Source organism: Notolabrus celidotus, chromosome 17, assembly GCF_009762535.1.
Source record: "Notolabrus celidotus isolate fNotCel1 chromosome 17, fNotCel1.pri, whole genome shotgun sequence".
In the NCBI taxonomy this organism is placed as follows: Eukaryota; Metazoa; Chordata; class Actinopteri; order Labriformes; family Labridae; genus Notolabrus; species Notolabrus celidotus.
In genome coordinates this window covers 4,567,480-4,639,568 of record NC_048288.1, presented here as the reverse complement: position 1 = coordinate 4,639,568, position 72,089 = coordinate 4,567,480, and the positions used below count along the sequence as shown (strand labels likewise).

General features: G+C 41.7%; 2 long non-coding RNA genes across 2 annotated transcripts; one reads left to right on the top strand and one right to left on the bottom strand.

Moving 5' to 3' along the window:
* Positions 1-13,307: 13,307 nt before the first annotated feature.
* Positions 13,308-14,337, top strand: LOC117829231. Its single transcript, XR_004634584.1, has 3 exons — positions 13,308-13,498; positions 13,936-14,013; positions 14,121-14,337. It is a non-coding gene; the product is annotated as an uncharacterized LOC117829231 (long non-coding RNA).
* A 20,421-nt stretch (positions 14,338-34,758) lies between these two features.
* LOC117829204 lies at positions 34,759-56,317 on the bottom strand. The gene is made up of 3 exons (XR_004634575.1): positions 56,223-56,317; positions 54,427-54,500; positions 34,759-34,845 (listed from the first exon to the last, which is right to left on the bottom strand). It is a non-coding gene; the product is annotated as an uncharacterized LOC117829204 (long non-coding RNA).
* Between the last annotated feature and the right edge of the window lie 15,772 nt (positions 56,318-72,089).

Genomic DNA, 72,089 nt, shown 5'->3' with positions numbered 1-72,089 from the left:
CTCCCTGTGTCGGCCCTAAATATTACACACAGACAGTAGCTATCACTTCCAAGCCTGAAATCCCACATTCCACATTCCTGATTCCAGCGGCTCGCCTGCTAAGCTGGGCACCACATGAAGAGCCATTGTTAGAGAGAGAGGGGTCATGTATCTCTCTCGCTCTGTCTGTCTGTCTGTCTGTCTGTCTGTCTCTCAGCCCTCCTTCTCTCCGCCCAAATATCTCTGGCTGTCATATTCTCTCCGTCTGTGGCTCTCTTGCTCCGTCTATCTTTCTCTTTCTCCCTCTGCCGGTTTATCTTCATCTTTATTCCTCCTCTCCTCCGCCGTGCTTTGTCGCCCACTCTCCCACTCACTTTTTTTCTCTCCCCGTCTTGTATTTGTTTGTTTTCTATACCTTGCTCAACCTCCTGTCTCCTACGGATGCATTTTTTTTCCATGGCTCTCCTTCACTCTATAAGACTCTTACTTTGCTTTCCTTCCTCTCTCTCCCTCTCTCTTGTGCTGTCTGTCTCTCTGTCTCTGTCTCTCTCTCTCTCTCTCCCAGTGTGTCTCCAGATATTCATGTAGAGATTTTCTCACATGTTAGATATAGATTTACGACCCTAGCCAGATCCCCGTGGCCACTAAATTTGATACCATCCACTAAGCCACATTGTTTTTTGTGTGTTTGGGCTTGTCTGTTGTGTGTGACTATGTGTGTATGTGTGTGTTCATGCATTACAAGGTGGAGGCGGGTGACTTTTAAAGGGTTAGCTTGGGTACGGTGGGCGCAGAGGAGGAATTTACAGTTTATTGAAGCACAGCAGCCAGGTGTGTGTATGTGTGTGCATACATGTGCGTGTGTGTGTGTGAAATAGAAAGAGAGAGAGAGAGAGTGCCTGTGGGTGCCAGGTGACCAGGCTAACCTCTTGGCTGGTGTTTTTGGATTTAGCCTTTGGATAGCGGTGAAAAATAAAAATGGAATGCTTTTTCAATTACAGATCAGAAAGCAAGTGAACAAAGGAAGGAGTAAAAGAAAAGATGAGTTATTGGGATCTAACATATCAAGGTTTCTCTGACGGGCGCATTTGTGAAAATCCAAGAGCATTAATGTTGACTTTTGGGACATTTTGTACTTGAACATTTGGAGAGCTCATCTGTGTCCAATAAACCTGTTAGGTAATGTTGAGAAGTTGTCGTGCTTTAAGATTTTTTCTGTTCGTTTTTAAATAAAGAAGAGACAAAGCATGCTTCTAATTCTTTTCGACATCACATTACGGAGCTGGGATTCATTCAAGAGCTTAAACGTGTGCAACATGTACGTACAAAAATAGAACATGGGTGGAATAAAACATGAGACGACAACCTGTGGAAGACAGACTCTGTTTTTGTGTTGTAGTGTTTTTTGTGCATGTTATTAATTCTGACAGGAGTCGCTTTAAAGGCGCTCGTCCTCTGCCATGCATATTTTATTGGCTGTAGGTGGTATTTGTTGTGTTTTCATGTCTCTTTGTTTGAATCCATTCCACAAGTTGTCAGGGGTGGGGCATTTGAAAATGGCATCGTCGAGCACCAAGGTTTGTAATATTGTTGTTTGTCTGTGTGATGTGAGATGCTATTCGCCGTTTGATGTTTGGCTAGGAGGAAATACACAAAATAAAAGCCCTGCGAGATAAAGGTGTGTTTTTGCACATGTTTGAGAGCGCGTGTATTCCCTCAAACTGTTCAAGTGTCACTCACGCAGAGTGTGTGCAAAATGTTTGCTCTGGCGCTTGTGTTTGTATGCAGGTATTCCATGTGTGTGTGTTTGTGTGTGTGTGTGTGTGTGTGTGTGTGTGTCCGCTTCACATCTAAAAGTCATATCCTGCTTCAGATCAAATGGTGTATGAAGGAGGGGAATGACAGGGGGAGACAGTGATAGCTCTTTAATGTTACCTATCCACTCTCAAACCCAAATATAAGAGCAGGAACACACGGAATAGAAGAGTGTGTTTTAGGGGGGAAAAGGAGTGACATGAAACACTTATGTAGAAGAGCTCTGAACATGACGTCGGCTTTGTAGCTGAGGGGAAAATGTCTCAGCAAACAGGAAGAAAGAGGGTAAATTGGATGAAGGAAGAGAGGAGGCAGGGCCACAGAATGAAACAGCAACTTCAACTTTAATGTTTGTTTGTGAGTGTGGAGATACAGTGGTATTTCAGACGCAGATTTTAGTGTCTGATTATTATTTGAGTCACCTTTTGCTCTTTTTGTTGCCGTGAGGTGTCTTAACTTTCACCATCACCTCATTTACTTCATGGTTTTACTGAAATTAAGACATTATTTTTGTTAGTTGCATATTTCTATCACATTCTCTTTGGGATACAGGACTATAAATACACATCTTTGCCTTCTTTCTGCAGCTTTCTCCTCCCTTTTTGTCCTCTTTTTAGTATCCTGAGCTGAAATGGATGAAAATACTTAGTGTATGCACTCCTACCATGGATTCTTTACTTCTCTTGATCTTCCACTCTTTCTCTCCCCTGCTCCCTCTCTCCTAAATCAGTAAAAACTGCTTGCTATGACTCAAATAAGTGTATAATAATAAAAGTACTTCTATCCCTCCTTCATGGACTACTGTCCTTTTCCTCCGTGTGGTTGTTGAACACAGACATGCACCCACAAAGTGACTCATGCACACACACTCACACACACACACACATGTTCCTCCACATTCCTCTCCTCCTAGCAGGCCTTGCCCCCGTGTCTCACTCACTCTCCTCACCAGGAAATTAACCTTGACATTTCCAAGACATAATTCCCTGTAATAAAAATGTGTGTCTAAATATATATAAACAAACGTGTGAAATATTCATAGAGGGAGCCATATGTGAGGAGGGTCTGCATATCAAAGATGAAGACACCGCTGGGGAGGATTTTCTTTCTTCCTATCTGCCATCTTAACACAGCCATCATCCAAGGATCAAGTTCCTGCGTCGAACATTACTTTGCGTGGGCCCCGTTGTTACATTCAATAGCAGCCTTCAGCCTGGATAAATGAACAGTCTGCCTCAGATGTACTGCCTATTCAAAGACAGAATAAGAATTAGAAGCACTATAATGGCTGGAGCGCAGGAATGGAGGAATGTTGAATGTTCAGTGAGACGTATTGATGGCTTACGCACTAATAAAAAGACATTCTGACACGTTTCAAGGGCAACAGGACCAATGATACTGCATGCAAAAGGAGTGCATGATTTGGATGGTGAAGACCACTTAAATTATGTATTTATCGCAGCTCTGGAGCCAGTAGTCTGGGATATATATACTGCAACCACACTGTATGTATTTCCTTCATGTGGAGTGGCTGCACGATTAAACCTCTTTAGAAATAGATCTGTGGAGTTACAGTCGCCTGTTTCCCCTTCATGTTGTACTCTGACATTTAAAGCTACTCCAAACTCACATTCACTACAGACTTTATCTAGGATTTAGCTGCATAATAGTTTCAAATTAAGTTTGAATTCAACACTGAAATGTTAAGTTACAGAATCAGTCCCACAAATCAAAAACAGATCAGTCATTTCACTGTTAACCAACCTTAGTGACCTCTTTGGACCACTGGGTGTTAAACACGAACGTGACTGTTTATTTCCTGTTGCTAGGCTGTTTACGATCCCTCTTTAGAGGAAGGTGTTGATTTCCTGTCTAGGGAGTTTAGCCGCATTATAAAACAGCACAAGCTGAGACTAGACTAGACTGGAACAGGTTTCTTGGGCCGAGCGTACACCGTGTGCATTGAAGATGATTCTGCCACATTTTTTTGATTGCACGACTGATTTCAAAGTATTCCAGCTCCATCTTGCATTACTTGTCGAGTAGTGCACGAGGGACTGTCATGGACTGATCCGCTGCTCCAGACCAGCCGGGTGAGTTTCTTGCATGTTAGATCCTTCAGCCAGCTGACAGCAGGTCCACCAGATGAATCCCCAAACTCTGGCCTTTTATTTCCTGATTGTGTCTGCACAAGTTTGTTGACAGCATGTGAAAGCACCATGATGTACCATCATAGACAGTATAAATAATGGATGTAGTATCCATGACGTCACCCATCTGTTCCTGAGCGCTGTTTTGAAGCCAATCGTCGTCGGCGGGAGCCATATTGGAAATGCTGAACCCATCCAAACTAGTGTGAGGTAAAGAGGCGGGCTTTGAGCCTCCTAGCCAACAGCTATGTGTTATCGCCTGTCAGTCATGTCAGTCATGTCCTTATTTGGGAAAATACTCATAATCTTAATATCTTCTGAACCATTGCGATAGAAAAAAAATTCACCCCCGTACAGTTAGTTACGTAGACCGAAGTGTTTTTTTGAACCAGGCTGTAAACATGTTTATTCCTGCTGTAAAGATCGTCTTCTTTGAATTGGTGTGGATGGTTTCTGGTGTTTCTGCAGCCAGCCTCAAGCAGATTCTTGATGAATTGCAGTTTATAACACTTTGCTATGGGCTTTATATGTTGAGACCGAAGGGTTGCAGCTTGTGTACCATACGTTATATGATGGAGACCCCTGAAGTACACATAGATATGTTATGGCTGATATAATGCAATCCAATACAACAGCTCTACTTGTACAAAGCTTCTGCAATGTCAGTTTTTGTTGACATGTCACAACAGGGATACTTGCCCTTCCTGTTCATTGTAGAAGTCATTCTGCGTTACATTCAACAACATAGAGTTGTGAGGCTGCAGCACGTATGCTAGGCCTGAGTTAATGTTGGATGTTCAAGCTTACTGCCAACTACAATATGGATGGTAAAGCTTTGTGTAACAGACTATTCAGCAACCAATTGATGAACCAGTGCAATTAATTTTCAGAATGCATGGCTTCTGTTTCCTCCACTGATCGTGATTCAGACGGCTAAAGCGTGTTTAGAGCTGGTGTCAATCAAAATGTGAGCGACCGGCCCGCTCCCCAGAGTTTTAAGAAATGGTTATAACTGCAAAATGAGCTGTATTTGGTCAAGGTTTCTTTTCTATGAATATCTATTTTCACTCTGATTTCTGAGTGTTCTTATGAGACTACAAACTTTGAAACCATTTATGAATTTTAAACACTTAAAACTTGATTTCCAGAGACTAAAAATGAGCATATATGTGGTTACACTTCATCTCAAACTGATTCCACAGTGGTTGATATTTTTGTCAGCCTCAGCCGATGTGTGCATTACTCCGTATATATTTGTGATCTTTGCACATGTGCTTGCACGCCTGCATGCTCCCCATCATAATGAAATGACAGTGATGCCGATTCAAAATGGCTGGTTTTTAGTATTTGGACACCAGGGTGAGGCTAAAATGAGGCAGGAGGGACATGGGGAATGAGAGAGGGAGCGCGGCAGAGGGGTGACGGAAGCGTGCGGGTAGGTAGCGATCGTATAATACCATCATGGAACACCATCGCTCCCCATCTGACCGGCCTCATTTTAGGGCAATGGAACTCCAGAGGAAAAGGCGCCAATGGCACATTATTCTGCCTTGGAAAATCACCCTCATGTTTTTATTCATGGCTGCACCACAAACAACAACAGAATTTGATTTCCAGTGTAAATATTCTGCAGCAATACAGAGAGGGAATGAATTATTAGTGAAAATGTGTGCATCAGAGAAAAAGAGGATTTTCAGATAGATAGATAGATAGATAGATAGATAGATAGATAGATAGATAGATAGATAGATAGATAGATATGAATGAATGTATGGCTGTATGGATGTCCCATTGAAACACTGCAATGGAATCTCCATAACCTCTTCCCGCTCTAATCACCTCCTCTTCCTGCTGGGCTCGTGTCATTTCCTGCTGAGCCCACAACGGTAACTAGGATGAGGTACATGTACCTCCCATGGATTACTCTGCTGATGTCTCCACAGTGACAGAGGTCTGCACAGTGACAACCAGATCCTAGGTTAGGTGAGGTGATGTGGGATGGATGAAGTGGCAGATGGAGCTCAGCTTCCCGGTGGACTACCCACGAGGAGAGAACAAAATGAACATGAAGGCCGATCCTGTGGAGACAGACCTGCTGAAAAACTTCTGAATAAACAGCATACAGCATTTTAAAGATTCATCAGCTGATACTCTTTAAATAAAACCAGCTAGGTTCAAGTTGTAATATTTTATTAACTACTTCATGGGGTTTGGCCTTGTGGTCAGGAGTGAACGCCCAACATGCAGAGGCTTCTGTCCTCGTGGTGGAGATGTGAACTGGACGAGCTAAATAAAGGTGTAACAAAACCAGGAAAGCAGAGAACACACACTTCCTACTGAATTCAGACTGGATCACAGCCGTTTCCAGTGACCCTGTAATCTGCCGACTCTCAGCCGAGTGTGTCGGGGATTGTCGTGGATATAACAGCTGAAGAGTTCCCAAAAATGTGTCTGGATTTATCTTTTTAGTATGAAGTCAAAATATACTCATTAGATGTTTTCTCATGAAAAACGAAAGGACACATTCGGCTGAAAGTCACACGTTAACAGGGTCACCGTTTACACCAAAACACCTGCAAGCTTTTAAATGTGTTGACTGTTTCTTCCCTGTGATTAATCAGGTTTTGACTGCAAATAAATTAAGTAACTACAAAAATTGTCAACCCAGCTTTGACTTTGTGTTGGTAATGTAAATGTTGGTTAAAGCTTATGACTAAATTACAGGGTTAGGTAATTAGGACTCAATATGGAGAGGGTACCTGTATAACAGTATTTACAGCTGTTTATAAATATTCAAACATTGTTTTTCTGACTTCTTTTTAACAGACTCGTTTTTTCAATTAATCTTATTTGCATAACAGGCTTCTCTTTTTGCATCTTTGATAAAAAAGGAGCTTAAAACACAGCAATATCAGAGCGTAATATTAGATAATGACATGACGTGTTATTCATTTGATGTAGCTTTGATTCCGGAGTGTACAGAGGTCATTTACATTTAAAAGAGTTGTTCTTGGAAATTTTTAGCACATGATAGACAAATGTCATCGTAGCAACAAAATTGTGTCCAGTGATAATGCAGAGTTTGGAAAACCACATTTGGCTCATGAGCAAAATATTTAATGTAAAGCCCTTCTTCCATCTCTGAATTGTTTCCTTACTTCTCATAAATAATATTAACTACTAGGTTTGTTAATGTGCATATCTAGAAACAATCGTCATGTTCTTTTTTTCCTCCATTTCAGCACAGATACTGTTTATATGCTGCAGCTATTCAAGTTCAGATATGACGCTCCAGTACGAATCAGGAAAAACACAAAGACACATTAAAGGTTTTTATGTTTTCCTTTTTCAGGCAAAGTTTTTGTGCAAGCAAGGCCAAGAAACAACGCACCCGTATTTTAGCTACTTATAGTTGTGCAGGCATTACAACAGGCAGCAGAAACATAAAGGGATCTCACAACAAAGCACACATTTCAAACTGTAACACTTATCACGCAGGCATAGATCTCCAAACATTATTGCATCTCTGAAAAGGTAAAGAAACTGCATCATCTGAGAACCCAGCTTCAGAGCTATTCACTTACCCGGCCACCTAGACTTGTTTTTATACACATTCTTTTCCAGATCAATTAAAACCGCTCATAGAGGCCGCAGTCCCTTGTGCGGGATTTGTCTTGAGGTGCCACTTGAAGGTATGGTAGCACCTTTCCAGATTCTGAAAGGTAACCTTGACATTGGTGCACTGCGGGCCAAAACTCATAAAAACACTGCCCGAGCATCAACTGAATAACCATCAAAGTACTTATATTCTTTATGGTCCTCATTGCTATTGCTTCAGAGAGGTATGGAGGCAATATCAATAGAGAGCTTGCAATTATTGTAAAGAATATTGGACTGTAATGTTTTCAGCGCAGGCCATAAAACTGAGTGTGTAGGCTGTTTGAAGGAAAGCATTCCTCACATACCTGAGAAGACAATTGCCTTTTATTTTAAGAGTACGGGGGTGATCAGGTAGATTGATCTGCTGTTCCAGAAGGATGAAATCATACAATGAACAAATAAAATCTGTTTTTATGCAATGGCGCTGAAAAGAAGGTATATTTAAGATTTAAAGAAACCAGATCTGGCAACAAATCTCCTTGGAGGCCTCAGAGGCCCGAGCCTTTGTTTTTCATTCCGGTCTATGTGTATATTTAATATTTGTCATTTTTTCAATATCCAACAACAAGCCTGACTATCTCATCTCTGTCCCACTCTTGGAAACCTAAAATATAACTCCTGCTGTACACCTCTGCTATATGATTCTGTGAAATAAAATATTGACTTCATAAACACAACAGCAGTAAAAATAAACCAGCCCGTGTTATGCCTCGCTGCGAGCATCTGCGCCTTAAAAAAAGTAAGGTTGAGTGTGCAAGAAATGTGAAATTCACAGAGTAAAAAAAAAAAGAATTCCCAGCATGTTTCAGAATACCAATATCCTTAAGCAGGCGGGGTTTTTGATGTATAGACTCCTGCCAGTGAATTGTACAGATGAGACACTTAAGGCAAGACAATAGTGTTATAGATTGTGGCAAGAGTTAAATCAATAGACCTTCTGAGGAGTAACAAGACACCCGGTAGCAAGTGCTACTGCTGCACACACAGAGGAGGGGCTGGGAAACAAATGAGGACTGGCAGACAGGGGCTAAGACCTCAGTGTCACTGACTAGCCATTACATGTTAGTGTGTATGTAGGTGTGTGTCTGCGCTTGTGCATCCCAGGTCTACTCGGAACATGTGTTATGGATGTGTGTGAGCGTATGTGTGAATGTGTTTGTAAGGCATAAGCAAGAGCAGATACCTGTGTTTTTGGTTGTACTTTTATCTCTGCTTCTTGGCCCTGTAATCTCCCACCGGGCATCAAAGCAGAGCCCCATCACGAGTTCTACCACACCCCTATATATCCCCCAGATCCCTCTGTGTGTGTGTGTGTGTGTGTGTGTGTGTGTGTGTGAGAGAGAGAGAGAGAGAGAGAGAGAGAGTGAGAGTGTGTGTGAGCAGAAAAACAGAAATAGAAGGGAGTGAGAGGCTACAAGAATACGTAAGAGACAGAGAGGGGAAAGGAGATCGGATGGGAGAATTAAAAACAGGAAAGGGGAAACAGAAAGCTGTCAATGTGTGTTTGTGTGTGTGTGTGTGTGTGTGTGTGTGTGTAGGTGTGTGTGTGTGTGTGTGCGTGCGTGTGTGTCTCTCCCACAAAAAGCGGTCAGGGGCTTTACATGCAGCTTTGGACCGTCACCCTGCGATGGCTGTCATCCAAGCCCAGCCTGCAAGCACCTCTCTAGGGCAGCTTCTGCTAACCCCCTCTGGGTCTTACTCCCTCTTACTCCACCTCCTCGGTCTCTTCCACCTCTGATCCAGGATCAGCGCTATCCGGGGCCCTGATAGGTGTCAAGGTCCATTAACCTGGAGCAGGTCTTATCATATTCATCAGGAAGATCAGAGATCAGATTTATCTCTGTTTTTATCAGATTTGAGGCTTCAGAAGGGCTGCCAGAGATGTCATGGCTGTATGGTAATATGATGGAGACACCCCAGAGTGGCAGGCAAGACTCTAGCAGCTACAGCCGTACATCCACACATGGACACACACACACACCTCACACGCACACGCACACGCGCACACACACACACACACACACACACACACACACACACACACACACTAGCTCACACACACACAAACAGTCAAATTTTTTTTTGAATCTGTCAGCAGTAGCTTGGACCTTTTTGATGGGGTTGTCAGGTTTGATTAGTTTATGAAACAGGAGTATCTCACCTGTTGACCTTTCTAGACTTTCCATCAAGAGCTAAATCTAATCTAATGTAAAAACAGTTGTCGCCTATGAGCCAACTTTAGCAGACATGTAGAGCTTTCTTTGGGGTAAAATGTAACCAAAAGAAATAACATTATTTTTTGAGCTTTTTAAAAAGAAGACAGAGAAGGAAAGTGTGAAGAGAGAGTGGAGGGTGACATGCAGCAAAGGACTACAGGTCAGATTTGAGCCCTGGCTGTCTGTGTCCAGGCCTCTGTCCACAGACAGTCAAATAAACCGTAGAAGGTTCAAAGAGGATAAATGTGCATTAATTTGAAGACGCACATTCAAGTTAAAGTGACGCACTGTTATTGATTTTATATATTATCATGCAAAAGTAATGAAAGAGAGGATTCACTCAGGAGGAATATGCTGATTGCTGACACATTTTGCAGAAAGGTAAAAAAAGCAACAGCAGCTGAAATCTAATACATCAAAAAGGCTTTTATTTTGAAAAACAAGGTGTATCAGCTTAATAAGAATAAATTAACAAACAAGATTTAGAAACTGCAGCAGCATTAACTTTCCTGAGTTGGACACATAGAGAGAAATATTAAGCAGCATTGTTTTATGCAGTTTACTTCTTATTTGTGTCTTTTGAATACATATTTTCCGTTTCACTGACTCTTGCCATTTCACGTCCCCGCTGAATTCAACCAAATGTCAAACATTTTGATAGCACACGTTCCAAGGCTGCAGCCACTTATTTTAATTCAGTGTGCAGCACCTCCCACATGCCCTCTGACCCCGGCCCTGACCCCCTCAGCTGCGAGCCCGACCGTGCTCCCGGGTCTGCTAATGAATTATTGCTGACTCATCATGGTCAGTGGTGAGTAATCAACCTGACACTTTGGGGCGCAAGACACATGGCTGCAAGTGCTCAAATAGTCATTTAGGTCCCGCTCGCTGTCCGCTGCACCCACAGGGATCTGAGGCCTTAAGGGCTCGGGATGTAAACTACACTGATGTGAGAGGGGGAAGAGTCCCGATTCTGACTGATTATTTAGGGAGTAAATGTAGAAAAACTAAGCAGCAACTTGAAACACATATCCATCATCAGATAAAGGAACCATTTTTTGTCTGCATCCATATTTTCAGAGCTAAACTGCTCTGAGCAAATTATTTTAAAATAACCAAAGAAAGTATAAAGTCGAAGGATTGTGGATTTATAAATATGATTTAGAGACAAAAAGACTGAAAATGCATTTTTTTCAATATATATATTCACAGGGAAACAAAACAGACACGCAGTGACCGAAGCGGACACACACACACACACACACACACACACACACAAACACACACATCTCCTGCAATCCAGCCCTCATCAACATCCTTCTCGGAAAATCACTGCGGCTCTGAAAAGTCATTTCAGCCACAGTAGCAGCAGGCCCTTAAAGATTCATATTCCTATTTACTGTCTGCCTCTCCTCACACACACACACTCACACACACACAAATACATGCACAAAGCTACAAATACATGCACACACACATACACAACAAGCAAACCAGCCCAGCAGGGTTAGGTTCATGAATAAGGGAGGGAATTAGTGCAGACCTGGAGAAGTCAGATAGACAGATAGAGAAAGGTGGCAGAAGAGAAGAGAGGGAGCTATTAAATTGTATGAAAGGCGAAGGAAGGAAGGAAAGAAGGAAAGGAGGAAAGAAGGATGGGAGGAAGGAAGAAAGGGGGCAAATCTACTGGGAAGGGAGGCTGAATCAGTTGAGATCAACAGAAAAAAAGAGAAATTTAGAATGAGAGGAAGGAAGATAGAACTTAAAGAACATAAATAAAAGAAGAAGACGTATAAATGATCGGCAGAGAGGAAGAGAAGGGTCGCCAGTGGCTTTACTCTTAATTTAAATTGCTTGTGTCAATCCTATGCTGCATGCAGAGATAACACAACATGTCCTGTTGTCCATGATGTAAAAAGAGCTCCATCCTTGTGGCAGCGAATTTTAAAATAAAATGTCAGGTATAATTTGTAAAACCTCAATGTATTCCCCTTATATACACACAGAAACACACACACACACACATACAGATATAGTCTCAAATAACAAATTAATCATCAAAGTAATAACAAGTTTTAGAGCAAGCCGGCCGTAAGTGAATAATGGTCACTGATACGAGGCTGCAGTCTGCATTACTGAAGTCGGAAATATCATTGCACTATGAAATGACATTATGTTTACTGGGTGAGCAGATGCAGAGACAGAGAAGTGAAGGAAGCTGGATGTTATATTTCTTTAAATAAAAGAAAGAAGAAAAATAATGGCAGATGATGAAAAACAGCAACAAAAGATACGGTAAACATCTCTCAATCAACGGAAGGCTACAATCATCACAGTGTGCTACATTACCCAGATACTGCTGGGTGCAGGCTAAACATGCATTTGTGTTTATCACCGTGTATGTGTGTGTGTGTCATAGGGGAGGGAGAGCCAAGAGGCCGTTACCCTGCACCCAGATAATAACCTGGTTTTATAATGTTGCATATCTATATTCAGGCCAATTCCCCCTGGGGGGGGAGCTGGAATAATAACGCTGGCCATTTTCCCCCTCCTAGCGGGCGGCCATTTTCTGCCCTGATTCTCAGCATGGACCTCTCCTCATTCCCAAGGTAGCGCGTAATGGATGCTGCAATGAGATGGAGTGACATTGTGGTGTCTGAAATGTGAAAAGCCTATTTACCAACCTGCCCTCCCTCAACGGGGTGGCTGGTGGAGATACGGGAGATGTTTATGCCTAATCCTCTTTGCAATTCCATATGTTGTCATTTCTGATGATTGTCTGTAAATTGGCAAATTTAGAAAATAGGTGGAAAATGCCAGAGAAAAAATGATATCTTTTTTGTCCAAAACAAGTATAATCCCATAAGTGTTGTGAGGACATATGGCTTCACTGTGTGGTATTTGAATAACTTGATTGTGTGCAGTTTACATATATCATCAGAAAAGTACTTTATTATCTCAAAAGTGAATAATAGAGCTGGCGTGAGAGTATAATACTCACACACACACATTTATCATCAAGAGTGCCAGTTTCTATCAAGCATTCAAAGTCAAAAGAGAGCTGGATATGAGTCCCAGACAGAATAGGGAAGTAGTATCTCACGTAGTACAAGATTGCATCATCCGCGTAGAGTGCAAACACTGTTTTTAAGTTGAGGAGTGAAGGAGGTCTGGAATCAGGAGGGACTGAATCAACTCCACACTTTCTTGGTGAAATACCGTCCCCCTGACCAGTCAATTTCAATAAAACTTCAGACAAAGAAAGGTTAGCGTATATAGATTTCCCATCGTAGTCACGCACACAGCGCTGCACTGTCTCTCACTCTTCTGAACTCTAAATGCTACTCACTCATATTTCTCCATCCTATCCCTTACCTCTTCAATAATTCACAGACGGCAGCTTTCTCTGGCCTTTCAAACCTTTGAAAAGTAACCTACATCCCACAAACACACCATTCTTGTTATCCAACTGATGACATGTGTTTATTCCAGCCCTTTGCTTGTTGAGCGGAGGGAAGAGAAGGACAGGGGAAGGCTTCGCACTTCAAAGATTATTGATTGGTGTTGACAAGCTGATAGTGGATAAAACCTAAGTGCATTTCCAATATATCCACTTCAGTATGTCTTGATGTGCCACCTTTATTAGATGGACTTGAGGTAGCACTGGAGTAACTTGAGGTGAACTTTTTACACCGATCGATTATTTGTCAGAGCAAAAAAAGTTGGACTGAGTTATGATGTCACTTCTGTTAGCTTAAAGCTCTTACAAGGAGTTTATATCTGGTAATGAAACCAACACTGATGCCTCTGCAGGACCAACCAACGCAAACCAGCTCCTCAGACAGAAGACTGATTCTTTATGTACAGTTCTTTATGTGCCTGTCACCCATACAGCAGGGTCGTGTCGGACGATGCGATAAAAAGCACACTTGTTTTAGTTAGACATTAACACATTTACAGGAGAAGACCAGCTTGGATGAATGTCAAATTAATTAAAATACAAATTTCAACTAATCACTGTTTTGTTACCATTCATTTAATAAGTTATTTTCTCAAAAGCACCTTAATGACAGCCATTATCTTTACGCCTTATTTTTACTTCCATATGTTTACAGAAGCAAGTCAACCACTCCTATGGGAACCTCTGAGAAACTCCACTCCTCCATAATATTTAAGTCTGGGATCTGCCTCAAGTGTGTTTAAAAAAAAAGGACTGTTTGGATTAAATTCAACTCATTTCGTACCATTAATAATAACTTCTTATTTTCTTTAATTTATAATTTTGGGCATTATTCGACAGGACAGCTGAAGAGAGACAGGAAGTGTGGGGAGCAGAGAGCGGAGGAAGACATGGAGGAAATGGTCAAGGTCGCAAGTCGAACCTGCATTACTGTGACGAGGACTACAGCTCCGTACATGTGGTATATGTAGTTCAGTTATTTGTCATGAGTTGATGTTTAGTTTAGTTTCATGCATAGTTCTTGATCCCTGTGTTTCTAGTTTTACTTCCTGTCCTTGTGTGTTTCCCTCCTTTTTCATTAACCTGATTAGTCTCACCTGTGTCCTGTGTTCACACCTGTGTTGATTACTCTGTGTATTCAGTTTCTCTGTTTCCCCTGTCCTGTCATGGATCATTGTACATCTCTCCTGTGTTCTCTTTGTTTCTTTTGGATTTAGTTTACTGGACATTTCAGAACGTTTAGTTTGCACCTTTTGTTCTTTTGTTTATTAAAACCTTTTATTTCTAATCTGCCCCTGGGTTCTCCTTCCAACATTTTCTCCCAACATTACATTATTCTGCTACAATATTGTCACACATGTATATATAGTTACATATTACTTTGATATGAGATAGAGTCACATTGTCACAATCGGCCTCTCCATCATGGGTACCGGTATTTTTTATCAGGTTTCTATCCTTCCATAATGTGAGGGACTTCTGGGGTTAGAAAAATAAAAAACCAACAATGCCACCTTCAGACTGTCACCCAAAGAAAGTTAACAATATCCTATTTTAGCTCCAGACCCTTCAACAGAGGGTGTCCCCTTTAGGAAACCACAGGTTGGACCACAAATGAATACAAAAGGCATGATTCTAGAAAATATGAATACAATCTTTATTTTATTTGCAGAAAATTAGTTTTTTTTAAAACACAATCTTTATTTAATACACCAATACATTCAAACTGTTACTGAACAGAGTCTCAACACTGTTGTAACTAAACAAAAGTGTAACTCAATCTAAAGTAACAAATGTAATGCTCAAAAACGGCATCAAAGACCTGAAAGAAAACCATCTAACAAGCTCCAAAGAAAACACAACTAAAACGAGAAAGAGACGCAAGAAAGATAAACCAAAACATACAACAAAAAAAATAACAAAAAGACAAGGCAACAGTGACAATCTGTGAGGAAAACATGATACATTAACCAGTGATTAACAAACAGCTCAGTACAGATGGATGCTACAAACATTTTGTTTTACCTCAGCTGTCCGCGACCCTACCACGTCACTCTCCTACCGCATACCGTATACGCACTAGACACACTGACATCCATCAATACAGCAACAAGGAACACTGTCCTGGAATGAAATTACAAGTTAATCTTACATGAAATCAAACACCACTGTCAACACAACACGCTCATTCCTGCTCTCGACCTGGAAGCTCTGCAGAGACTGAGGGAAGCTCCGGCAGGTAAATTTATCCCTGCAAATGAAACAGGTAAACCTGATGATTGGTTCCCACCCAGCTGTGGTGCATAACCTACTAATCAGCAAGTTACACATAAAGAAAAGCACTTCCTTGGGTTGGACACCAAAAAGATCACCTGAGAATGGATCTATGGACATCCATACACTGACTTAGATACACTGAAACCCTAATGATGATGTCTGATGGCTAAAATATTCCTATAGTTGAGATGAACCTCAAAATCATTTCAATAACGTTGAATCACATTTTTGCTTTGTAAGAAAACCCAAAGCGTTGAACTGATGTCATCAACCGTGCTGAAATTCAACTATTAAGAAATCAAACCGAGTCCATATTGAGTGATATACAATTAGCCTGTGCTGTTGTCTTTGAAATATTAGAGGGAAACATAAAGTAAGAGATAAAAACACAACACAAATGTTCATGTTCTCCTCTGAAAAAGTTCCAAAACTGCAGGAAACAATAGCGAATCTGGACTCGAGCAGTTTTGTTGAGTGTAATAAATCAGTCCACCAGGGCTTGTGAAATGGAGGACAGTTGGAGAGTGTGGTATATGCAGTCAGAGAGAACAGCTCTGTCCAAGACAATCATATGATGTATCATTCATACTGTCAGTATGGTGTCTCTCCTCCTCCTCCTCCCTCCTTCTCTTCCTCTCAGTCTCTACGTCTCTGTCTGTCTCTCCTGCTCCGGACTCATATAGTCTCCCGTGGAGGCTATGATGAAGCTCGGCTCTCTCCATCACACACAGCTCCCCAGCTGCTCGGGGATTACACATTTCAATGATACATTCGCACACGGCGCCATTCAAATAGGCGTTGTGCTTTATATTCCGTGTCACAACTGCACCAAAAAACAGAGGTAGCAGCTGCCTTTGTTGAAAATTAACCCAAATACTTCTTCAAAAATCAGCTCTTGTGCTAACCAAACTTCCCAGAGACATCAAGGACATAATAACACCATGTCCTTTTCATCTGCAGAGCTAGTTTGGTGGAATGTCTTTTAATTTGTGGTCTCATTTCATTCCTCCCGGACTGTGCAAGGTGGTTTTAAAAGAGCGAGCGCTGCCTCTGAATCATTTGACCTCCCCGATTTGCTAATGAATGCTGTGAGCAATCACTGTTTCCCAGAAAATGGACAAAAATGATCCCTCATCTGTGCACCTAATCACTTACTGCCATTACCGCGTGCGTGTGTGTGTCTGTGTGTGTGTGTGTGTGTGCCAGTGTGTGTGACTGTCTGTCTGATTACTATCCCTGAATGAAATAGTTGTTTGGAATGATCCCATGGAGGAAGGGGGGGTTGTTCTTCAAGGTGAAGCAGGGATGAGGGAGGAAACAGGAGTCTTTATTTTTGCAAGAGCAGCTGAGGAAAGGGAGGAAAATCAAAAAGAAAGAAAGAAACTTAAAGACTTTTTGAAATGGAGGCAAGAAGGTGGGTAACGAGTGAAATTATTAGCAACTTTCCCCTCCTGCTGCCCTACACCGAGCTGAGTTTATCATTTCAAAAGTTCTTCCCTTAGAGCACTTTATTCAACAATAAGTGTAAGCATGTTAGGGAATCAGAGTCTCTACCTGCTCTTTAGATCAGACCTAACACCCACACTTCCACCTCAAAGACCAAGTCAAGACCCAAAGGCCCCAGCCTTGCAAGAGCAAACACCCAGTTTACACTCTGCTGCCTGTTTTATCCACGCTCTGTCATCTCTGTTTCTTTTATTGTTCTGTTCCCACATTGTTTCTACTCTTAATAAAGTGCGCTGAGAGGAAGTGTCAAATGCACTTCAAATGGAAGTAATGTGTGCGTGTGTGTGAGCGTGTGCAGATCTGCCTGCACCTGTAAAAATGTTGCAAGACAGACAGAAAGACAAGACAGAGAGAGAGAGAGACAGAAAAAAAGCAAAGGTCATGCTCAGCATTGTGTGATGAACTGAGTCCCTTGAAATCTCATTTCTGGGGGCTAAATCTGATCAGTGCCTCGGACGTGGACACAGAGAAAGGAAACTATGGTGGCCTACATGAGCGAAAGAGCGGGGAGTCACTGGGGACACATCAGGAGACACAGGCTGCACATTGAGGAATTATATAAATCTAAAAAACCTTTTGTATTTGTTTTCTGGGTTTGTGTTTTTGACTATGCAACATGTCTGGTATCTCAGAGCATCGACTTCCGTCTGACAACGATACAAGCCTCTGGGACGACAGTGAGTGATAAACGACTTCCAGCCGAGACATGTCTGCAAACCAATAACAATCATTTCTTGGTTTCTAAGATCCCCAAGAGGAGCGCCTGTTCGTCTGTTTCTGGTGAGTCTCAGCTTCACTGTAAATAGTAAGTTACACATAGGCTTACTTTTGCGATATGAACCCCAAAAAGAAAACGATTTTATGTGCATGAACTTGAAATAACTGTTCTTAAATGAGCTGAAGTGACGTCTGAGATGCCGTTAGCAAACTGCATTCTGCCTGCTTTAATTCTACATGAGGACGTTTTTTCCTGTGTATGCCAAAGCCTGCAGGTACGTGCAGAACAAACAGAACAATTTTCAAATCTAGATTTAGACATATTCTACGAGTTGACTTTGTAAATACAAAGCGGCGACCTCTGGTTGTGATAATTGAAGCCAATGTGGAAGTGTTAATAGCTGCAGTTCCTCGAGTGTCCTCTTGAGGCTGGCTTTTGAGGTACTGGAAACCACATACACACCAATTCAAAAAAGCTGATCTTTACAGCAGAAATAAACATGTATACAGCTTGCTACAAAAAGGAGTGTAGTATGGATAGCTCATTTCTCTATCACACACTTTACCGGGGGGTTAATTTTTTTATAATGCGACAGTTTTGAGGGGATTAAGATTACAATTTTTCCATAATTAGAGGCACAGCTGACTTGATTGACAGGCGGGAACACTGTAGCTGTTAGCAAAGAGGATAATGGACCGCCTCTTTACTGCACACGAGCTTGACAGGCGTTATGTTGAGTTCAGCATTTCCAATATGGCTCCCGCTGACGATTGGCTTCAAAACGGCGCTTCAGAAACAGATGGGTGATGTCACGGATACTACGTTCATTTGTTATACAGTCTGTGGCAAATACAGATTCATACAGATGTTGTTGATGCATTTGTATGTTTTCTCTTCATGCAATTTTCTACCGTTATATTTGTTTCCTATCATTTGGTCTGTTTTTTAAATTTGCATTGTTTATTTGAATTTAAAGCTTCTTTCTCGTAAGACAAACGCTTTTGTCCATTGATGTGCGTTTGCCCTTGTTGGCCACCATAGAAAACGATGAGAAGCACCAAAGGAAGCAGGAAGAAGAGGAGAAGAAAGAAGGGAGTCACAGAGAAGAGGAGAAGATGAAGGAGGGGGGGGGGGGGGGGTTGAATGTGAAAAGTCTATTTGCTTTTCCGCTGCTTATGTCCAGCTCTAATGGCAGAGGACAAAGAGGAATCCAACAATAACACGCTTCTCCATCAAATGCTGCCGTCACGAGTGGAAAATGAAAAGATGAAATGACGGAGGGCACCTTCCACCTATTCTGTTTTTTCTTTTATTCTTTCATTCTTTATTCTCAGCTGCTCCTTTGCTTTGTAATGACATGATGGTAGCCTAATGCTCCATCAGGAACTATTTGATTGCACTCTTTCTCTGAACATAAGAAGCAAGGCGCCGAGAGGAAACCTGTCAATTAATTGAGCTTCCATGTTTTTATTTGGCGGGACATGGTCCGTCTTTCACACACACACATTCAGAGCACAACTTAACATAAACTCATAAAAGTCAGGAGAAAAAAGGAAAGAAGAAGAAGGATAAAGGAAGAAGGAGCCATTGAAGGTGTGATTCTATAAACTGTCAATACTGTTAGTGTTATCGGCGTGACAATGAAGAGGAAGCTTTGGCAGAGCTGTCGTTTCTTTCTTTTACTTCTAACATCAGCACTATATAATCCCTGTTTGTAGATCACCACACACCTGAACATGTGTGTGTGTGTGTGTGTGTGTGTGTGTGTGTGTGTGTGTGTGTGTGTGTGTGTGTGTGTGTGTGTGTGTGTGTGTGTGATGATTGCAGGTTTCTTCTCAAGTCTTTCTTCCTGTGTGTCCTTACAGAGGAGAGTCTGTGTCTATATGTGTTTATGCAATTGTGTGTTTCCATTGTGAGTGCATGATGATTGCTTGAGTCCATCTGTATGTGTGTGTGTGTGTGTGTGTGTGTGTGTGTGTGTGTGTGTGTGTGTGTGTGTCAAGATAGGGTCACCTTGCATCCATCTCTTAGCGTTTAGAGACCCCCTACAAGGATAAAAATCATCCTCTGAACTTAATCCAGGCTTATATCCTCTTCTTCCTCCAAACTCACAAAAAATGCGCACACATACACACATACAGACTGAACCCAACACACACACAGATACACACACAAACACACAAACAAGCCCAGGACACCTGAGCAGAGGGACCAACAGAAACCAGTTAAGAGTAAAGCCCATCATAAACAGCTGAGTTTGCAGCTTCAAGCAAATATAGAGAGTAATCTGTGTGTTTGCACCCTAAAACACCCTGAACCTTCAGCAGTGTGAGTGTTTCCCTTCATCATTCAGGGGTTGATGGACACTGGTTGGTTCTGGAGAACACATGGCCACTTCTCACATTGCAGGAACTTGTGGATCCTTATCTGGGGTTTCTCCAAAGTATAATTGTCTGATCCAAACACAGGGTGAAGGGACTTCCACACCACATTCATACACTGATGAGAGGATGCTTTACCAGGAGACCATCATCACAAACTCATCCCATTCATACCCAATCACACACAGTGGCTAAGTGGAGGATTGAGGGGTTTGATGTCTTGCTCAAGACATTGTCATGTGGGCTGCAGGAGCTGGGGATGGCTCAGTGGGTAGAGACGGTTGTCTCAATTGGAAGGTTGGTGGTTCGATCCCAGCTCTGCAGTCACATGCTGAAGTGACCTTGGGTAAGACACTGTTGGTCAGCAGTGTGTGAATGTGCATGAATGAGATTAGCTAATCCCTTACTATAGCAGCCTCTACCATCAATGAGTGAATGTGGTCTGAATGTGTTGAGTAGTGTAAAAGAGCTTTGAGTGGACAGACTAGAAAAGAGAAATAGAAGCACAAGTCCATTTAACATTAACCATGAACTACCAACCTTCTAACCGAGAGACATTACCACTGAGCCCAATCTGTGATACTGCAAGTCTAAAGGAAAAGTGTAATATTTGTGCATTTTACAAATTCCTAGAATACAGTTAGTTGATTGAAAGCGTTTCATAGAGGTTGAAAGGAGACTTTAAGTTAAACAGCTATTTCCAACAGAGATAAACGTTCTACCGGTGAAACTGCTCAGTCAGAAGCAGCACTCTCATCCTGTTCTTAGTCCCAACTTGTCAAATACTGATGCTTTGTCTATATATTTTTTTTAAAGCAGTAAGCATCTGCATGAGGTGCACAAGGCTTTCAACCAACAGCAACCCATTCATGGCGATATTAGACTGTATTAACTGGGAGTAACCTAAGAGTAAGACTGATTGTTACGGTCTCCTGAGCAGCCCAGACCTAAAGCTCAAAAGGTGGAGACCACAACATATAAAAAAGGGACGCCACACAAAAATACCAATAAAACCTCTGGCCAGAATGAACAATAGGTCGAAAGGTGCCGGTTCAGCCTCAGGATGGACCATCGCTCCCACCACCTAACCCTAAACTAACTGGGGGTAAAAATCTAACTCTACAAACTCCAAACAAATAGACTTGTTTGGGAAAAGTAAACAAACCCTCTTCATGCTCAATGTGTAACACCAGACCTCCACCAGATCCCTGTCCGGTCCATCTTTAATCCGCAGGGGTCCGGCTCCATGCAACACTCACCGGTTGCAATTTCATTAGGCAGCACTGAGCAGGACCGCCGGACAGGTGGAGTCATGTGACCGAGGTTTAATCACTGAGTCAAGGATTCTCCTCCTCCTCTCCTCATCCATGTTGTCTTTCTGGTCCTCTGAAAACCTCTGACCTGTTGACTCCAGGCCTGGCTCCGCTCATCATGACGGTTTGTTGTTGTAGTTAAGTGAAATACGATCTGGTGATAACACAGAGTGTTTTATTCTGAAAATTAACCAGAGGTTTTCATTTTGTTTTGGTGCCTGACTTCCTGTCCCGCTCCATCTGCTCTGTTGAGATTGATGCTTCGTTCTCCATCATCCGGCAAAAATAGAAGTCTTGTGTATCTGATCTGGAGGACTCCGACCTACCAGATCAGAGACGCAGCCGGAACGCAATGGAGCGGATCCAGGGGAAGTTAACACATTGACTAGAATAGAAACCTATCAGATCCGGTGCCGTGACGGATCGGAGACGGACCGGAAACAGATCTGATGGAATTTGGCCGTAAGAGAGAGACCAGCCAGCTCTGCCACTCTTTATCCCCTCCTACCTGAGCACTAGGACACTCAGGTGTGCAGCCGGCAGAGGGAAGCGGGACCAGAGAGATGGAAGAAAGAGAGCAAGAACCAGAGGAGCCGTACATAACATCGATTGACTGAGAGAGTTTTCTTTAGGTGGAAGCCGATGGATGGACTTCTACCCTGCAGACTGAGCAGCATCCATAAATAAAAGACTGAAGTCATGGAGTTTGTCTTAATCTCAACCATGCAGTTGTTTTTGTTTGCTTCTTTTACTAAACTCCACTAAACTGACCTTTTGATGCTAACTATGCAAAATGAACAGGCAGAAAAAGATGCCACCATGTGCATCTGAATAATCTGCCGGAGACTTGTGATAGACGATCAGTGTTTGAAGGCCTGGGATGAGACAGCGTCGGTGTGCTTTGGGGAGCAAAAGGCACACAGGCTCAGCAGTCCTTTGAACACACTTTTGCTTTTTTAAGAGAATAAACCAGTTAATAAATATACTTCTTCGATGGATTGCGAGTGCTCTAAATGAAACAGTGCAAGCAAAAGAGAGACACAATGTTCGACCCTGATTGAATCTGAAAAAATAATCTGCTAGCTGTAAGAAACAAAACAGTAATCAGACAATGAGCTGGGTGCCAGACACACCATTGATTTCAAACTATCTCTCTAAGCAGCCTCAGAGGCGCAGAGCATATCCACCTTATGATATTGACCCTGCCTCTAACAAATATGCTTATATTCATATTGCCTTTCTGACTGAGACAATGTGCAGCCGCTCTTTGGATGGATATTGGATCATACACACATGCTTACCTCCAAATTCAATATTCATTCTCTCTCGCGCGCTTGTGCTTTATCTTTGGAGCTAATATTTATGTGATGTTTGGCACGCAGCTAAGAAAAAACAAAAAACACTAAATCGCCTTGCGTCAAAAATCAATGATAAAATGGGGGCGCATGCTCTGTTTTCTAGGTCACATTTGAATATTTCTTTTAGAGGTATTGATTTGTTTAGTGTGACCTACCCGGGCCCATTCTTTGTAATTAAAAGAGAGAGAGGGACTGTGGCGTGGGGGCCAGCATCTCAGACGTGTTGGTGTCCATGTGTGTGTGTTTGTGTGTGGACAAGCTTTTGTGTACTGGTGTGTGTTTGTGGGGCTAATGAATGAGAGGCAGTTATGATGAAGAGGGGGTGGAGCTGAACCTTAAGGAAGATTTATACTATGCTGAGTATCCGTGTGTGTAGGTGAGAGTGTGGCAGTGGGGTAGATTAATTTTGCTATATTAAATTCAGTCTATAATCCAGACTTGTTCTCCCTCCCTGGAAGCTTTTATATCACAGGGGCCGAGGCAGACAAAGGAGGCAACAGGATGGTCTGTAGAATCTGTTTATGTGTGTGAGTTTATCAGAGAGCCTGAGAGGAAGGAGAGGTACAATGGATCCTAATTGATAAAGAGCTACTGTCTGTTGTCTGTGTGTATAAAAACCATGAATGCATAGTCATCTTTTATTTCATCCCTGGTAACCTTCTCCTTGGTCTTTATAAATCTTGTCTCTCTTGGTGCATGGTACTACATGTTGCAAGTTGGGGTGCACGAGTTTTAGCCTCCGGATAAAGGAAATAATTGATCATTCCACTAATTAAACTTTATCCAATAAAATCAACTGATAAAATATGCTTTCATTTACTTACTGACAACATCCCAACACAGAGGGTCACATGCAGAGGAGAAAAAACAAGCAGACAAGAGAGAAAACGGCGTCACCTTTGTGTAATTTTTTCATCTTTATAGAGAAAGAACCATTGCAACTTACAAAAGATGTGCCACAAAGTGTCAGAAAGGGGGGAAACATTTAAAGATGTAACAAAATCAATTTTATGCATCACCTGAAAAGTCGTCATCGTGATGAAGATGTGGTGTGTCTTCTTCCAGTCACCTCACTACACCACCAGATGGCTGGACCACGATGGGGTCCAGAGCCTTCAGCCGCTCTGCCCCCCACCTCTGGAACTCCTTCCCTCCAGATATCCGTAACATCGACTCTCTTTCCATTTTCAAGACTTGCTTTATATTGTTCTTTTAAAAAAAAACTCAGCCCTGTAAGGTGACCTTGAGTCCTCTGAAAGGAGCCTTTATTAAATAATATATATTATTATTATTATTATTAAAGAAATACGAGGAAACGCGGTAAAGCGAATGATTAGAGGTCTTGAGGCCGAAACGATCTCAACCTATTCTCAAACTTTAAATGGGTAGGAAGCTTGGCTCGCTGACTTGGAGCTGACTTTTGGTAAGCAGTACTGGCGCTGCAGGATGAACCAATGAAGGCGCCAGATGCCCATGCTCATCAGACCTCAGAAAAGGCGATGGTTGATCTAGACAGCATGGCGGTAACTATGGAAGTCTGAATCTGCCAAGGAGTGTTTAACAACCATAGACTGTATAAATCATGGACGTAGTATCCGTGACATCACCCATCTGTTTCTGAAGCGCTGTTTGAAGCCAATCATCGGCGGGAGCCATATTGGAAATGCTGAACTCAACCTAACTGCTAACTGAAAACTCGTAATCTTAATGTCTTCGAAATTAACGCGATATGAAAAAATTCACCCCCCATACAGTGTGTGCTGATAGAGAAATGAGCTATCCAGACTACACTCATCTTTTGTACCAGGCTGTAAACATGTTTATTTCTGCTGTAAAGATTGTTTTTTTTAATTTGTGAGTATGTGGTGTGATGGAATTCAGCGACAAACTGGACACTGGACACAGAAGACTCAGGAGACTCGTACGGCTTACGTTGAAATAGTTTATGTAGAACTTGGCCAAGGAGAAATAACATAACAGTGCACAGGCAGGAGAGTGCAGTACAATGCCAAGTCAGTACTCACAGACAAAACCCTTGGCATGGTAGTTATTCCCTCTGAAGACGACACTAAAGTTAGATAACCATGTTTGGACAATAGGAACACAACAAGTGGGAAGAAGACCTGTGCTCTAGTTCTGGAGACAGTAAGTCGGCCATAACACATAGATAAAGACGGGAGCAGGAGGAGAGACCTTGACTACTACCCTGACACTAACAAGTTACTCTAAACATGACATTTAGACTGAAAGAATACAATAGCTAAACATTCTTACATACACATATATAAGACTATGAAAATTCCACAACATCAATCAATCAATCAATCAATCAATCAATCTTTATTTGTATAGCGCCAAATCACAACAAACGTTAACTCAAGACGCTTTTACAAACATAGGAGGTCTAGACCACACTATGTCAAATTATGAACAGAGACCCAACACCAAGACAGGGTAAGACTCAGTCTGACCCCACCTTAATCCATCATGAGCATTGCACATCGCAGTATTTAGCTAGTTACAGTGGTGAGGAAAAACTTCCTTTTAACAGGCAGAAACCTCAGGCAACATGTGGTATCCGGTTCTTCTGTAGCTACTAGCAGTTTTAGCACTTTCGTATCGGCCTCAATTCTCACGGCCTGAGGTTGCGGCTTGATAACAACTCACCTGCCGAATCCACTAGGCCTGAAAATGGTTGGCGCTGGAGCGTTGGGTCCATACCCGGCTGTCGTCAGCAACTGGAGCCGCGAGGTCTAGGCCGTGGCAGGAAGGTGAGCTGTCGCTGTGAGCATGGAAGCCTAGGGCGCTGGCCCAGGTGGAGATCTTGGTGGTAGTACTAAAAAAATATTAATACCAATAATAATACAAAAATAAAAAATAATATGAAGCAGATGTAGATGAGCTAGCATTAGCACTGCATCAGCACCGTGTTGCTTCAAGAACTGCAGAGTTGACCAAAGTTGAGCTAAAAGCTGAAACATTACATGTCAGTAACTTGATGAGAATCTTATCAGGTTGGTTTTGGTCAATGGTATTGGCTCAGAGAAATCTGTATCATGCATCTTGTGTCACAAAAGATGAGAGCAACAAATGAAGCAATCTAAACTGAACCATGACAAACATGAACATTTTGTGAATTATTATTTTTCAGGATGGTTGTCAAATTGTTTTGTGTCAAATTAGGGGAGTTATTTTTCATCTATACTAAGAACAATAAGTAAAACCTTTTTTATATGAAATAAAAAATAAATCTTCATGCATTTTACATGTTAAGACCTACAGCAAGTTATGTGGATGAACTTTAAATGTTACTTTCTTTTATATAAAAGTTAAATCCTCCCTTATATATGAAACCCAGAACATCTCACCTTTCTCACCTTACCTGTTGAAAAGAATGTAGAGCACAATCATCACACACTTCCACAGGTGTGAATCAAAAAAACAAGTTAACAGCTAAGTCAGTTTCAAAGGTCAAAAACTATCGAAGCTACAACAGTGAGTTCAACACGTAAGAACAAAGAATCCAAATAAAAGAATTCATAAACAATTATTATCTCCTGCCACAGACTGGGGAACATGTTCTTATTAAAGTTTGCAGAGGAGAGTCGGTTCTGTTAATCCCCTTCTGGGGGGTTTCTCAAGTGAAATCTTAATCTATTTCAGGGGAGATGGATTGTGTTTGAATTAATTAAAATGCACAGCCGTGGGGTTCTTTTGGTCATTAGCGTACAGCTACTTCTCTTCTCTGCTCTAAATATCTGGGTCTTGAGACAGCATGTTGTTTTTCCAATTTAAGCCGAGAAAGAGAGACCTTTCATTATGTAGATGATGTTTTTTGTTACACATAATCAAACTGTAACTGTATGTGTGATTCTTTTGTTTTTCTGCAGACACTGTGGAGAAGTGAAATCAGGAAGTGGAGAGTCTTTGCTCACTTTCAGTCGCCACCTGGAAAAGCCAATTTAAAGAAACAGAAGGAGGCCCAACGTGTTGTAGGGATCACAGCTGTTTGGATGCATTCACAGTGTGTGCTGGATCCTGACGGACTACATGTGGTTAATTGATTGATTGATTAATTATCACTCAAAAAATTAAGGTATAACTGGGTGATCTTTATGATTATAATCTGAAGAGTAATACACGATGGGGAACCGTTGGCCTAGCGGTCCAAGCGTGTGCACCATGTACAGAGGCTGTAGCCCTCGCTGCAGAGGTCGCAGGTTTGATTTCAGCCTTGACCATTTACTGTATGTCTTCCCCCACTCTCTACTCCTAATATTTCCCGTCTCTCTCTTCAGCTGTCCTGTCCATTAAAGGTGACATATCATGCAAAATCGTCTTTTTAATGGTTCTCTACCTGAAATATGTGTCCCTGGCATGTCTACAAACCCCCCCGAAAATGAAAAAAATCCATTCTGCCCCTGTTCTGATTTCTCCACCTTTCTGTAAATGTGTGTGAAACGAGCCGTTTCAGTTTCAGTGTTTTTGTTACGTCACAACAATATCCGGTCTGTCACGGAGTCAGAGCTCGGAGCTTGTTGAGCCCATAGACTGTATAAAATACAACTCAACCCCTCCTCTGTTTTTCAATCCCTGCACACGTGTGCTAACAAGGAGCTTAGGAGGGAGGCATGCTAGTTGTAGGCTGTCTTAATAAACACAAAGGTCGGTTTTACTCCCCACGTCTGCAGATTTGAACATCTAGTGGATGTTTGTATTTATCATGGATAAGTGCTAGCGCTAGTTAGCATAGCCACATAGCTATATGTTCGTAGCTGTGTACCAAGACACACGTTGACATACTGACAAATAAAACAACAAGACACACTAAATCTGTGACCAATCCTTCAGAAAGATCCTGCTACAGGCGCCTCTCCATCAGGATCAGATTCTGGATCAGATTCAGAGGGTTGAAGTAGCACGGTCTGTAAGCAGTGTCTCTATTCAGCCAACATGTAAACATTAGATCAACGTGCTGGAGAGCCGAGGCCAACATCCACTTCCTGAGGGGGCGTGGTCAGAGAGAAAACCGACTGTTCTGAGCAGGGCTGAAGAAGAGAGTTTTTCAGGCATGCCAAAATCTGATTTCAAAGTGTTTTTTTGAGCATAAACTTTAAAGACATGTTTTGGGGACCTCTTAGACCAGTATATATTGATGAAAAAGAGCATAATATGTCACCATTAAAGGCCTAAATGCCCAAAAACATAACTTAAATAAAAGAGTATTTCACAATGCAGAGGGGGGATCTTCTACCTTATGCATCCTCTTTTTGTTTACGACAAGAAGTCTGGCTACAATTTTTAACCAGGTGATCCTTAAATCTGTAATAGAGAGAGAGTGATGCTTCAGTGCCTCTTGTGTGTGAAAAATCCTTCCTTCGTTTGTTAGTGTTGACTACTGCGCAACAAACGTTGACCCATTGCTTCTTTAAACTTGCTTCTGTTGATTTAACCCTTTTGGGTAAGTCATTCATTTTTATTTTCCAATCTTTTCAGTGATAATTTTTCCCACGAATGTTTCTGTGATCGAGTAAAACTTGAAGGAGTTTTTTTTTATTATCCTATGGTTTAATAATGTCTTATATTTTTTTCTTTTCATAGATTTGACCTTTAATGGCTTTTCTGTCCTCTCCTCTGGAGTATAATATAGTTTTATCCAGTTCTGCTGTCTTTGGTGTGATATTCTGAGTGTATTGGTACTCATCACACTGATTTCAACCACCTTGGTTTGTATTTTTTTTATTAATCTTATTTTATTTGCACATCATAAAAACAACAACAACAATATATGTAAAGGAATCAAAAACATTGCGCAGGGGAGGTCAGAAGCCCTAAGAGGCTTGTAAAAATACCTTCCCTTTTGCTAAACAAAAAGTTATAAGAAGAAGCAATACAGATAAGTTACCAAAAACAGCTCCATAACTTTACATTTGCATTTACAATACATGATATATACAATTAGACAGAAGAAAGAAAGAAACATACTCTATTAATCCCCATGGGGGAAATTAAATTTTTCCACTTGTGTTATTTTTTGGTCATGCTACACACACAGTTTGGCATATACATACAATTTAATGCACAAACATGCAGTGGACATGCACTTAGGGAAAGATGTCAGAGTGAGGATGCTGCCAACAACCAGCGCACCCCAAGCAGTTGGGGGTTCGGTGCCTTGCTTGAACCAGCACCTCTCCAGCCACCAGTCCACTTGCCAAACTTTGGCCATACTAGGACTCGAGCCAGCAACCCTCCAGTTCTCAAGCCAAGTCCAGATGGACTGAACTACTGCTCCATTAGATCAGACAAGTATGTTGATACTTGTTCAAATTTGTCTAGATAAATCAGGATTCTGAGGAAGGTCTCAGTAAGATTGAATGTTGCTCTTCAAATTAAGTTTGCTGGGTGTTATCATTCAAATATTTCGTCCACCGTGCATTGTGCAATATGTCAGCTTGTGTGGGTTATCCAGGTAAGCTTAGCTAAACTGTTAAATGTAGCATGTCTACCGTGTGTTTGCTGGCTTTGTGTGGCCTCCCTTTGTGTGGTTCCTGTGTCCCTCTGTCCTTTAGCCCCGGTGTCACCTTCCTCCCCTGTCTCTGGGCCGTCCGAGCCTGTTTGAAGTGGCTATTAGCCCGAAATCAAAGCCTGCCATCAAGCCCATCTCAGCCCCGTGCCCTTTTAGAATATTCACCCACGGCCTTTTGTGAGCCCCCTGGAATAAAAATAATCAAAATCAGAATGGACCTTCATGTGCAATAACACTCTGTCTACTCTTACGGCCTCCACAGTCAATGCCATTTATAATTCATGCACCCATACTGATGGGTCCGGGGTGCGTTCAAGAGGTCCGCTCCTCACTGTTCCACCACTGTTCATCAATAGCCGCCGGCCAGGTAGGGGACTTTATTATTGAACAGTGGCCATGCCAGTTTGACGCAAACACTGTTCTATAATTATTAGAACTTCAAAAACTTTACACTCACTCCATCTTCCTCTCTCTGTTTGAAACGGCCTCCCTCTCTCTCCCGCTCCTCTCTGTTGTTAATTTAAACACTGGCCGTTTCATCCCTCCCTGTAGGTGTCTGTTTTACAATAAAAGGTCATCCTCATTTGTCCGCAGACACAAAAGGGACCACCGCCAGTTCTGAGGTCAGACAATCAGACAGACGGATAAATAGACGGTCGGACACAGGGATGGCTGGCACTACAGGCTGGCGCTCAGGATAGAAGTGGGAACGCGAGATAAGAAGGTAAGATAGATGGAGAGACAGCGAGGGGGTAGAGAGAGAGAGAGAGAGAGAGAGAGAGAGAGAGAGAGAGAGAGAGAGAGAGAGAAAGAGATGGCAAAGATGGAGGGAGTGGTAGTCACCGGCGATGGGGCGGGTGGTGGGCGAGAGCGAGGACAGATAACTAATCACACCATCACCTCCAGTCTTCTTCCTCCTCACTAGTCCTTCTTCACCTCCTCTCTGCTCCTCTGCGGGGATGATTGACGAGGGCACGCTGGACTGAGGTTGTCCCAGTCCCCAGATTAGAAAGCCCTCAAACAAATGAAGCCTGGAAATGCTGCCCTAGGGAGCCAGGAGCCACGGGTAAGACAGACAGGACACACACTCTTGGCTTAAAGAGACATGAAGATAAGGGGAAGGGAAGAACCAGAGAAGGAGAGGCAGGAAGAGATGGGAAATGACATGTTTCTTGGGTTTTAAGGAGATTCAGCACGAGGAGAGACAGTTGGCGGAGTAAAAAGAACGGGGGATAAGTTTAAGAGAAGTTTAAGATTCTAACAAAGAGTGTGAGCGAGGAAAAACCGGGAGGCAGAGACAATTATATGTGTAAGGTGAGGGAGAAGGCGTGAAGTCACTTTAATTAGGTTACCTGCAGAGAGGGACGAAATGAGACGCTGAGCATGACAAACAGAGGAAAAGAGAGTGATGGAAGAGAGGGGTAAAGGGAGAAAAAAAGGACTCCCGACCATGCCTTTACACACCTGTTCTAGTCCTTCTAAGATTAGCAACCGTACGTTGTTCCCCTTATGCTCCTCTGCAGATCTGATACGGTACATTTATCAAGAAGTGAGCATCACCCTGTCCTCCTCAACAACCTCACACACACACAGAGACACACAAACACACACTCCTCCGCCCCCCCTGCCTCTACACCTCTTGAAAAACGATCATCCTCAACCCTGGCCCTATTGTTTAAGATTCAAGCATTAGTGAAAAAAGGGCATGAAAAGGGGGAAAAACACATGATATACGAGCAGATATTAAGAAAAAGTTTGATTTTATAGATGTCACATGACCCTAGCATGAGTGACCTCCATTTTCCCAAATGGCGCAGGTCCAGGGTTTTAATGGAGTCTCCGCCAGCCATATATCAGCGCAGCTTGTCTCGTAAAGCTCTCCTCAGGCCGACCTCGCAAACCACCTCCACCTTTATCGTGACACTTAGGGAGGATTTCACGAGCAGAAAATAGATGTATTAACAGGGAATGATTTTAATATAGTCGCTGGGAGAAGCGAGCGGTGTTGGAGAATTCGCCTGTTTTTCTGTGGTTGCTGTATATATTTGGATTTTTTTTTGTGTGTGTGTGTGTGTCTCGTCTTTCCGTCCTTCTTTCTCCATCCCTCCTGCTCTGTCTCAATCTCCGCTCACCCCCCTCTCCCTCCCTCCGTCTGTCTCTTCCTCCCTCCCACCTCTTCCTCCAATGTCTGTAGAGTGTCACAGTGTTACAGCGAGTCAACATGACACTTTTTAAAGTTTTGCGAGGAGGCTGACAGAGCACAGAGGAGATTAACCTAGCTGCCTGCCATAGCACCTGTCCCTCTCCTCTCCCTTTTTCTCCCCCATAAAAATAACACATCGGACCACATGATGCAGCTGTGTCGGCCACATTGTGTTAAATATAAAGCAGTAAAGGTTTTATCAAGTAGGGTGAAGATGTTAAATGTAAAGTTTATAAAAATGCAAAAGGAACAGGAGAATAAAACTCAGTCTTTTCAGAAAAGCACAGGAGAGAATACACAAAATAAAGTTGCATGAAATGAAGTTAAAGAATTATATTCTTCTTCTCTATCTGTCTCTCTCCATCACAGATTTCTCTGCCAGTCAGGTCACAGCAGACAGCTGTCCACCAGTGAATCTGGTCCTGTTCGAGGTTTCAGGATGCCTAAAAGATTTCCTCGCCAATGTTGTAACATTCAAGCTCCAGGTTTTTAACTATATATTGAAGAGTATGATCTAGATTTACTCTTTATGTACGACTGTGTTTGTTCTGATTGGAGTGATGGAATTTAAAAATAGTTGGTTTAAGCTGTGATTACGCAAAGACTAAATAAGAATCAGAATCAGCTTTATTGTCGTTGTACAAGTACAATGAAATTTCATCTGACTTCTCTCTGTTTAAATGTCCTTAAGTATCCAGATAAGCTGCATGAGTGAACTTTTCACCCTGGATGTATTTGGATTTTTTCCTGCCATCGCCCTAATAATATAAATATATATATATATATAAATGTGGGCTACGCTTAAATAAGCATTATGCTTCTGCCTAGGCCTTTTCAGTCATCACTAGATGCACTCCTGGTGCTTTATTGAAAGTGTCTGTACTGTAAAAAATATTGTGTTATGTATGATGACTGAATAAAACACTACTACTACTACTACTAATAATAATAATATGTCCATGTTAAATTGGAGGGAGGAAATATTGAGGAAATTCAGAAAAATGCTGTTCATATGTGCGACTGGTGATCTGAGAAGTTTTCTGCTGTGTCCAAAAATGCAACGATGACACAAATCCAAAGCAGAAGGCTGTCAGATTATATTCATGAACAGTTTTTGGTTACATCAGGAGTAAGAGGACAGAAAAAAGGACGGCATGTTTTGGTAATCTAATCTAAAACTTATATATAAGACTTTAGGAGAAGTGTTTCTCAATGGATCAACAACCCTTATCAATTAATGCTCCCATTACAGAATAATTTCATATCACACCACTACTCTCTCCATTAGCACAGTCCAGGAAGCATGTTTAATATACTCTATTACAAATTATGATTTCAAGAGAAGCATACCTGGATTCTGGCTCCATTCATGTGCAAAACCGCTTAGCTGCACGTCCTGATGGGAAGCACTAGAAGTGGAGCGAAAAATAATGGGTTAAAAAGTCCTCATCAGGTAGAGAGACTGCCTCTTGCTTTCTTCTGCTCTCTTTTCCACTCGTTTATTAACACCCAGGATGCCTTCAATCACTCCAAGCATTGTTATAAAATGCAAAGCTGTACAAAGTGGATAACTCTGTTGCTTTACCTTCCATTTTTTTCAAATAAACTTTATTGCAAATATTGACAATAATACAGAAGTCAGGTTATGAACACGTGTATATCACAGAGAATAAAAGAAAGGGAATAAGAAACAAAGAAGAACATATGGAAGAGTAAAGTCAACGATCAGAAGTTTTAAGCTTTGATAAGATTGTGAAAGATTTACGGTGACCACTGTGGCGTCCGCTTTACGTCACCTCCAGCCTCTGGAGACCATCGCTCCCCTTCCCCACCCTGTCCGACACAGTGTGGTGTGGGTAAGTGTGAAGGGGACATAAGTGAACATTTAACTTTTTAGTTTTCAAGGATTTTTGCAGAATCCATGTGAAAGCAGCGATACTGTTTGATTATTAAAAGTAAAAGCTTTTAAGTTTCCAGGTAATACCCAGCTCTACTTTGTTGTGTATTTTTTTTCATATGCTGCATGCTATCGCAACATCCCCTGAAAGCCTTAGAAATTAATAACCCAGACGGTGATAAGCTTTAAAGAGAATGGATTCATGTGTCGGGTTCACTGGGAGCTCTGACTGTAGGTATTGTATGCATCTGCACTGCTCAGTATCAAAGTGCAGCCTCCCCCTGAAGAGTCTGTTTCCCTGCTGTGTATTTGTGTAGCTTTGAACACTTCTGTATAAAACATAATGTGTAATCTGGTTTTTCTTTGCATTGCACCGTACCAGACCTGCACAGGAAAACTATACGTGATAAGAGAACATGAGAATACAAACCAGGAAAGTTGCAGAGACAGAACGCTGCAGAGCAGGAGCCGGCTGCTGCAGTGTATTGTATCTGAAGTAAATAGTGAATGACTAGTGAGGCGGTGTTTAAAACACACAGTGCCCCCAGTCAGAGCCTGCTCTTCATCAGTCAGAAAGGCAGAAATGAGAAATGCATCTGAGCGACGCTTTAAAAGGCAAAGTTCAGTAATTGGGAATGACAGACACACACAAAGCATCCATCACTCCTGACCTTTCCGTTTCTCCCTCTCTTTCTCTCCTTCCCTTCTCCTGTCTCACCATTCAGGACAAGGACGAGAACAGCAAAGGAAGGAGGAGAAAGCTCGTCTTTTAGATGACTGCATTTAATCGCTCTTTGAAAACAGCATTGTGATGCTATTAACCCAGAATCAGCTCCAAGCTGACATTAAATAAAAGGAATGAACATGTTGTGTCTATGATGTACACGAACACACACACACACACAATTATATGCTTTCAAACCAGAGCGGCTTAGACTGCTGCTTCAAAATGAGTCTGCCTCATGTGGATGTGTGGGTAGGCTAACATTTGTGTTTTTTAAGAAGTTAAATTTATGAAAATAATAAAAGGGTGCACACACAAAGTACACATGGTTCATATCCCGGTGCTGTGCTCGGGTTTTAAGGATAATAGGTTCAGGGAAAGTTAACTTGTTCAAATCATGGGATTGCATTTGTCACAAATTTTCTTTCACAGCCACTCTCTTTATTACCCGCTCTCTTTTGACTGTCTCACTTTATTTCTTTTCATTCCTTCTCCTCTGCTAAAATGACAAGGCCGTGCACAAGAAACATGCTTCCCCCTCTGTTCGCCTTAGACATGCACACACATGCACACACGCAGGGACACACACACTTCACATCTGGACTTGTGTTTAATTTTACGTCAAAGTCCGGACAGGAAGCACCTGTCTAGATGAAATCCTGCAAGAGAGAGAGAGAGAGAGAGAGAGAGAGAGAGAGAGAGAGAGAGAGAGAGAGAGAGAGAGAGAGAGAGAGAGAGAGAGAGAGAGAGAGAGAGAGAGAGAGAGAGAGAGAGAGAGAGAGAGTAAAGGGGAATGAAAAGAGAGGAAAGAAATACACGGAGCAAAGAAAAACATTAATCCATCTGTTGTGGAAATGCATGTCACAGTCGTCACATTAAAGGCAATGTCAACAAACAGAGCGAAAACCAAATTGGTTTGGAAAAGGCAAGTCATGTGAAATTAACACAAATTTCATCCCCTCTTAATGTTATCGTGGCTGTCTGTGTTTGGAGCTGAATGCAGGTCATTCTTCCTCTCCAAGGCTCAGGGGGCTGCTCATGAGCAGCTCTGCAATTACAGAGCAGTAAAACTTCCAGATGTGGGATTATTCTTCCCTCCACGTTAACAGATTAAAAGATCACTGTCTGGATGGAGTCACACACCTGTTACAGAGGTGGCCTCCTACAATTCCTCACATCTCAACTTGTCAAAGTCTGGCTGAGGATGTTGTCCGTCTAAAACAAGGGTTAGTACTTAATATACACCGCCCTATGCTGGCTGCCCTGCAGAGCCCTGATTGATAAAAGGGACTATAATTATGAATAATAGCCCAGTTGATTGCAGAAAGTCTGATAATTTAAATTATATGACTGTGGAGTCTTTCTTAGACTTTAACATTTTCACATTTAGTCAGATGCTTTTAATGCAGAGTTGCAAAAAACTGCTGAACAAAAGTGAGCTAAAACTCAAATTTGTGACTTGTGAATGCATTCACAACAAAAGTCCATGCGGGAGCAAATATCAGGGGGACACCAGCATCTGGAGGGTCTTGGAATGGATTAAGATCTTCCTCACTCGTCTTTAGATGTTCATGCAACAGTGTTCTCATCTGGCCTTAGATCCAGGAGGAGGCTACATTTCACAGGTTTACTGCTCTGAATCTTTTTTTATTTTGCACAAGTTCAAGCTGCAAGAAGGAAGAAGGAAAAAAGCTGACATTTGTTGGTGATCCAAACATAACTTATGAAGTACGACCACCTAAAGGTGACACCTTCAAAGTGAACTAACCCGAGTCTAAGCTTCGGCAACACACAGCGTTTTCAACCAGTGGATGGTTGACAGGCACCATTATTCTTTCACATTAAATTGAAGGTAGATTTCTTTGAGGGTCTTTTAAATCCTGGAGTTTGATAAACTCATTGTGACTTGTTTCTAGAGGAGAAATACAGAAATGATCCAGCGTTTATTGTGTGATAAAGCAAGCTCCACGTTTGTTCTATACACACAAAAGATGGTACCTCCTGTTACCAACTACACGGTGAACTTTGACCTTCTTTCTTCTTATCTGACAGGATCAGACATATAGAAATAAAACTAAGAACTTTGATCCCTCTGGTGCAAGTGTTGACTCATGTCTTATTTCAAATCTCATCCGTCTCAGAGTTGATTAAAGAGGTAATGAAAACAAACTGTCTTTCTTCTATTTCTTTCTGAATAAATCCTTGGTCTGTTTTTAAAGTATGCCAGGATAAAAAACTCTTTGAAGAAACTCGTCCTCAACCTGAATGTCCACTCTTTCAAAAGTTATCCTTTGTCAGAAATCCTTGAAAAAGTTGCTGCAGAATAACTTTTTTGTGAGTGGCTGAAATGACATCTTTCACCACGAGGACTTGTGCCAAAAGGACCGAAATAAACTGCAGTTTTCAGGGTCAGAAATTTTGTTAATTCTTTATTTCAGCCTCACGTGAGTCCTTTAACTGGAGAAAAACTGTCAGGAGATTTGACTCTCTAAACAGACTGATAGCAGCAGGTAACCACATCTACTTCCTTTATTAAAATAGAAATAAAGATTGTATTTCACGTAAACGGACGTCTCTTACCTCTCAGTCATGGTTTCAGACCATACTGGTGCAGCATTTATTTGAATAGTAACTTTAAAAGTTAAGATCAGAAAGTACATTTCAATGCATTCATCTGATTCCCAAATCAAGACGCTGGTTTTGCATTACATTGTTGATATGAATCTAAAAACTGTTTCAAATGCAACCAATGGAATCTTAAACATGCTTTGAATTTGTCAGGATTAAATACTGAATTTCAGAGATTAATGGTGGTTTACAAAAGCAATCATTTGACAGCTCTCGTTGTGATGTAATAATAATATATTCAAGTCAGATGTGACCTTCTCAGGTTAACCTTGAAAGGTCTGAGTTTTCTTATGAATCCTAAAGAAGGTAAAACATGTCTATAGGTTCCTTCTGTGAGTGTGAACTACACGTGGAAGTCCTTGGTAATTCTTGTTTCTCCATGAACGTTTCCTCCAATTTACGGAGTTGTTCTGCTCTATTTTCCACATTCTCGATGAAATAATATTTGATCTTTAGCTCAATTAGTGAAATTACTCCCTTCCTGTTTCAGATTGAGCTTGGTGACGCAGACAATTACTGACATTCACAATTACCAACATGCAGTTCAGGAAAGTTCGGACAAATTTACTCATGCCATGTGCTCGGCTTGTCTTTCACATCGTACCTGGGACACGGCCTGATGTTTCTGTCAGAACACATCTGTTAATTGATGTGATCAGAACTCAGGTCTTTCCTGCGGGTTGTGTCCCATCACAAGTACAGACGCCAGCTGTGGGCCACATATAACCCTGTTCCACTTCAGTGTGCAGCTGTGGACGGCGAAGTTTAGGTGTGCCAAAATGTGTTAAGCTCAACACATGTACTCCAGGTGAAATCAGACAGCTGCTACCTTAGGTTAGAAGTCCTCAAAAGTTGTACAGGTTGATTCTGCATGAAGTCGGTTGTGCTACAAAGCCGCATGTGACAATAGACATGTGGTTTCTGCAGTTTAGTTTGTTGCAAGTTCTTTCTTAACAATAATCTGATAGATTTACCCAAAAAGTGAAAACCATCTGCATGGTTAACTCACTTTAATGATAGAGGTAAAAGGTTACACGTTGACAGAAAAAGCCACTCTTGTTAATTTGTGTTCTCAGCTGTATCTAGGTGTTGCTCTGAGATGAAGTGTTATAATTGACTTCTTGATGCCTGTCATCCAATAACCCCACACGCTCATCTCGATATCTGATAGTGACTTCTTACATTTTCCTGGATGACTTACAGCAGCCCCCCAGAGAACATGCCTGAACTTGTTGCATGCAGCGGCTGGTTTAATGTGTAGGTGGAGGAAGTGTTCGTGCAAGCGATAGGAATAATAAGAGCAAGAGAGCAATTCCTTATTTCCGCTACAACATGTCTTGTGTCTCTGTTGCATTGAGGAAAATAATATTCTATGACTTATTTTTAGTTATGGATGTTCGTATTTAAAGTAGACATGCTATGTTTTGCTGAAAATATGCAAAAAGAAACCAGATTTGTGAGGATTTGCATCAAACTTCCTGATTCAAGGTTCATTTCTCCATTAAAAAACGTTCATTTTAAGAATGCAAAGATTCTCGGTTCATGTAAAGAAGAAAACTTTTATGCGTTTCTTAAATTTCTTCCTTTGTTGAGCATGAAAGTAGCATGCTTAAATGCTTCTTTTTTTAAACAATGGCTGCAAAACACTGTAGTGGTACCAGCAAGGGGAGAACAGCATAAAGGCAGCTCAAAGAGTTGTATAAAACAGACAGATGCAGTGCGACCATGGTCAGTTCCCTCTTTCTTCCTTCCCTCCTCCCTTTCCTCCTTCCTTCCTTTCGTCTCCTTCAAGGTCAGTCGTCAGAGTACGGCTGCATGTCACCACTCCTTTGTCTATTCAGATAAAATTGCTGCATTCATCGTATGTCAGATAAACCTCAAAAAAAAAAGGGAGTGAGGAGGGTATAGTGAGAGAGAGGGAGGGAGGGATGGAGGGAAGGAAGGATGAGGGGAAGGAAGAAAAAAAAAAAAACAAGGGGCCTATCACTGCATCCTCAAGCCTGGCCCCAGCCTGTTTTTATCAGTCCATGACAAATTCAAGCGTTCACTCTCTCCTCTCCTCTTTCCTCCACGTTTTCTCTTCACCTTATCTTCTGTCTCAGCACTGCATCACTTGCCATTTTAGAATAATGTCCCCCCATGTCTATAATGACATTGCCTTTGTGCTTCAGATTACCTTGGGATTTTCAGTCACCCCCTCCAACCCACATGGATGCTGGAATAAAGATACACGAGCACACACACAGAGACACACAAACATTCAAGTGTCAAAGAAAATGTGTCCATGGACCTTGGAGGAGACCAGCTGAATCAAGGTGCATCATACACCAACCAGAGAAACAGTAAATATATTGTCTCTGAATGAGAATGTATTTTATTTTGGACAAATAAAGAGTCAAACATATTCAAATGAGATGGCAAAGTTTGGATGGTAATGGGTCATCAGCTCAGGCCTTCTCTTTTAATTTCAGAATGAATCCACTTTGAAAGGCTAGAGGGTAAATATTTCATGGAATGTTTTTCCACATTGTGATACTAAATCAAGGATCTGAACTTCAATATGAGCCGATGTGGGAATCAATCAAGTTCCAACAGGATAAAAAAAGGTGATTTTTTCCACAGCTGTCGGTCTATACTGCTAACCTACAGCAAGACTGGCTCTATCCCTCAAACAGAGGCCTTGAGTACTGTGTATGTGTCATACATGTGTACAGTACACATGTAACTCATGAGAGCTGCTTTTTGTTTGTTTTGCGTGTACCATGTAATACATAACCTTAAATCTGAGATCTTCTTTGCTATTCAAAAACATAACTTAATAGTGGTTTTCAATAATCCATCCATTGAAATCTCAATTTTTGTGTCTGCTGCATTTCTGTTTATAGTCCCAGTACACAAGCTGTTCTCTAGTTTTTTGCTGTCCTGCATTTTCAGAACCCATCAGTGGTCATCTAATAAGCTTTTGTTAAAGCTGGGGTTGGTAGTCAGATTTAGATACACTTTTTGTTATACTGGTTAAAATGATCTTTATGTCCTGATGGTAATCAATACATAATGTGTTCTTTAAAAAGAACCAAAAAAAGCTGCTATCTACAGCCGGAGTAAACCTGGGAAAACACCAACCAATCACCGTTTTTTGGGTGCCAAAATTTTAAACCATTCAAATCCCTTCCAGCCGTTCTGCCCGAATCCTGCGTGTACATTTCCCCGGCGTGCACTCCTCCGAGTCCCCGTCTCCTGCCTCTGCTTCCCCTGCCTCTATTTCCTGCTCCTCTCGCTCGACCTCGGGCCTGTCCCCTCTGACCCGATGAGGTGCTTTGCTCAGGACTATAGTCCGGATCAGAGTCTAAAAAGCTCTCACCACGGGGGCTCTGACAAGCAGAAGAATGAATGACATTTAGTAAGTCCTACAGAAAATGTAGATGTACTGTAGCGTCCGTCCGGACGCTGTAGTGATGACGAGCCGATTCGTGAACACGTTGATCTTTAATAACCGGTCACTGTCGGCCGTGATCACGCCAACCAACAAAACAACAATCAATGTTTGAATGAATGAAGAACTTCTCTTGTCTCTTCTCTCTCCAGCTCGCACTCTCTACACCTCTCCTGATGCCTTCACTGACTGTCAACACTGTAGGAATTAAGAGCATCTACACTGAACCTGTTTAACAAACAGGAGAGCTGTTACAGTATTATATGTGTTATAACTTTTCTCCTGATATCGTGTCACCAGTACAACTGGATAATGCTAGCATGACAGTTGTGAGCCATGTTTGTTTGTGTTTTTAACTTTCACTATGATAATGTTTTGGTGAGGACCGGTTTTGAATCAGTCACGATCATATGGTCGCAAGTCAGCGGCGCTCGTGCATGTGAGTGGGGGGGCGTCATTTCGGAGGAGCTCCGAGGTGAGGGGGGGAGGGGTTAGACGGAGTCCTGAGGAAATGCTACATTCAAATTCATGCTGGTTTTCCGAGACTGCCTACCCCAGCTTTAAAGCTCCTGTGTGGACTTTTTAGCTGGTTATGAAACATAAATACATATGAATTCTTTGTGACTTTAAAAGCAAACAAGACCACTGACAAAAAAGTAACTACTTCCATTCAATGATTTTTAATACCTGAAACCACTGGCAGAGGGTTGGGTGTCAGACTGAGTGGTTAACTGCATGCATGCTACTGAGACAGACATTTTAACATGTTCCACAGCAACAACTCTTGAGTGATGGATTTGATTGTTAGAGCAGGACAAAATCAACACAGACCACTTTGTCCAGAGGAGGGGCCAGAATCAACACACAGATCAGTGTGTAGACTGGTGGACGGTATCTGTGGCTGAAGGCATCCAATCCAGTCCACCTTATTTCTATAGGCCTAGATATACGTATAGATACACATTTAAAAGAAGAAGTTTACCAAAGTGCTGCACAGTGAAGTAAAATAAGTTAAAAAACACAGAACATAAAACACTGTGAAAATTAAAATAAAATAATCACAATAAAACACATAGGACACTTTAAGAAATATTTAAAGGCACAAAAAAAAACACTGTAAGAATAGAAGAATAAGTAAATAAATAAATAAAACAAGAGAACAAACAGAGACAGAGAACACAGAACTCTCATGCTGAGTTAAAACCCAAGGAGTGAAAATAAGTTTTCAGACGAGATAACATTTATTTATCTTATTTAATTATTTCTTGTATTCATCTGATCTATTTAACTCTATCTTATTTTTAACTTTTCTTTCCACTATTACATATTTTATTAATGTTACTGTATTGGTTTCATAATTTTACCATTGCTGTTGTTTTCTGTCTCTCTGTTATTCTGTGAAGCACTTTAGGCTGCATGTTTATATGTATGAAAGGTGCTATATGAATAAAGTTGAGTTGGAATTGGAGTTGAATTTAAAAGTTAGTAATGTTGGGGACGATTTAACATGAGAGGGCAGCTCTTTCCACAGTTTAGAAGACATGCTCCCCTCTGGTTTTCAGCCATGTCTTATAAGGACCACAAGAAGCAGCTGATCGGCCGACCTCAAAGACCTTGAAGGGGTGCAGCCCTGCAGGAGGTCAGAGACGTATTATGGTGCTAATCCATTCAAAGATTTAAAAACCAACAATACAATCTTAAAATTAATCCTAAAACTGAACAGGGAGCCATGAGGAGGGAGGCGAGGACGGGGGTTATGTGCTCTCCAGTACCAGTTAAAAGACGAGCAGCAGCATTTTGGTTTGACTGCATACGTGACAGGGAGGTCTGGTCAATGCAAACATGAAGTGCATTACAGTCGTCCAGATGAGTATAAATAAAAGCATCTCTCAAAATCATTAAAAGATAAAACAAATTTAATGGTCAAACAAGACTTGACTACAGGCTGTATCTGCTTATCTAATTTAAAACCACTGTCCATTGAGACAGCAAGGTTGGTAACTGTAGGTTTTAGCTAAGGCATTGCTAACACTTGTGTTAGTATCAAACCCTCTCTAGTGTGCATCTCATTCAGACAGCATCATATCAAACTGAGCGATTTAAGGCTATAATTATAAACTATTTGGTTGATGACTGAGGGAATTGTTTCCATCTTTATGATCAGTACAGAAAGATCACAGTGCTGATAATACATCAACATGTCACTTCATGTGCCGAGTGGTATTTGGGGAAATATTTATCCAGTTAATCAATACCTAAACTGATCAATTTGAGTTTCAAAAATGTAACATCCCTATTATTTAGAGCTGATTTAAAGCCTGAATCCAGCCTCACTTTTTCTCTAATAAAGAAATAATTTTCCTTCAGGTATCATCAGACTTCAAGTCTGCAGCATGTATTATTTCAGACCTCTGATGAGCTCCTTAAACTGTGACAGGTCCTTCTCTCCCCTGCCTGGCCATGTCTCTTAATGAGATGGTAATCAGCCAGTCATCAGCGCCGGGACCATGCAGGACACATAATGAGAACATTAGGCTGCATACTGAAAGGACCCCCTGCCGGGCGAAGGATCAATGGTCTGGCCTGATGAAAGGTGGATGATGCGGATGACGGTTGAGCGAAAGAGAGAGAGACACACAAATACACACGCATGCAGTGGAGGTGTTGATTGTGCAACACATTATCTACTGTACCCAGAGCTCTGACTCTCGGAGAGGTCACTCAGATTTACAGGGAACAGTCTGTTGTTGCTGTTCTTGCTTTATGGCACGATCCAACATAATCTCTTTCTATCTTTGGAGATGTTTTATTCAATTCACCGGACTGCTTTAAGCTTTTATACTGCAGTTATTTAACAGGCTGTCTTTAATTTTACAAATAAAGAAGTACATGCACCTGTTCTTCACTGAGGGGTTTAAACACTGAAGGATAATCATGCTGTAATTATGCTAACACTTTTAAAACATCACTGCTTAGGTTTGATTTGGGGTTTTGTATGTTCATGTATGAGGGAAACCATGAGGTTCTATTCATTAAAGGGATATTTCAGAGTTTTTGAAGTGGAGTTTCATGAGTTACAAGTCACCTGTGATTGGACCACACACAGGCTGCAGTTATCTACATTGAGGCGAATATGACTATAGTGGTTATAAGTACAGTCATGCATGTTAACATAATAGGAAGTTAACTTTTAAAGTTCAACCATATAATAATATACAAGTTGATTATACTTTTCAAGCACTAACGTGTATTTATTCTTATGTGCCGTTTTGTATGATTTATTCTACACTTCTGTGAATTTAGTTTACAGTGTAAATACATTGCTATTGCTCTTTGCCTATTTAGGAGCATAGTTTTTCATGCAGTCGATCAGGAATCCTGATGCAACATTTTATGATTGTCTTGCAATGTATCGATCATTGCTACATCATGATATTTTCACCAACTTGGACCCTGTATTGTATTATCACATCACGTCGTATTTTGTCATATCGCACCGTGAAAGTGAAAGACCGTTATGGATTAACTATGAATTCAACAGTCAGAAGCAGTGAGTGTTAGCACTCTGACATACACTCAAAGAGGAAAAAAGTAAAAAAATAATGGATAAGGGGTCAATAGAGGTTAAATATTTAGCTGTGCAGAGTGAGGATGACAGGGGCAGATACTTTAAACTTGTCAAAGAGTGTAAAATAATCTCTCCGTGCCAAGCTGTTTTTGTACCATTGCACTTGCACAACCTGTTCATGTCTGCATGTGTTCACTGGCTTGATTAGACACAATCAGTCTCCTACAATTCAAAGATACAGGAGGGTGAAAACTAAAAAAGGGACCTCCCCCATGAGGGTGAGTCATTTTGGTCAGATTCAGTTGTAAGAACAATCCAGGCACATGTGAAGCACCACAACATGCCAACCCCCCTCATGTCATACATCATAAAAGCTGCAGTGACAATTCAGACGTGGAGGATGAACTCTCCCACCCCAACTTCCCCTTCCCATGTAAACCATTTGGTAACTCCTTTATGGATTTCACATATGTATCTCCTTATTTATGTCCACTCTGTCTTCTATCATCACCATGAAACGCAGTCGCTCTTTGAATCCGGCCGTAAAACCGACTGGAGTCACGTTAATTGTCAGGCGCAGACGCAAGTTCTGATCATAAACGCTGTTCTACATACTGCTGCTTTAAATCACAGACAAATCTCTCCCTCCTCTCTCTGCTGCCTTCCAAAGTGATTTGGTCTCAATTTGTAATAAAAAAAAAAGACCAGCGGAGAAAGGGAAAGCGCTCCCAGTGCCGGCGATAGGCTTCGCTTTTGTGTTTTGCATTTTTTCACCTTTTCTCCCGTCGCAGTGACTGACTTTTAATCTAATAAACATTGCATGAGCCCACTGACCAGAACAAAGAGGGAAGAAAAAAAAAACATCTCTCTGAACATCTATCAGATCTCTCTTGTTAAAAAAAAGGGGGGTGGATTGGGTGTGTGTGTGTGTGTGGGGGGGGTGTTCCTTAATAGGAATGGGGGTTGGATATAGGGTTTCATGCCAAGATCGTAAAATTACTGAGGAATAAAAGTCATCCATTTCACATGACATCACCACCTTCTGAGGATGTGAGCTTCAGCAGCTTCAAAAGGAGGACAAAATGTTTCCTTCATTGACTTCAGTGCTGGTGTTGTCTGACAAGACGTACTATGCTGCAGAACAAAGGAGCAGGGTCTGCCTCCCTGCTATTGGCTCCTGTCTTTGAAACATGCCATAAAAAAAGCTAATATTCTTAGCAGCATTCATGTCTTGGTACATAGTTTACATGTATGATCAGTTAGAGATGTTGCCCGGAGCACATTTGAATGGATTTCTGTCTTTCAGTATGTACGTACAGGAAGTCACCACACGCCTCAGAGTGACCCTAGTGGTAACATTGCATAGCAACAGCTTATACAACAGGGATGATAAATAGCTGCCCATCATTTTACAGACTTGCTCTCTTCCCTCAGAGTCCTGCAGTACATTTACAGTTAAATAGTTTCACTTAAAACATTCCCTCTTATGCTAGTAGTACTGCCCACTAATTTACACTTAAGCACTAGTTTTCTGTGAGATCCGCAACCATTTAGTTTATTCACATGGCTGTCAATCACTCACCATGGGACCAAGTCAAATCAGTCTAGCATGCTTGACACAAATGATACAGCACTGGAGCATGCTCCAGGGGTACTAATGGCCGGTCTGAGCAGTTCTCAGGCACAATGTCACGGAAAACACAATACCCAACCTGCTCCAACGCCAACCATAGCCTCACTCAGAGAGACATGCACTTACTAATGGCCGAGGCATTGGCTATTAGAGATGGGCTCCCTACCTTGGATGCAAATCTGTTATCAACAGTGACTCTCCACATGTGGGAGAGATAGTGTTTAGTGACTGTTAAGTAAAACCAGAGGTGAGTATAACAATATATATGCACCACATGAACTCAGGGGCTATAATTCCAGCTAGCAGAGCTAACGCTGAAACGGACGGAGCTTTAAAGGGTGGAGGGCCTTTAATAGTAGGTGAGCCTTCTTCTGTCAGTTTTATTGCTTTATCTACATAAAAAAAACAGGGTTGCTGCATTCAAAACACACAAAGACATTATTAACAAAGTATAAAAGAATAATTTCATTTTTCTCCCTTTCTTGCAGAAATGTGACACATCATCTGGCGCAGTATTGCGTTGCCCGGGGTGAGAGCCCTGCACAGTAGATGGACCGCTGTAATTTCTCATCTATCAAATTATGGTTTATTGTTCAGCACAGCAACCCCAGGCTACACACAACCCTGTGCACTGACAGTTATGAAACATTATATTTTCCACTGTCATAGTCCAGGCACAAGACAAAGCTTAGGAAGGAAAAGAAGGAAAGCAAACAAAGAAAAGGAAAGACCAAAGTAATCTTAACACTCCGCATGTCAACATCCATGTTAAAACAGAGCTTTGATCAAAGCCGTTCGAGCCTCTGTTGCTGTTTCTGAGGTTTGCTAACAACATTATGTTACTCAAATCGCCATTAGCTACTACTGTATAAGCTTGTTTATTATTGCCATGGTAATGATTTTCCTACCAAATGAAATTTGTCAGCAGGAAATTGTGTTTAATGCTCGTCTAATGAGTCTGCTGTAAATTAGCTGCTGTGCTCGCGTGGATGACTAAAAGGCCTTTAAGCAACCTTTGGTCTCTGTTGAGGGTAATTTGATACTGCCACTGATGATTCGCTTAGCCTGGCTAAAAGCTATAGTCTTGCATCTCAAGGAGGACATGTGAAACTACTATCGCTCTTAAACGAGAAGCGAATGTGAAGATAATCCAATACACTTGCAACTGGATGACTTCACGACACTGGATGTGAACTCCTGACTGGAGTCAAAGACATTTGGTGATCTCGACGCCAAAGTCAGGGTTCAGATGCACAAGTGGCCTGTCTTTAATCCTTGGTTAGATGAGATTAAAGCAAGTGGGGGTGGTCACAGTTTCACTTAAATCTACTGTATCTTCATGTGTTGGGAACATGCTTCCATTCTTGATGTTACACTTTGTTGTTTTAAGTGTTTCAATGACTAAAAAAGATGCACTAAGGAAAGGACGGAAATAGAAAGAATAACCTTTGTTGAAGATGACTGGGTCATCTCTCTGATTGGACATCATTTAGCACATTTTTTTAAACCCTCCACAATAAACTTTATTATAAAATGACATCAAATAAAGGACAGCACATCTCTAATAAGGTTATTTGGGAATAACACATATGAAAGCATATTTACAAATGAGAACCTTGTCAATTTACACAACACGGTGTTAAATATACCAAATGCAGCCAATAAACACTGATTTGGAGCAGTTTCTTTTTCTCACATCAAGAAGCCGGCTGTGATGGATTTAATATTAGGCTTTAAAAGTGTCTGAAAGCTTTGGTTAGCACTGCTAATAGGACAGTGGATGTTGTGGTTTATCATCCCATTCAAGGAAACTTCCTCCTACAAAGGAATAAAACCAGTTCCTTCGAATGAACAAAAAAAAAAAATCTGCGTATCAAAGACCTCCTGGATAAGTGTGTGCTTGTGTTTCCCTTTTTTTGCATATGCACAACCAGGCATGCCCTGTGTTTGTACTTGGCTGTCTGCCATGTCTGCCGTGAATGCTCGGCTCCCTGATGCATCTGCGTATGCAAAAATGTGTGTATGTGCTTGAATGTGTGCACACACATCGCTGGCACCCCTGCAGGTTTGTGGAAGCGCACGTGGGTATTTCGTGTTGAATTTACCATGCTTCGTCACAGGCATGGCGGCCACGCCCCCTGGCATATTCCCCCGAGATCTGATAAGAGGTGTGTGTGTGTGGAGGTTGACTGTGTCTTGTGTTTTAATGGTGTGACATTCCTCCTTAATGCAGGTGGCCCCCTCAATCTGAATACCCTTCCTCTTTAGACACTTGTCTGTGTTTAGTGCCACCCCCTGCCGCGCCCCCTGCCTAACCCCCCGTTTCCTTGTACCTCCCACTGCACCTCGCCCACCCACATCGCCCCTCCTTCTCCCACAACACGTGCCCCCTCTTAGTGCCAACATGCCCCTCGTCCCCCGTCTTCCTCCCCTTCCTTTCACCCCCTCCTCCACTCCTGTTTTTCCCACGCCTGCCTCTTTCTGTCATCACATAGTAGGAGTGGTATCACCGCACGTGCCCCTTTTTAGTGCCAACAAGCTCCCCTGTGGCCCTTCTGCACCCCCCACCTTCCTGTCTTCCTCCCCCCCCCATCGTGTTTTAGCTCCCGCCTCCTCTTTCTCACACTGTTCATCTCATCACTATGTAAGTGGGGATACCAGCCTGTTTTGCATACGGCTGTTTAGTCCTTTGTGGCAGGCGGGGCGGCATGCGAATATGCAAAACGGTACTGGGAGGCATTTTGTAGTGTGATGAGGAAAGGGAGACGGCGGTGGGACTGTGAATGATGCCGCCGTGTGTGCGTACACTTGTGGGTTTTCCAACCGATTCTTTGCGACGGTTGGTGCGGGAGCGTGTGCCATCAGAACCAAAGCCCAGTTGATCAACGTGGCGATTGGAATACCAACACCAAGCAGCCATAAATCCTACAAGGAGGGATCCTCTTATCTTCTTTGGCCTTTATTCCATTTCAGGGACAATGCAAGGAAAGGTTGTCATTTTTCTTTCAACACCATCGTTACTGTAAATCCACAAGACACAGAATTGGCAAATATCGGCGGTGAATTAAGAAGAAAGGGACGGGGAAGTTCCTTTGGCTTCCCCCCTCCTCATCACCCATATTCGTCTCCCTTGTACTTATCTGTGGCGGGGAGCCAATGGTTCATTATAATTGGCCGTTGTCATCATGCAGATGACACACAGTCAGCGCTCTGAATATCATTAGCGCCTTTGCATACCTCCGCTCTTTTTTCTTTTTTTCTGTCCTTTCTTCTTCTTCCTTCATCCCGAGGCTCGTTTCGGGATTCGATATTCCAAAAGGTAATTATCATCCGCGAAGCAGCCTATCAATATGTGGAGATAGCCATAATGGGGGAATGAAGGTGCATGTCTGATTGTCGTTGTCTCTTTCGCTATTTCCAGCACAAGTGTAGAACAATCTCCTCGAGTGTGAGGGGGAATTAAAGTGTTTTTGCGGATTGTATTTGACTCTCCTTTGCAGTGGAGTCCATTGTACATCTCTGTGGTTAAAGAGTGTTCTTTGCTCTCCTCCTCCTCCTCCCCCTCTCCCACTCGTTTGCATACATCAGCTTCTCCTTGGGTAGAATAATAGCTCTTAATTCTTCTCTGCAGCTCTTGCCTTCTGATCCATGACAAAAAAGAAAGAGGCAGCCGGTCAATTTGCATACTCCGCATACTGATGAGCCGTGTGTTGGCCACTGCCTAATTACCAAGTCCTCCAGTCACACTCTCTCTCTCTCTCTCCTCCTGCAGCTTTCGCTTTTAACCCTCTCTCGCCCATTCGCCATCCCTTCGTCTCTATAGGAAACCGTTGTCGCGTTCAGCATTAATTCATCTGAGGGGGCATGCAGAAACAATAGAGAAATAAGACATGAACAGAAGCATATGGCGGTGACGAGCGGCTCGTTCATTCACCTTCGTTTATTCCCCCGTCTGTGTTTATTGGCTAATTTGCGGCTCCTCTCGCTTGCGGCGGCTCTCCTTAAGCTACCCTCTTTGTCTTTGCCTTTGAAATTTACAAAATCTTACAAGAAATCAATACTTAATTGATTATTCACTTTCCTGCAGCCTCAAACGACCGGCGAGTGCATGTTCGTATTAAATCCAGCGTGTGTGTGAGTGTGTACGTGTGAGTGAGTCTCTGGTAGATCCCATGGTAGTCCCAGTTCTTTCGAGGCAGCAGGCGGACGAGGTGGCAGGGAGCTCTGAGAGCAAGACTCTGCGGCATCAACGTGGATGTGTATGTGTATGTGTGTGAGTGTATGTGTGTGTGTGAGTGTGTGGGGCATGTGAGACGTACCAGGGTCCCATCAATAGTGCCAGGGAAATTCCAAGGTTTAAAGAGGGTTTACTTCTCAGCCTTTTTTTAACATCCACAGGAGGAGGAAGAAGCATGGAATCAACAACAACAACAACAACAACAACAACAACAACAACAAACCAACACCAAGCCTGTGGGCACAGGAAGCACAGAGGGCTCCAAGCAGGATGTGGACAGGAGTAGATCCTCGTTTTCGGAGCTTTGTTTTTGTCCTCTTTGCTGCCGCTTCTTTGTTTTCCGTCCTGGCGTTGAGAAAAAAAGAGCAGGGCAAGATGCCACCTGGACCCTTTAGAGAACTCTGTGGCGAAGTGGGCGCGGAAATAGGGGCGTGAAGAGAGGGGCGTCAGGAAGAGGAGGAGGAGTAGGAGAGAGAGAGGGGTAAAGGGTGCCTGGCGCCTGCCTCTGATATGCCATAAGGATGGCAGGCACGTAATGATAGCAAATGTAGAGCAGATTGGCTTGGAGGAGGAGGAGGAGGAGGCGGAAGAGAGACAGGGAAAGGGGGAGAGCAGACAGATGGCAAAGCTGGCCTGGTGCCAACGATACCAAGACATGACGATGCAGGGAAACCTCCCCCTACTCTCTGACACTTGTTGCTTTCTGTGTTTGTGTATTGGGATCTCAAACTGGAGCTGGAATGTACCATAACAAAAGCGTTTGACTTTACTTTGCAGCCATATTGCCAAACAATGATGGAAGCAATCTTTCTTAATGTTTCATCTGCATAGAATGGTAATAGTTTAATATTTCACTATGGCTGTATGCACTGGCGGGGTATTTAAGTATGTATGAGAGCCTAAAGCAAAATGAGGGTTGAAGATAGTCTGGCCTCTGATATGACCTCCATTTATGCAATGTGTCAAGGGTCAAATATTGACTCTCCTCGCATATCTTTTCTCATAGCCATCAAAAATAGATGTAGCAACCCGCCTCAATCCTTTTTTCCTTCACTGATGACATTTGAGTTTTAGTGGGGAAATGATTTTTGTCTCACAGTCTTCAGGAGTAAAAAAAAAAACTGCTGGCCCATGTTGGTTTATGACAAGGAAATGGATGGCAGCTAGATAGAGTATTATGATGTTCATATTGAAATGTGCTGAGCAAACATCTTCCTGCTGCAGCAGACGTGCTCAGTGTGTGTGAGAAAACGAGAGAGGGAGGGAGAGAAATGTATTTGGGTGGTGTTTAAGGGGCTGCAAAATACATACTGTGCTGTATTTTCATCTGATTGAATGTGTGCCAATGAAGCAAGTGGTTTTGACACCAAAAAGATGAGTTGAGCTGCACAGAGGAAAAAAGGAACATCTGAGGTGATGTGAAGTGGACAAAGACTGGAGATGTGTTTAATTTTCGTGTCTGACTTGTTTTGCATGATTGGTGATAGAGCAGTGCGTACGAGAAGATTGGTCAAAGCTCTGTCATCTGCAGATAAAGAGTAATCACACACTATGCATGTACGTGTGTGTGTTTGGGCAGACTGGGTGGAAGGGGGGGCGTTATCCAAATCAAACAGCCTATTTGAATAAGAACAATCACAGCTCCAAAGTGGAGCAGCCACACAGACAGGGGGAAATGGCGAGGCGATTTGACTTGCGAATAAGGCTATGCATATCTGCATGCTAATTACGCAGCAAGAAGGGGGGAATAGACTGGAAAGCGCCCCCCATGCGCCAGACAGAGAGAGGGCGAGGGAGGAAAGACACAGCAGACACGAGAGAGAAACAAGGGGGACGAGCGAGCGAACAAACGGACAAACAAACGAGGGAATCAAAGGGAGCTACAGACGAGATGGGTAATTAATTCCCCATAAGCCTTTATACTGCGGCGTTTGATTTTTCTTGGGAAACAAATCGACGCGCATGGAGGAAGAAGAAAGGAGCGAATGCAGAGGACGAGGGCAGGGATTGGAGCGGGGTTGGGGGGCATCCGAAAATTAAAATTATTGATTGATCTTAGGGTGCTGGGGGCTGAAGCGCGGAGGGCATTTTGAGGATGTAATTAGAGCGGACTGGGACCAAGGCTGGAATGATAATAGATGACGTTGGAATTCACCATGGCGATTGGCCATTAATCTCCATTATCGCCGACTGGGATATTAAAAATTCTAATTGGAGGGACAAAAATGATGTGGCTGGTGTGTGTGTATGTGTGTTTACAAGTGTGTGTGCTGGGATGTTGATCTTGGGTGTTTGGCGATAATTGCCGCCATGGGGGAATGAGGTATAGTATATCAACTGTGTGAGCCGCTAATTAGAATTATGAACTGAACGATGCAGAACTGAGAGTAACCTTGTTTCACTTTCTCTTAATAGAATGTCAAAAAAACTCATTTATCCTTTAGGAAAAGCAATCTTGACAACTTGATGTCGTTTTTTTTTCCTATGTGAATGTTAATGTATGATTTCATTCTAACGTGTGTGTAACAATGTTTACGTTTATGCATATTTTTAATGCATTTTATGATAAAACAGCTAATTTATTGCCAAATTGTTCAAAATCAATTCCCACTGTAATATGGAACCTATTTATGAGCACTGTCAATGCCTTATTTTTATCAATGGGGATAACTTTTGTGTTGATTCATGAATTTTACAAGAAATCCTTGATACCACGGCTAATATGCATAAAAAGTGTGTTCTGTCTGTGTTAAAAACAATAAAATAATTCATATATTCTTCACTGTTTTGTGTTTTTGGGATGTGGTGGTTAGTCTTATAACTCTGTACACCAGGAAAAGCCCTGCTTTAGGGAGTCCTCAGCCCCCATGGGTGCTATGATGTCACCAGTGGCCTTGGATCTGCTGTTTGCACTATGTTACATCAGCCCAGATTAAGGAGCACGGATGACAGGCCAATACTGTGTTTATCAATAGCTCCACCACCTTGCATGACTGTGCTGTGACACTGTCAATAGATTATGAAATCTTACTGTGTCAGCTATTCAATATTACAAATTGCCTGTGTGTAGTCGGCATGCTCGTGCACGCTCTCGCTGGTGTGTATGCGTGTGTCCCTGACGTAAATATGCAAGAGGTTAATGCATATGTTCCTGTAACGTCTCCATGTATTCACTCTGCATGATTAGGAACTGTCCTTGAATTAGTAAGATGAAACTGCAACCCCCAACTGTGCTGCCGTTACACACTTGTATTCAAACACACACATACACACACAATTGTAGCGCACATGCAGACAAAAAATCACAAAGATCTCCTGTTAGGTTTAAAATGAAGACATAGATGTACTCACACAAGCGAAATAATGACAAACATTTCACCTCTGCTGTTAATTCACTGTTCATTAGAGAAAGAAGAGACTGTCGCCACATAGAGTTTGCATGCTTTTGTGTGAATTCTCTGTGTGTGTGTGTGTGTGTGTGTCTGAGGGCCAGCGTGATGTCATTACGTTAATGGTCTTTCGCTGAGGCTAGTCATTAAACGAGGATATTAAAGCAGTAGCCTGTTTTTATATGCATGGAGGGGTGAAGTGTGGGGGTCACAGTTGCTTGAAGTCATCACTCATGCAAGATGGGAGGACACACAAACACACACAGGGACATAATCAACACAGGGACGCATATACATTTGCAAAATATGTAAGTAAGGGGTCAGACTGCTCTTTTACTAAGAAATGTGTCGATTTGTTTCGTTCTTCTTTTGCACACAGTGACAGAGCACTCACTTGGCCCTCGTTTAAGATGTCTTTTATGCGTATGTACCCTCTCTCAAGCCAGATTGATCCTGATATTTATGAGCTGGGCTTGACGTGCATATTATTATTGTCATTACTGTTATTATGCATTTCAGGGCAGGGGAATAACATTAGGCCAGGCAGAGGCGGTGCAGAAGCTGAGGCTATCACTGCTGCAATCATCAGATTGGTCTGATTTATGATTTATGCAGACCACATACTGCCTCAGATAACGCCCCAGGAGGAGCTGGGCTGTAAAAAATTGTTTTAGCCAATTGATTAATCAAGACTGGTCATATGTGTGAGTACTTCATTTGTATATGTGCTTAGATTGCAAAGGGAAATGTGTGTTTATCATGTGTCTGTATCTGAATAATCATATGGGTGTCTGGCTGTTCTTGGAAAACTGATTTGGTGATGTGACCTTTTCTGGTAAAATGAGAGCAGGGATTGGTAGATTGAGAAAACATGGATGAGAGGGGGGGTAACCTGCTGACATGACAGAGGGACTAAAGATAATTAAGATTTTGTCCAGCAGTATTTCATTTGTATGTTTTCATCAAAATAAACCATAGAACCTCTGAGTTGAAATGTTTGTTATTCTTTCTGTTATGGCAAATCATTGAGCTCATGCACTAGTTATAGTATATGTATATTTCAGTTGTCCATTAAAACATGCAGGATTAATTTGCCAATCAGTACTCTTCTCAGCATCCTCTTAAGCCCCACTGAGACCAGCTGGATGTAGAAGATAAAGATATACAGTCAGTCCTTTCTTTTTTAGTTAATTATCTTTTCAGGTTTTAAACACCATTTTCCACTCTTTTGTTTTTGTGGAAACCAAGTATCAAAATACAGCATCATTTATGTGTGGGAAATGTCTTTCAATCGAGTATTCAACAGTAATAATTGATATGTGACGAGAACATCTCAAGTATTTATTTCTTACCTTGATTTATGAAGTTAGAGCAAAGTGTTGAAGCGATCCTGTCCCACTACATCTGCTCACCTCACCGTGGCTCCCTACAATGTTTAAAAATGGATCAGTATCTGTTACAAACATGATTAACTTACAGGCCTGTCAGCAACTTCACTAACATCAGTAATGTCATATAGTGAATGTCTTCTCAAGTTTAATATCTGTCATAAAAAATCAATCAATTGTTATTGATAAAGGACCAAATCACAACAAAAGTTATCTCATGACACTCTCCACATGGAACAAGTCTAACCACAGTGTTGCAGTTAAGTTACCACACCTCACATGTAGGTCGAGTCGAGTCTCATGTTGAAGTCTGAGTTAGATCCCAAAAAAAACCTTTGAATATTATTATTTACTGCAAGAGGGACCGCTGTCTCACTCTGAACTGTTCACTGTATGAGCCTGGACTCACTGGCCTTCATTCATCAAACAACAGAAAACTGGGCATACGATTATTTCCACGCCGAGATCAGAATTGATCAATCTGGGCCTGGGGGGAGGATACGCTCAAACCCCACACCAGGTCTCAGCTCATGTACGCAAATTCTCAAATCAGTGTGGAGCGTGGTGCAGTAAAGTAAACCTGTCGGTGGTGGAGATTTAGATCATATTAGTTCAGTGCATTTCAGACAGATGTTAGTTAAATTAGATATGACACCTTAAATGTATTTTATACTTCACTGTACCTTAATTATGTTGAGCAGCGTGAGCTGTCAGATGATTTGTTCATATTTGTATGTCATGTTTACTTCAGAGGCTGCTTTCAGTGATTATTAGCACAATGGGCACGGTCAAATCGCTCCGAAAATGTTGTTTGGGATTTTAACAGAAAAAGTTGAATCTTGAAATTCCCCAGAGGAAACAGAGTTCAACTTTTTGCATGAGATAGGATAGGACAGCTGTGATTGATCACAGTCTATACCAAGAAGACAATCTTTTTACTCTTTACATGAGATCAACACCTGTCAGCACGTCTCAAGGTATAACTAATGAATGTAACACTCCAGTTTGCGACACTTCTGGACCAGGCTACATGTGACAAAATGACCACAACTGGAGTTACTCAAAAACAATTGGTAGGTTAACAAGTCTGAAGCTTAGGGTATTGGCTATTTACCATAATCTGTATTGGACATGGGCGGACCACAGACCCCGGTAAGTGCTGCCACTTGCTCTTAAGTCTCAGGTCTGTTTCCGTTTCTGGCCTCCTCCAGCGCTGTTCCTTTTAAGACGCGTTCTTTCAGTAGCGATCTGACAGTATGATACTTTTATTAAGGGTTCTCAAAGTTACATAATAAGGCAGACTTTTAAGACAAAACGTGCTGGTTTCTGCACCATATTGATGAATTAAGGCCACTGTGTGGGACCTTTTAGATGTGTAGGAAGCACCATCTATTAGCATTAGGTTCGGACTCATCCTATCAGCGTGTCTTCATTACCAATGAAGTCACTGCGCTGTGTATTGGGATAATTTGCACCCGGCTCACTTAATATGGATGCACACACTTTGTTTCGAGTGTGGTAGGAAACTCAAAAACATCTGAAGCCCTAATCAGGATTTTAACAGACCAAACATCTGGGACCCGATGGTTGAGTCAGTTTAGTTGCTGATATTATCGCTAGCTTGCTAACTGTAACTTAACCAACAGTCCAAGTAGGCTTGCTTTAGCTCCACTTCATCCATTCTGGCTGCGTCTCTGATTCACCGTCCGTAGCTGATACGCAAGACTTCTATTCTTGCTGGGATTGGATTCAGTACTTACCTAGTAGAACCTTGGTCTCGTGACTCCAGCTATTCGGCTATCCTGCCCCTACCAGTGGGAAAACACAGCTGGTGGGTGTTGATAGACGTGGGACCACGGAGGCGGACTGCAACGGATTGTAGATGGACTGGAGAAGGATCTGGTGGAAGTTCGGTGTCAGCCTGTTACAGATTAAATGCACAGTTGGACAAAATATGGATTTTGAATATGTGGCTGTCAACTAACATTTAGTCCATCTTGTTAACAAAAAACTCAATAATCAGAGTTTGTATCATCAGTGATGACTCGTCATCAGGAAAAAGGTGGCTGACAAATATTTCTGATCATAAATTTGGTCAATGAAATGAACACTGCTTTAAACATCCTGTCAGGAACTGTTGCTTAACAAGATGGCACATGAACACACATGTAGGCAAACACATGTGCCAGCCTTGATCCAAAATAGATACATTATAAAAATGACAAAAACATTGAGTCCTCCTCTTCAACTTCCAAGCTCTTATGCAGTCTCTGCTTAAAACCAAGTGGTGTCAGGAAAACTTAAAAAAACAGGAGTTGGACTTGGGTTACACAACACTGTCTACACCGAAGTTATTCCAGTAATATTTCAATGCAACTAATATTACTCTTAACAGGCAGAAACCTTGAGCAGAACCAGACTTGTGAACAGCCACCTGCCCAGAACCTCTAACCCCCAAAATCCACAGGATGCGTCGGGTTGCGTTATGTCACAGCCGATACGTTCCCATCGTAGTAAATGCTACAAACAGCCACAGATCTGTGATCCAGGTCAGCTGCAACAGGACTTTAAGGTGATCACTGTGTTAGAAGATAACAGGGCAACAAAATAGAGCAGAATTATTCATATTGAACTCATCTAAACCTGCAAAATCAAAACTTTATAGTTATAAGAAAGAAAAGAAAGGTGCTTTATTGATCCCCAGGGGGGGGATTCAAATTTTTCACTCATGCTATTTTGGACATGCTACACATACAGTTTTTTTGGTATATACATACAATGCACACACATGCAGTGAACATGCTTAGGGAGAGATGTCAGAGTGAGGATACTGCCGTCAACCAGCGCACCCCGAGGAGTTGGGGGGTTAGTGCCTTGCTCAAGGGCACCTCAGCAGTGCCCAGGCAAGTGAACCAGCACCTCTACAGAAAACCAGTCCACTTGCCAAACTTCGTCCATACTGGGACTCGAACCACAAAGCCAAGCCAAGTCCCTATGGACTGAGCTACTGCCGCCCCCATATTATGCAGCATACTCAGTGATGATTAAAGCACAAAAGTAATGGAATACTCTCCGAATAATTCAACCACAGAAAGGCTCTGTAAGCTGTTGTTTGTATGTAGTTCTCTCTATACTGAAGCCAGCTGATCCTGGCTTCTCTGAGCTTGCACTACGCTCCAAACACGTCATGTGGAGCAGGGCACAAGCCCTCGGATTAAGAAAAGTTGTGCGGCTGATGGAACGCGACGCACGCGCATCCTGTGGATTTCCGAGGTTCAATACCAAATATCACATTAAAAATATGGCTCGAGATGTAGCAAATTAAATGCTAAGCTAAGTTTACTATAGCCTGTTATTTATGGTTTAGTTTTACCATTTTGAGTTCCCTCTGAATCTACAGCCAAGCAAAGTTACAATAGTAATGCATGCAGTTATTTTGTGGGGATTTTCATGATTTGACCAGGATCTGTATTTGAGGACGAAGATAGTTCTAAAAACTTTGTAAGACACTGTTGTTGTATTCAGTTGAGTCTATACGTAGCTCCCTTGGGTGTCCAAGTGATCCCAGTGAGAACCCCTAAACCTGCCAGAGTTTCTTGTAAGGTCCACACACTGAGAAACATCAAGTAATGAAGGTTGGAAACTTGACTAATAGCAGTTTCCATCCTTTACAACAAAATGAGTAAGAAGGTAGTAAAATGGCTGTGAGCAAGGGCAAATATCTGCCCGGTGAATGCATGCAGCAGCCCTGTTTGTCATCCTGGTGTTATTTAGGTGACTGCAGGTAAAATTGAAAAGCAATAGGCAAGATGATTGCATGCAATTCCTTTCTGTGGTTTCTGTGTCCTTGCTAGAGCACACCATACATACACACAATCCAACCTACAGGCAGATTTCAGGGATTGGGACCAATTGCAGCATCGGTGATGCAGAGCTGAAGGGAAGCGGGCCTGTAGCCGGCCACGGCCAGGCTGAAGGAACCATTGCCGAGGTGATTATAGATTCTGAAAGCAGCGCTGGACTCTGAGGCAGAGATTATTATAAATTTGGTCATTGGCAATGAGGACACTACAGGGGAGAGAAAAACAAATATTAGGGCCCCCTTCAATGCCGGAGCCAGTGTGAGCTGTTTTCCATTTTAATGCATTATGTGTGTATAAGGGAGAGAGGGGAGATGAGTTTTTTTTTTTTCTCCTCTATGTGGGTGTGTGTGTGTTAGATTCAGCAAACTCAGATTTACATTTCCCTTGCACTGCCTGTGAAATGTTTTCAGACGTGGACAGCGTGACTGCAATAATATATAAGGCTCGTTCTGCGCTCTCTCCCTTTCTTTCTGTCTTACATGCACGCACACTGCAGGCGAAGAGTTCGAGAGATGAGGATGAGCGAGTGCAGCCGTAATTACTAACCGAGAGAAAGAAATGGAAATTCACACTTAGTCTGATTCTGTGGTTAGCTTTCAAGCCACTCCTTCACTTAAGCTTATATTGACACATGGACTTAAAGTGAAGGTCCCCAGACGTGGCACAGTTAAAAACACCAAGAAGATTCCAAAAGTTCATCATTACGAAAGGTCTCTGAAATACACGCGGAAAAATGTGTTTAGCAGAAATTACTTATGAAATAATGTTTCACTCCGTCAATTAAAATACCACATGATAATTCCTAGGATTCCTTTGCTCTGTCTCTTGACTGTGAAAGCATCTCTGGTTATAAGGAAGTTGGTATCAAGGTTAAAAATAAAAAAGCATTAACACATCCCGGTTTGAACTGACATGGTGGAATGAATTTGCTGTTGTGTGCCGACAATTAGTAACATAAAAGTAGTGATGTGTACAATTCTGTTTCAGTCATTGGGAGATGTGTAGAGTGTGTTATTTAAAAAAAAAAAAATATCCTTTTTACTTTTGTGTAATGCCTTTACACTACTTGGCAGTACCTGCACCCAAATTGACTTGAAGCACTTACTCTTACTGATCTTGTTTCCTCTTGTCTAGATCTTTGCTTGTGTTGTTCTTGTTCTCGTATGTACGTCGCTTTGGATAAGCGTCTGCTAAATGACATTGTAACATTGTAACATTTATGTCACTGTAATCTTATATCAGGGTTGAGTGTTGTCAAGGAACTTCCAATACTGATGCCATGCGTATTGCGATCGTCGATATAATATACTGAGAATGCAAATAAGCTGACGACACAACTTGAGCCAAATACCTTATTCAAACTCCCATTACAGGGTGTCACAATAACCAGAATTTACTTCTTATATATTTGTTTCACTGCATTGTTTTCACTTGAGGTGCTACCTCTCTTAACTTTCCCTTTATTGTTTCACTTGACCAGCGCTCTTTTCTGTCTCTTGCTCGAGGAGGCTGTCGGCTCAAGGAGTATATCCTGCACTTCCACTGCTTGCATGTGCGTTGTATGACTACTCTGCTGCTGTTTGACGCATTGCTCCCTCGTCTGTCAACACCCCTGGCTTCGTTTTTACAGCACAGAGCAGCAACCGCTGGACAGCTGGAGTTGAAAGGCTAACATCAGTCTTAGACCAGATCCGTGTCCTCTCCGCTGTGGTCCGGCTCCTTGCTCTCTCGTACGTCAACACCCACAGTTTTGTTTTCAGCACGGAGCAGGACCACCGGACAGCTGGAGTGATGTGACCGAGGTTTTCCTGCTGTAATCACTGAATCAAGGATTCTCCTCCTCCTCTCCTCATCCATGTTGTCTTTCTGGTCCTCTGAAAACCTCTGACCTGTTGACTCCAGGCCTGGCTCCGCTCATCATGACGGTTTGTTGTTGTAGTTAAGTGAAATACGATCTGGTGATAACACAGAGTGTTTTATTCTGAAAATTAACCGGATGTTTTCATTTTGTTTTGGTGCCTGACTTCCTGTCCCGCTCCATCTGCTCTGTTGAGATTGATGCATCGTGTTCCGGCATCCAGCAAAAAGAGAAGACTTGTGTAGACACAGCCGGAGCGGATCCCGTGGAAGTTAACACATTGACTAAAATAGAAACCTATCAGATCTGATGTTGTGACGGATCGGAGACGGAACAGACACGGACCTGATGGAATTTGGCCGAAAGGATTTTCCACCAGAATACAGAATCAATGGTTTTCCACCTCCATAGGGAGCCTCTTTGCAACCATGTTGTCATCAATGGCCTACTAAAATGTGTTGATGTAGTTCTGTGAAATACGATCTGATGTCAACATACAGTATTGTATTTTGAAAAATGAATCAGATGTTTTCATGTTGTTTTGGTGTGTCACTTCCTGTTTCACTTCCTGTGCTGAACTGATGTGACGTGCTCTGGCATGAGGCAAAAACAGAAGCTGTGTGTATCTGCTGCAGAGAGCTCCAGATTGCCAGAGCTGCAACGGATACGCAGCAGAGCCAGTGGTAGAACATACAGTACATTGATTATCATCTCTGCTGCCGTGGCGGAGCGAAGACGGACTGACCACGCATCTGGTTGAAGTTTTGTCAATATATAAATCTAAGGTGTGGGGGGGAAAAAAACTAACAACAAATATATTGCTTTTGTGTCCAAATATTTTTGCTGAGCCCTAATTTTATTTTGACGTTAAAAAAGGTTTCTGAGAGGCGCCATTGGCCAAGCAGTTTAAGCATGCGCCCCATGTACAGAGGCTACAGACCTCATTGCAGCGGTCACAGGTTCAACCCCCGACCTAGACCATTTGCTGCACGTCTTCCCCCGCTCTCTGCTCCCCACATGTCCTGTCTGTCTTCAGCTGTCTTATCAATAAAAATGAAAATACTTCAAAATAAACTTTGAATCCCTCTTTGTGTATCTGCCTCTCTATGATTCTATACGAGCTGCATTGTTGGCAGCCAGTCATGATAGTAATTACTTTTTCATGTTGTTGACTGTATATCAAAACTGTAAAGCAATTAAAACTGAAAATGTAATATCAGCAGGCATCATTGGTGATTTAATTGCATCCCAAGATGAACTTGAGCATGTATCTCGATTGCATTATTTCAGAGTAGTTTACTGTATCGCTTCTGTTTGTTGGTTTGCGGATATTTTAGCGATGGAAAGGTCTGCGCCCGAGGGGTTCCGATTTGCAAGGATCTATCACACAAACAAAATCACAACCATAAACGATCCCCTCATCCATCTATACATTCAGAACTCACCCTGGGGCTGTGTGCCTGCATGAGTTGCGTCTAAGCACTTTGTCATTTTAAGTGTAACACAGTTATTGATTCCATAGGTTTGATTCTAAATGCAATGATGTCTTCCTCTGAGAGTTGATTAAATCCTTTTGGTATTGACGCACTGGGCCCATATGTGTGTGTCAGTGTGTGTGAGGTTGAGACAGCAGGGACAGTTTGTGTACATTCATGAGTTCATTGATAGAGCATTACAGAAAGCCACAGCAGCGTCAGGACTGTGTGATCCAGACTCACAGACCCCGGCTCTGACTGGAGGATTCCGGACCTCCAAGCTCTGGGTTTATGTTGTCTTAAGTCGAGTCACATTCACTCAGCTCTCTGTTCTCTCACACTCACTTCTCCCTTCCTCAATCAATGCTAAGCTAGTCAGTCTATTAGGTATCACCCCTGGAGCGGAACTACAAACACACTTGGCTCTTACAATGAATTTGACTGCCAAGTTGTTTGTGCCTTAATGCTTTGTTGTCTTCTTTAGGAGAAGAAGTGACAACCATCGTCGTAGTACAAGTAAAGATGCAGATTACTAGCAGCGCTGCATTTAAATGAACAGTTTAATGTTTTCAAGTAACAACCCAAAAACTTCCACTGAGTAGTTTGTCCAGAATAACAATTTAAATACAACAGTTATTGATCATTTCAGCCTCAATATACGTCACTCAAATAATCAAACACTTTACATTATGTTCACATTTACAATTAAGTTGCTGCTTATTAGGCTGCATGTAACAGGCTCTATGAGTCATTATAAAGTACTCAATGTTTCATTCAGCATGACAGCCTTCAGTCTATGAAGATCTATCTCAGTAACAACGTAATAACGGCTCATCTATTGAAGGTTTTAAACTTTTTGTCCATGCATTATAATCTTAAAATGTTCAGCCCAGTATGTGCCTCATATGCTGGTAGTGCCACAGCTTTTTAAACTTCTATTAACAAGCATTTATTTTGAGGTCATTGTTTGAAATCCTAAGGGACTGTGTCCAATGATGGCTTCTATTTTTTGGACCGTCAGCGCCCCTGACCTAAATTTCAGAGTGCTTCTTACTGTCCCCTACTGACACCAGGTTAGGAAAGTAGTCCCGCAGCACTACCGCTTCCCTTAGTAGTGACCATAAAGTCTGTTTTAAAATGTGTCATTTGCTGCATGTTAGCTTTTATTCAATTTAATATTACAAAGAAAACATAAAAACTAAAGTTAGTTTCTCCTTCGTACAGACCTACGCCATTATTGTTAAAACAGTTCATATCAGAGGTCCTGCCTCTTTGTAGTTTTGTTTGGTTCATGAGGGAGAAGTGAAAAATACAGCCGTCACCAAGGGCATTTGTGCACCTGAATGCACTGGTTTTGTACAAGATGTAAGCGCTACCAGATAAAAAAAAAAGCTGTCAGTGGACACAGGCCCTAACTCTTCGGATCAAATAGTTTGACAGAAAAAGGCGCCCATCACTTCATCCTTCTTAAAGCTCCTGTGAGGAGTTTTTAGCAGATTTTGAAACAGACTGTCATTAAAGTTGCTGTTGGTAGTCACAGAGTAAACATCTTTTCAGAGAGAGGGACTTTGAATGTCAACACTATCCCTCCCAAACACGTTTCCTCTCAGCCCCCCAACACAGATTGGCGTCTGCAGTCATGATAGTTCCGGACGCATAACCAATCGGAGGACGTAGTAGGTGCCACCCCTTAACCAATCAGGACAGAGGATTGGAGATTAGCTATGATTGGTCCGTCTTAACGGAAAGAGGGGAATAATAACATTGCTTAATACAAAGGCATTGGAAAACGCAGAGATTTTGCAACAGTCTCAAATTACTTCACTTACTAATGAGTACAGATTTAAATCGAATGACTTATTAGAAGCTAAAAAAGCGAACAAGATCATCAGTGTGAAGAGGGATGATTTTAATCATAAAGATTGTCATTTGTGATTCCTCAAAATGCTGCCGGATCTAGCTGTCAGACAAAGTGCTGCTAAAAAGGGGGCTTTTCTAACATTTTCCATGAAAAAGATTCCTGATGAGCGAAACATTTGACTGTTATAAGGAACCAGAATGAGATATTTCGTCAGAGAAAACCACACTAAGACATGTACTGGACAAAATAAGTAAAGTTGTGAAAGATAGTGCTTATTCAACTAGCATTAAAAGTTACTCACAGGAGCTTTAATGACTTGTCAAGAGCAATATTTCCTCTTACATGCATGCAGGCTAATGGAGAATATGTGCACCTTATCACAAAGTTGTACCCAAAGTTCCCAAGTTGATGTACCTGGCAGAAATTAAACTTATGTCATAAAAAAGTAGACTCATTTAATCAATGACATCAATTTATTTAATTTTCCACATTTAAAGCAAAAGTAGAAGAGGGATATCTGGTATATAAGTGGCACGGGTATGTAAACTGTGTCCCTGCTGGAGGACTTCCATTGCATTCAGTAACATATAATGCAGATGCACTGCCTTTTCTGGTACCACCTGTTACAGTTACAGTGCCAGCTATCTGTACGGTAGTTGACTGCCCATGACTAATTTACCTAAACTCACACCTCCCTCTCTAATGGTCACTTCTTATCTCAAATAAAAGTCTCCACAAGGTTTTTTAACTTATTAGACTGTTTTCTTTAAATGCATGATTAAAACCTGAGGAAGAAAAGCGTTAAAATGTGGCACTTTGCTATGTATCCCAGCATGCTTTGTGCATTGAAGCAGGCCCCATCTTCTTGGTAAAATACTGAAAAACAGTCAAACACCTCTCTGCATTTTATACTGGTAAACTGGTCGCACTGGTGTATCGGACACAGAACCTATTTTAGATGACATAAAGGTATTTAAAGTGTCTTAAAGAGTTGTATTAATATTTGGCAACAAGTCCATTTTCAAGCCAGCATGTAAGGACAAAGAAAATGGGTTCAAAAAATATAAATACAGTATTATTGTTATTGTTATTGTTATTGTTATTGTTATTGTTATTAGTGCCTCACATTGAAAACAGGCTCTTGAATAATATGGAGAAAAAAGTGATTATTTTTTTTGGTTATTTAGTAGAAAATTTAAACAAAAAAAAAACCTTCACAGATCACGAATCTGCACCACATCACCATGTATGTATCAGCATGATATCAGTAATCTCTGATTCACAGTCAAAGTCAGATTTCTTGGGCCAGTAAAGAAGTTGCAAAAGAAATACAGCATGTTTAAAATTTTCTGCAAAGAGAAATGAAGAGAGAGAAACCAAAAGAAGAGCAGAGCCTGTGTGTTTATCAGACAGACACACAAACACACTAACATGCACCTACACCTCGCCAAGGTCCCTGATGCTAATTAAAGGGAAGGTAGGCGAGCAGAGATGTGATAACTCTGTGAATCATGTAGAATAGTTGTAATGGGTGACCTTTTTTTCTCTCCCCGTGCGTCGGGCAGAAATCTCATTTGAGAGTGAGCCGTTCCAATTTGCTGCGGCGAGGCAGGTGTCAAAGTCTCAAGCAGGCAGAAAAACATCCCTCAGTGCCTTCTCCTTTGTTTGAGATCATGTGATGCCCCTGTGTGAAAATGCAAAGAGCTGCAGAGTCTACAGAAAGCAGGTTTGTATTTCATCTTTCTGCTCTCCTCTCTTTCTCCTTTCCTCCTCTGCACTTTGACTTTATATGTAGAAACAAAGAGTGTTTTCTGTCTCCGTGTTTTGTGTATAGAAAGGATTATGTTAGTGATCAGAGCAAACATGAGAATTATAAACACAGTCCATCTTCATTAGGCTGCAGGCCAGATATTACTGAGCTGGACAGCCTGGAATGTTTGGTCGTCCATTTAGCCAAGGGCAGGAGCAGGAGGGCTGCTGTGCAGGGCTCCAACTCCCTTTGATCCTCTGCAAGTGTGTGTATGTGTGTGTGTGCAATGCAATTTCACAACCCAAGTACACCAGCTGGTCCACGTTAAAGTTCCAAGGTAACCATGGCGCCCCACGGCTGGTGCAGAGTGTGTATGTGTGTGTGTGATAACATGTGGTATACGTTTGGATGCGCTCCTCCGCTCGTTCCCCCCCTTTGGCTTTGACTTTTAAGGAGTTTCGACACTGAGCTTTTGCCTCCATCAGGTAAACAGGATACGGGTCACTGATAAAACAATATATACACATACACAGCCTACCACCATGGGAGGATATGTGTGTATCCCCCTGAAACCGCTGAATACCTGGGGTTAGGTCACCTAAAATAGTTTCCCATGTATCACTTTCAATTGGGATTTTTTAGTATCACATGGCGTAAATAGTGTTTGAGCAGCTCTGCCAAGAAATATCTCAGGGGGAAACATTGATACACCGAATATAAACAGGGCCAGAGCTAAGTAGTGCTAATGTTGAACAGAGTCATGTCTAATCAGGATTCTATTTGTGAAACATGCTAAGTGTGCAGGCCAAGTTTACCCCTATTGTTGGATTTATTTTTATTGAATTTGGCCGAATGGTGTTCACCATGAAAAACACAATTAGGATTTTTATGGATGACACTTTTTAATATTGGTAGAATGCTGATACTTTGTGATTATGAGCTCAAACTCGTGAGTTATTCGTTTCATTTAATCCACACTGCGTGACATTATTTAGATTACTGGAGAGAAAATAAAGAAGCTACTATGTAAAGAAGTATTGTGCAAAACAAGTGGGGAAAGAAGAGGCATGTTCGCGGAGAAGTAGAGGATGTCGAGTCTTAAGGACAATTTAAACTTCATTTAATTTTCCTTGAACTATGAGGTTCCACATGCTATGATTTGCATCCCCATTGCAGCATTATCTATAAATCTTCATTTTCTGTTGAATATCTTTCTGCACAGAAAATAAAATCACAACACGATTGACTTCAATGCAACAAAAGTTGCACTGACAAATACAGATTTCCAACAAGGCCACATCGGATTCTTTAAGTGTTGTGTAGAGTAGAGTCGGGTCACCAACACAAGTGCCATAATAACAATACAGTTGGACACAGGCACATGCATTCGTATTCAAATGTGAGAAATGCTAATATATCTAAAGAAATGCCATCACACATGCTTACAGCTCATTGAAAGCATAGAAAATCAAAGAGGCTTATTTCTCTGAGAACAGAACAATAATGCAGCAAGAGCTGGGTCTGCCTCGCAATTACATCCATTCTCCCTCTGTTTCTGTATGTGTGATTGGTGTCACCGTGCAGCTATGATGATTCAGAGGGGAACAATCCGGGAGGATTGGATAGGAGGAAGCACAAAACAATCCTTATAAGTCTGCAAAGAGTCCGCGTAGCGACCGAGGACATTCTCTGTGTACATCTTATTGCAGCTTTTCCCCCGTCAGACTCACGAAGAGCTTCTTGAGCTGAGGAGATCCAAACTTCAGCGTTCAGGTAAGATTTGAGGACTAGAACTAGCAGAAACAATTATTATTTCATATATGATCTAAAGCAGTGCTTATATTTGAAATAATGTCAATGTAACTTGGTAAAATAAGGTTGAAAAACTCCATATTACCTGCTCTGTGCTAAGTTAGTTTTCCATCTGCTGTCTTTTGCAGCTTTTGTTGCATGCATTGGATGTGAACCTCAAAGAGCAATGTCTGCCTCATTAGCACTGAAAGGTGTGTGCATGCAAGTTTACCAAGCTATATTTGTGTTTTTAGGCATCTCTGCCTCCTCAGGTAAAGCAAAAGTGGTTGTGACTGAATAAAGAAACCCTCTTGGTCTACCCAAAGGACCGGCTTTCAAAGCTCAGCGAGCACAAACATGCAATACCCCTCAATCCTCACTTTTACTGGGACTTTCTACTTCTTTTAGTAAACAGCCGAAAGCCTCTGCCTCCTTGTTCGCCACAAGCTTCCTACGATGATGAAAGAGCTTTTACAACTTCTTCATTTCACATTTTAATTGCACATGTTACACCTTTACCAGTTTTAATCCCAAATTGTCTGAGCGCTTTCTGACACTCTGAGATGATCACACACGCTTTCATCACTGACAGAAAATGCTGCAAAAATGTTAACTAAACTCCTCGCTGACATCGATGAAGATGTTTAATCTTTTCTTGAAATGAAAAATCATCCCGCTATCAAGCTGTCCGCCGCAGAGAGAAAAATCTAATGAAAATATAGTGCTACATATTGATAATGATATTCTGTAGCTTTCTATCCCCACCTAATCAGAGGTGGAATACGGCGCAGAGTCTCCCCTCTCTCCCGCCGTGACAGCCACAATTCATCACAGCTTTAATTTAGTCTGTTACTGTGGTGTCGATAGGACGAACACTGCCTGGCGACCCTCTCTCTCTCTTTCTCTCTCTCTCTCTCCCTCTCTCACACGCACAAATTCAAGCAGGGAGTGGCATGTTCACACACGTACATGCACGCTCTTATGACCCTTATGGAGAAGCGTCCATCCCCGGCAGCTCATCTTTGTTACAAACATGTTCACACAAACACACACACACACACACCTCCTCCCATCGTCCAGGGGAGCTATCTGTTGTGTGCTCGGCTGTGGCCCCTAGCTCAAGGCCCTTCTCCCTCCATGTATCATCAGTCATTTAAAGCAATTAAGCACTTCTCAATGAGAATAGCCCGCTCTTCCTTGAGCAAGACGGAGAGGAGCGATTCACAAAGCCATTTTCTACCAAATCCTATTAAAGGTGGGAAAGGGAGGAGGGGAAAAAACGAGGTTGAAGACTTAAAATGGAGGGCTTTTATTTAAGGACTATGAGGTATTACAGGCCAGATTACTCTTGGCTTATGTTCCTAGTCTGGGAAATTACATTCCCCACTTTTTTTTGGAGGGCCCTGGCTTTGGAGTCGAAGATGAGAATCACCTTAAGTCTCCCTTGTTTTTCACTTCTCCACTTCAATGGGTAGTTCTTGTTCTTGTTGTTGTGTTTTGCGAGAACGATTTCTGTTTTTCCACTTTTATTGGCACCCACTGAGCTTTTAGATACCTCTTGGGGTGTGTTTTTAGGGCCGGGGGGTTTATGTCAATTCTATCCGGTTCTTTCAAGGGAAATTACTTTTTCATTCCAAGATCTAGTCTTAATTATTGATAGCGAGGAAAAGACATGAGCAGGAATTTGGCAGGATAAAAGTGTTGTGCTTCAATCTCAACAGGGTTTAAAATCGTACGCCATACAAACACAGCTGTGCGTCAAGATATAAATACAAACACACAGAAAATCTGTTATGATCATTCTCCACCTCTATTTCATGATTCCTTTGTTACATATTAAGTCTGATCCGACCTCTGTCAAATTAAACATGACCTCTGTCTTCGACCCCTTGACCCAATTGTTTCTATAAAACCCACGGAAAACTGAAACAGCTCAGGTTTCAACTAACACCTCCCAAATATGGTAATACACAATTTTTCTCTTTTACCAATAAGCCGGTGCATTCTTAGCTGACTTCTACTTCTCCCTGAACATGTTAAGCCAATGTCAAATAGTTTACAAAGCTGAACTTAAAAGTCTTCAAGGTTTCTGCTTCTTTTCTGATCGAAAAAACGGCACAGAAATACTTCTGAATGAAAATATTATTCAACAGCTTCTTCAAAACTGCAGTCCACATCTGGGCAGGGAAATTACCAAGTAACCAACACATCAGTGGAGTCCATTATCGTGAAAAACCGTACATCTGTCGAGGAATTATACAAAAATGTTATAAAAGTTTGCTCTAAAACTGAAAAAAAAAAAAAAAGTAAAGGTTTCTTTTCTTCTGCTTTACTGGCAACTTTACATGAAACTGTTTTGTGTGAATTATGAAATGAATAAACTGTCTTGATTTAGCTGAGGATGTGCAGAAGACTCATTTTCCATACAAAAGTTTAAATTCTGAATAATCAACTCATCAAAGCACTCAGAAAACAGACTGAATGGAGCACAACTCCTGAACCCGGGGTCACAGAGTCTACAGTTAAATAAAGACAAATGGGTTTGCAGAGTGTGCATACCACTAGAAGAGCTAGCTCCACAAGCATTCCCTCTTTTGAAGAGGTTTGTTTTGAGTTGACTTTTAAATGAGTAAAGAAGGTCCGAGTTGTGGATGTTTGAAGGGAGAGTTCCAGTACGTTATCCCTATATCCTGGATCAACATACTGACAAACCACGCTGCTTGTTTACATCAGTGTAGTGACAGCATATTAGCATTGTAGCAGTAGCAATTGACCGGAGTTTGAACAGTAGGTGACTGAACTACAGCTGAAACACAACATGTGTATATATGTTCAGCATTTTCAGCCAACAACTACAAAAGTTTTAGTAGTCAGTTTGAACGACTGGTAAGTCTGCTGCCGACTAGCGAGGGTGACGAAGTTTAGCTTGATAGTTTAATCATCTAAACTCGTACATCTCTAGCACAACTCCTGAACCTGGGGTCACAGAGTCTACAGTTAAATAAAGACGAATGGGTTTGCAGAGTGTGGATACCACTAGAAGAGCTAGCTCCACCAGCATTCCCTCCACCTTGCAGGTTAACATCCACATCCCTATGCTGGGTCCTCATTGTTTTGTTCGAGTGGTTATATGCTAGTTTAACCAGAAACAGCTTATATACAACTTAATGATTGAATAATAACTGATAAGACTTATACATGTTTTTCTAGGTACTCAAAGACGGTTTACAGGAAGTGTGAGAAATAAAAATAAAGTACAAAAAACAGAGATGAGGAAGGAGTAGAGGTCACATGTTGTAGGCTTTTTTTGAAGAGTTTTGTTCTGAGTTGACTTTTAAATGAGTAAAGAAGGTCTGAGTTGTGGATGTTTGAAGGGAGAGTTCCAGTACGTTATCCCTATATCCTGGATTAACATACTGACAAACCAAGCTGCTTGTTTACATCAGTGTAGTGACAGCATATTAGCATTGTAGCAGTAGCAATTGACCGCAGTTTGAACAGTAGGTGACTGAACTACAGCTGAAGCACAACATGTGTATATATGTTCAGCATTTTCAGCCAACAACTACAAAAGTTTTAGTAGTCAGTTTGAACGACTGGTAAGTCTGCTGCCGACTAGCGAGGGTGACGAAGTTTAGCTTGATAGTTTAATCGTCTAAACTCGTACATCTCTAGCACAACTCCTGAACCTGGGATCACAGAGTCTACAGTTAAATAAAGACAAATGGGTTTGCAGAGTGTGGATACCACTAGAAGAGCTAGCTCCACCAGCATTCCCTCCACCTTGCAGGTTAACATCCACATCCCTGTGCTGGGTCCTCATTGTTATGTTCGAGTGGTTATATGCTAGTTTAACCAGAAACAGCCTATATACAACTTAATGATTGAATAATAACTGATAAGACTTATACATGTTTTTCTAGGTACTCAAAGACGGTTTACAGGAAGTGTGAGAAATAAAAATAAAGTACAAAAAACAGAGATGAGGAAGGAGTAGAGGTCACATGTTGTAGGCTTTTTTTGAAGAGTTTTGTTCTGAGTTGACTTTTAAATGAGTAAAGAAGGTCTGAGTTGTGGATGTTTGAAGGGAGAGTTCCAGTACGTTATCCCTATATCCTGGATTAACATACTGACAAACCAAGCAGCTTGTTTACATCAGTGTAGTGACAGCATATTAGCATTGTAGCAGTAGCAATTGACCGCAGTTTGAACAGTAGGTGACTGAACTACAGCTGAAGCACAACATGTGTATATATGTTCAGCATTTTCAGCCAACAACTACAAAAGTTTTAGTAGTCAGTTTGAACGACTGGTAAGTCTGCTGCCGACTAGCGAGGGTGACGAAGTTTAGCTTGACAGTTTAATCGTCTAAACTCGTACATCTCTAGCTTTAACACTTTCTGATGGGACTTGAATCTTTTAAGTATCATAGGTATACTTTTTTTTTTTTTTTTACATTTTTGAACTGTTCATTTAATTTAAGTGGAAATGTACTTTCTACAAGCAACAAACCTGCACGCATGTCTGATTTTCTGCTTGTTCTGTCATAACCAAATGTGTTTTATTGTATGTAGCTGAACTTATCATTCCTTTTTGTTTCTTTTCTAACTTACTGTTTGAATATTTGACTCTCTTTAAAAGCCATTCTAGGTTCCATCCGCTACATGATACTTGCATGGGGTGGCTGTACTCAGTTTGTCTTTGAATATTGTATCTGTCCCTAACAAATAAACTCTAAACAAATGAAATAAGTTCATCTTTCGCTTATTAAGTAGTGCTTTGGTGATGCTTTAGAGTGAATGTCATACTCATGTGGAGATGAAGGACACGGTGGACAGCTTTGGGAAAAGCTGGTATGTAAAACTTGAGTATGCATTATAATCTGACTGTATGGTGTAAGTTAAAAGAGTATAGTGTGAAAGGTGTAAATGTCTGCTTTGTGATTATGAATATTAATCATGCTCGCACACATATTACCTTTCTTTATGAGAAACATGAGAATAGGAACTTCTTTAAACCTGCTGCCATC